The sequence below is a fragment of the Podarcis filfolensis genome (genome assembly GCF_964270895.1).
Source record: "Podarcis filfolensis genome assembly, chromosome: W".
Taxonomy (NCBI): Eukaryota; Metazoa; Chordata; class Lepidosauria; order Squamata; family Lacertidae; genus Podarcis; species Podarcis filfolensis.
In genome coordinates this window covers 42414687-42486341 of record NC_139619.1, presented here as the reverse complement: position 1 = coordinate 42486341, position 71655 = coordinate 42414687, and the positions used below count along the sequence as shown (strand labels likewise).

The window sequence follows — 71655 nt, the reverse complement described above, 5'->3', positions numbered from 1 at the left end:
GTAACATGCAGAAAACAGCAATATTAGAGAAATCAAAGACTGGAACTGAGGGAAGTTGGGAGGTGGAGTGGGGGGGTGGGTTCTGGGGGGGAGGGGGAAGGGGGAGGGAGGAAAAATGGGGGGGGGGACTAAGGATATGTTTTTGGATAATATGTCTTGTTATAACTTTGAATATATATATATTTTTAATATCCTGGGAACAGTACACCGCAGTGGTGGGCAGTTCCACAGACCCTCCTCCTCTGCTCAAAATGCATACAGACCCATCTTTGCGCGGGGAAGATCCAGACAAAAGGAGTCTGTTTTCAAAGTACCCGCGGAGGGGTTTCCATCCTCTTGCCTCCCCCGCCCCCCGATCACTGTTTCACTCCGGAAGGCGTCTCAGACCTGGGTGGAGCAGCCACAAATGACAGGCAAAGAGACAAGGTCCTGCCCAGATTCAGGCTTCCTCATGATCGTGTGGAATCTGTACACGTTTCTGTTGGCGCTTCCACTAGTGATTTATCTGTACAATATCGGACTTCATTTCAGCCGACCACATCCTTCCTCTTCCCCCGACAGCATACTAGAGTTCATACGGATTTCAAAGCATGCTTTGGGAACTTGTATGCTTAGCTTTAAACTCCACAAAATTAGCCTATGGCTAGGATGCTATTTATCAAAGTCTGTGTCCATTAAGATATGGTCAGATACAAGTATGCTTTCCCCCTTGTTATACAATTATTATTTTTAAAATTGCATTCAACCATTTACTATTTAAACAGCTTATACACCACTTGACTATAATCATCTCTGAAGTGACACACGAGAAATACATTGCCGAAAAAGTTAACATTGAAGACATCAGACTTCCGTTACAAAGACCTGCTGGCATAAAAAAAGGATTCGGTAGGTGCTGGGTGCTCTGCCTGATGCTCTCAACTGACAAGATGTAGGTGTGGTTGAATCAAATGGGAACAGTGACCACAGTGCTATCAAATTCAACATACACAGTATGGAAGTGGACAATTGCTAAGGAAATCCAGAACAGTCACATTTGACTTCAAAAGAGGAGACTTCCTCAAAATGAGGGATTGGGTAAAAAGGCAGTTGAAGGGGGAAAGTCAAGGATGGTGAGCCCTTCTGTGCTCCAGAGGGCCTGGGTGGCCTCATTCCCCTCTTGTTCTGAGCACTGCAGAGGGAGGCAAACATGTCCTTCCTGGGGGCTGGTCCCTCCCCGCCCTGTTCCTGGAGGGCAGCAGGAGGAGGGGGCTGCTGCAGCTGCCTCCTTTGGGGGCATGGCTCACCTTGCCTGCTCCTGCCCTCCTCCAACACACACAACCTTACCTGCCTCAGCCATCCATGGGGGCTTGAGAGTGTGTGAGCAGACTTTGTCATGGGAGGAGGCAGGCCTTGCAGAGGAGGAATGCTGGGGGCAGGCATTCAAACTCAGCCCTGAAGCTCACTGGGTGACCCTGGGCCAGGCACTCACGCTCAGCCTAACCTACCTCAAAGGGTTGTTGTGAGGATAAAATGGGGGGGGGGGAGAACTCTGCACACCAACTGGACCTCCTTGCAGGAAATGGGGGCTATAAATGTAATTGTGTTATTTGTACCCCACCCACCTCACTGGGTTTCCCCAGCCTCTCTGAGCGGCTTCCAACACATATTAAAACAACAAACATTCAAAGCCCCCCTATAAAGGGCTGCCTTCCAGAGGTTTGATAGTTGCTCATCTCCTTGTCACCTGTAGGGAGGGCGTTCCACAGAGAGGCTGCCACCACCGAGAAGGCCCTCCCTCTGCCTGGTTCCCTGCAACCTCGCTTCTCGCGGGGAGGGAACCACCAGAAGACCCTCGGAGGAGGACCTCCGGGCTGAAGGATGGGGGTGGAGATGCTCCTTCAGGTATACTGCGCTGAGCTTCCTGACCTAACATTTGCCTCGCTTAACATAATTAATTAGTAAGTGAAGTTTTCCTCTTCCATTCAAGCAGTACAGGAAGTAAGAACGTGCAAAAAGGAGTACTACTTCTAGAATTCCCAGCTCCTGACATAAAACAGCACAAAGGTTGCCTTTTCTTGACCATCAATCACCTGCGCAAAGTCCCTACACCACCCCCTATTGTGCTTCAATACAGCCCCATCGGTCAGGCCGGACACTGAGGTCCAGCGCTGAGGGCCTTCTGGTGGTTCCCTCATTGCGAGAAGCGAAGTTACAGGGAACCAGGCAGAGGGCTTCTCGGTAGTGGCGCCCGCCCTGTGGAATGCCCTCCCACCAGATGCCAAAGAAATAAACAAGTATACGACATTTAGAAGACACCTGAAGGCTGCCCTGTTTCGGGAAGCTTTTAATGACTGATGTTTTAATGTATTTTTAATCTTTTGCTGGAAGCCGCCCAGAGTGGCTAGGGAAACCCAGCCAGATGGGCCGGGTAGAAATAATTAAAAAATATAATTATTAAATTATTATACGCGTTAGAAACAGAATTTGAAGGGGCAGTCTTTTCTGGCATTGCCAAATGAAGCTGCTGACCCATTTCTAAGTCCTAAAATCCACAATTTCTCTGAATGCCTGAAAAACCCAGTGGTGCAGGACCTCCTAGCATGCCATCTGCTGGGGAACATTTCCTAGCACTTGGCTGGGAGCTGCTGCAGCGCTATAGTCAGGAAAGGCTTTCTGTATATCGGTAAGTCCCAACAGTTGAATAGGAACCTTCAAAAACAATGTATGTATTTGTATCTCATATGTTTTAAGCTATTTCACATGTCCACCAAGCACGAGAAACTGTCCCTTCATCTTCTTGACATTTCCAACAAATATTTGGTATGTTTACATGTATTCTAAATAACTTCTCGGGAGTTAGATGCCAACAATACTGAAATATATATATATTTAAAAGTCTATTTTAAGTCATAACTCAATTATTATTTTAACTCTTTAGTCCACATATGTTACCACTATTCCAACGGTACAATATAACCAAAAAAAGAGAAAATCTTGCCCCTTTAATCATGCACTTTTTAATCTGTTCCTCTTCCATTTAGGATTTCAACAAAAGTTTGTACATTTTTGATATCACATGATGTGCACAATTGTATCTCAAAACCCGTCTTCCACTCTTCCGTACCCCAAGTCTTCATTTCCAACTAGAATCTCTCAATCAATCAATCAATCATTTATTTGTATGTTGCCTTTCCAAATTTCAAACCATGTGCAAGGCAGCTTACAAAAAAATTAAAATATTACATAACTGCAAACATAACAAAACTAGTCGTAAACAATGAACAAAATATCAAAAAGTACACAACGAAATTGAAAAAAAATCCACATAAATAATAAGATTCCATGGAAATCATATAATCCAAACTAAAGAGATAAAAAATTATCATCAGCAACAGCAAACCCCCCCCCCCCGGAAAAAGAACCCATAAACAACACCCCAACCCTCTTTTATTAAGTGTAAAAGAGAAACCCCTTGTTTAAATTTTACAATCTCCCCGTTTCCACTTTAAGAACTCTCAGTAGATTAACCATTTCTCTTTATCCGTCACCCTTTTGTCTATAAAAAGGGTCTTCTGGTGAAACAGAGCCTTTGTGTATAAACTAACTTTATATCTATTTTCAGATTCTTAATACGCCACACACGTCTAATACAGTGGTTCTCAAGGTGCGCATTTACTCTGATTTGATCTACCACAAATATCCAAGCCATCTAACCCTGAAATCCTAACCTTCTAATTCCAAGTCTCTTCTTTCTCAATATCCCCCATTCCGTTAACCGCACCAAGCAACAAGCTGTAAAATGCAAGTTTAAAACGCAAGCTTTCCTTTGCATCTCGCAGAACTTTAAATGTAATTCGTGGTTTTTTCACCTGTCCTCCAAACTTCGGTCTTTTTGCCATCCTTTAAATGGGAAATCAGTAGTCGAGCCATACTTTTTGGTAAAATGTTCGTCTGGATCCCGGAAGTCCTACCTGAGAAGAACAATAGGAGTGTCCGCTAGCGCCAGCCACTTCTCCTTCTGCAAGCAGCGCCACCCGAATTCCCGCCTGGGATGAGCCGCTAAACTCAGCCGCCGGAGAACGACTGGGGCGGGCGGCAAGTGGGAGGGGGAAGTTGTGTGCTTCTGTCCCGTCAGAAAAGTGCTGGTCCTCCCCGGAGGCAGCCTGCTTGCAGAAAAGGGGGCTGGGCTGCCTCAAAGCCCGTCAAGGCCACAGGCTGCTAGCATGACTCATCCCGGCTTTATCATCTGAGGGGAAAGGGTGCGTGGTCTTAAATGCTGGCCTTGGCAACTTGGCTGGGCCAGCTTAGCCTCCCTCACAGAAGGTTGTTCTGAAGATACACTCAGGAAAACACCCGAGGCATGAAGAAGAAGAACGAGGAGAGTCTGGAAAGGGGGGTGGGGAGCGCTCCCACCCCAGCCGCTCCAGGATGGGAAGTGCGTCCCAGGGGAAGCGGGATTCAGGCGGAGGAGGACGTCGGGTTGGGTGGGGGTTGCCAGGAGCAGCACAATGTCCTTCGAACCCCTGGCTTCCACTCTCCAGGCAGGCACCCAATGTGGCCAGCTGGCACTCCAGCCTTGGCGTGCAGATCCCGGGTTCAGCCCCAGATCTCTGGAGCGGAAAGGCTCTTGGGCGTGAATATGAAAGGCAGCATCTGTCAGAATAGGTCATACTGAGCCAGTACAGATGAACGTGACTATTGGTTCGCTTCCTCTGCTATCTGCCTTTTTGGGCACCTCAGAGGTGGCAGAGAGAGGCAGGGGAGAGACTCCGGCCTCTACAGAAGGCTGCACCCCTTTCCTCCATGTCCCCACCCCAACTCTTAGGACCAGAAGCAAGAGACAGCTTTGCTGAGCACGTGCCCCTTCCCAGGGAGATGCAACTCTGCACTACTGTTCCCTGAATTGCTTGCGAAGCCATACTCCAGGCTCCAGGCTCTTATTGTCACAGCCCTGCAGGATCAGACCAAGGCCCATCTAGTCCAGCTCTCAGCAGCCCAGCAGATGTCCAAGGGAAGCCCCAAGCAGACTCCAAATGCAGCCCCACTCTCCCCACTGGGGACACCCGCAACTGGTAAGCAGAGGTAGAGTGCCTCTGCGGCTGGAGGTGCAACATGGTCTAACCCTCCATGAATTTGACGAATCCTTTCTTAAAGCCATCCCCGTCAGTGCCTCTGGAAGGAGGAAATTTCAGTGTCACTAGGCACTCTGTGTCTGGCCTGAATCTGCCATCATTCCGCTTTCTTAAAGAGATCCAGGTTCTGATATTATGAGGAGGAAACATCGCTCTGCACCTTTCCCACATCATGCATACTTCTATGATGTCCCCACTTTCCCCCCCCCCCTCGCAAAGCCCCAAAGCCTCCTACATTGTAAGCCTTCCTTACAGGGGAATCATCAGAACCACCTGTGCTGCAGAGCTTCTGGCTGCAGGCGACTCATGGAGATTTGCATTGACTGCTGCAATGCACCCCTAATGATTCAGATTGTATCATTATAGTGTCATTGTGTTGATTTGTTATTGATATATTAAAGGGGCCTGGGACTTGCCTGTCCATTCCCAACAGCAAGGGCCCCTCGCCAGTTGGCTTGCTTCCTCTGAGGCCGCCTCAGCTCCTGGCAGCCCACACCCCCTGGCCAGCCCCAGAGGCACCATTCTCTGGGGGAGAACAGCTGGGCAAGCCTTGGGGAGGCAGAGATGGCATCCGAGGAGGGAGGGAAGGAAAGAGGGACAGAGGCCAGTGTCTCCCGCGGCACCCCGACCATCATTCAAGGCACCCCAGCTGCCACAGCACACTGCTTGAAAACCACTGCAGAACTGGGATGGGAAAGGTTTCTAGTCCAACTAACTGGTCTGGAGAAGAGGAAAGGCAGCCATGCTTGCTCCTTTGTCTTCTCCGAGGAGACTTCCAGCCTGACTTCTCATCTTGAGGCCCCAGCGAGAAGTGGGAAGAGGAGGAGGAGGAGGAGGAAGCATCCCCAGAAGAAGTGTGCTCCCCACCAGTAGGTGCTTCCACCCCCCACTCCTAAATCTGCTTCCAACAGATACTGGGGGGGGGGGGGCATCCTGCACCATCTGGTGTTAGGAGAATTAGAAGGTCTAAGATATAAACACATACATAAATACCGTAAGTAGTTCTCATCACAAAAGAATATGCAGGTAAACCCATGAACAGACAGGTAAACCCATCAACAGGTTTCCTGCCAGACAGGAGTCTGCTGTAGGCCGCCCCTTCTGTGATTTATGTATCGTTTTTCGCTGTATCGAATCGTATCCTTTTTGCTGTATCTTTCTCATTGACTTTAAGAATGGATCTGAATGTATTTTTCCTCAAAATGCTGTACTTTTTCTTGGTCAAATTTGAAGCTTTCCTTGTTGGGTCGAATTGCAGCTATAAAGATGAATGTATTGCCTAGAATGCTGTTTTTGTTTCAAACACTGCAAATTGTGGACAAGATGGATTGTTTCAAGAAGTGGCAGAAAGATATCTCTAGATTTGTCTGGCAGGGCAAGAAGCCCAGAATAAAATTTAAGATATTAACTGATGCAAAGGAAAGGGGTGGATTTGCCCTGCCAGACTTTAAACTTTACTATGAATCAGCAGCATTCTGCTGGTTGAAAGACTGGCTGCTTCTTGAGAACACAGACATTTTGGATTTAGAAGGTTTTAACAATGTTTTCGGGTGGCATGCATATTTGTGGTATGACAAGGTTAAAGCACATAAAGCATTTAAGAACCATATTGTCAGGAAAGCTTTGTTCAATGTTTGGATAAGATATAAGGATCTATTGGAAAACAAAACACCAAGGTGGCTGTCACCAATGGAAGCAAAAGCCCAGAAAAAGCTCAGTATGGAGGCCAAATGGCCGAAATATTGGGAAATTTTGGAACAAGAGGGAGATAGACTAAAACTGCAGAGTTTTGAGAAACTAAAAAACAAAGTGCGAGATTGGCTTCATTACTATCAGATAATGGAGGCATATCATTTGGACAAGAAAACTGAAAACTGTATATCATGAAAATGATATACAGGTGGTACATGACCCCAGTCAAGCTTGCAAAAATATATCACTTGCCCGATAATAAATGTTGGAAATGTAAAGAAAATGAAGGTACATTCTTTCACCTTTGGTGGACGTGCCCAAGAATCAAGGCTTTCTGGGAGATGATATATAATGAAATGAAAAAGGTATTTAAATATACCTTCCTGAAGAAACCAGAGGCCTTTCTTCTGGGCATTGTCGGCCAATTGGTGCCAAAGAAGGACAGAACTTTTTTTACGTACGCTACAAGAGCAGCAAGAATACTTATTGCAAAGTATTGGAAGACACAAGATTTACCCACTTTGGAAGAATGGAAGATGAAGATGATGGACTATATGGGATTGGCAGAAATGACTGGCAGAATCCGGGACCAGGGAGAAGAGGCGGTGGAAGAAGATTGGAAGAAATTTAAAGACTATCTACAGAAATATTGCAAAATTAATGAATGTTAGAAGGTTGTTGGATAGAAATTAAGTGGTTTCCAGCTGTAATGCTTTAAGAATATGGAAGAAGGGTATGGTGTTGGATTGGAAATAAGTGGTATTAGTAACAAAGTTAATAAGAATATGCAAAAATGAATTGATAATGGATGAAAATACTGAGTTATAAAATGTCAAGATATAGAGATAAGATAAATGAAAGAGGGTAAGGATTTGCTGATTTGATTATTTAAATGGGAATACAAGAAGGGGAGGTGTGAGGAAGTCAAAGAAACAAGCAAATGAGTTTTAAATTATGAAAAAGAATTGTTTTTAATTTTTTGTATCTTTTTTGTGTGTGTTTATTCTTATTTTTTTCTTGTTTTTTTATTATGTGTTTCTGCATATCTGTTTTTTGTAAAATCTTAATAAATATTTCTTTTTAAAAAAATGCTGTTCTTTTCTAAATGTATCCAAATGTATCCGCATGGGTTTTTGTATTTCCCCCCAATCTCATCGCCTAGAGAATGTTCCTTAAATGTAACAATCACTTGTTCCAAATGTATTTGATTCAAATGTATTTAAGGCCCCACTTTTCACATGGTGTCCTGTTGTGTGTTCGGAAAGTACTCTTTATTGTTTGATTTGGGTTAATGTCAGAATAAAAGCGAGTTCCTTCAAAATAACACATTCCTTTTTATCTTACCAATTTCTCATATTGTAAGAAGCGGAAGAAGAAATCATAGAGAGCATTCATATTTTCCTTCTGATCAATGAAGTCAAACGTTACAATTATCCATTTTAGAATGAGCACCTATAGGGAGAAGACAGATCTCAGTAAGCCAAAGCAAGGCCAAGACAACAAACCCCTTCTGGAATATGCTCAGCGTGTACAACATCTAGCTGAATCATCACCAGGATAACTAAGTCAGACTGGGGGAAATATCATTCTTCAGAACCAAGACATCATTACCATGCTTTCCAAGTTACCTGAAAGTCACTAGAACACTTGCGAGCACAGAGCCAAGACACAGCTGAAATAAGAGAATCCTGCAAACTTCGGGGTTTGTAGATGGTTGTAAAGGTTGCTGAAAGGTTTCTAGTTCACTAGTTGGAAACAGCTTCCAGGCTAGGCAGGACCAAGGTTGCTTTGTAACTGTTGCTGTCTGCCTGCTTGCCATCGTGCATATTTGTAAACCATTTCTGCCAAAATATATCCATCTGCAATAGTAGTTTCTGGAAGCAGACCCTGCAAGAGTGCACACTCCATGAAGTCCATTTGAAGAGTGTTACGGAATGGAGGGGGGGCATATGAACGAAGTCTTACTCCCGAGTAAGAGACGTAGAGCCCGAGGCGATGACCTCAAGGGAACCCTGCCACACTAGGACTCCCCTCGCCCCGTCACAACGTTGCACCAAGCACCGCACAAAAGTCCAAAACCCCGAGAAGAAAGCGCCATTTCTGACCCCGTATCCCGATGCTATACACGATCGATGTATTTGATGAATGAACAATGTATTTGCATGAGGATGCGCTCTAGCCAATCAGATGGCATTGAATGTAGCCCTTCAGCCAATCGCAGCAATGCCATGGCTCTGCAGAGGCAGCTCAGCTCCAGCTGTTTTGCACGCTCCACTGAGCGCTGACAAGGTGATGACAGCTCCCGCTGCGAGAACAACGGACTGAGTCAATCGAAACCTCCTTACCCTGTTAATCCAATCAAAACTAGATGTTGTTCAGTCGTTTAGTCGTGTCCGACTCTGCGTGACCCCCTGGACCAGAGAAGAAGAAGAAGAAGAAGAAGAAGAAGAAGAAGAAGAAGAAGAAGAAGAAGAGGAGGAGGAGGAGGAGGAGGAGGAGGAGGAGGAGGAGGAGTTTGGATTTCATATCCCGCCTTTCACTCCCCTTCAGGAGTCTCAAAGCGGCTAACAATCTCCTTTCCCTTCCTCCCCCACAACAAACACTCTGTGAGGTGAGTGGGGCTGAGAGACTACAAAGAAGTGTGACTGGCCCAAGGTCACCCAGCAGCTGCATGTGGAGGAGCGGAGACTCGAACCCGGGTCCCCAGATTACGTGACTACCGCTCTTAACCACTACACCACGCCAGGCCCTCCTGTCTTCCACTGCCTCCCGCACTTTGCTCAAACTCATGCTGGTAGCTTCGAGAACACTGTCCCACCATCTCGTCCTCTGCCGTCCCCTTCTCCTAGTGCCCCCCATCTTTCCCAACATCAGGGCCTTTTCCAGGGAGTCTTCTCTTCTCCTGAGGTGGCCAAAGTCTTGGAGCCTCAGCTTCAGTATCTGTCCTTCCAGTGAGCACTCAGGGCTGATTTCCTTCAGAATGGATAGGTGTGATCTTCTTGCAGTCCATGGGACTCTCAAGAGTCTCCTCCAGCAGCAGAATTCAAAAGCATCAATTCTTCGGCGAATGTGAGCGGTATTGGCTTAGGCATTGATTGGACCTGACTATATCTGACTCCTGCCCATTGTGCAGGAAGTCCCAGTAAGGGTAAGCCACCGGTAGGGAGAGCCCTGTCGATGCGAACCAACTCAAGCTCCCCCTGGTGCTCCCGTCGGGGTCGTGTCAAGGCCTTAGTCCCCCAGCCGGGCTTCAGACTAGATCAACACCCCCGGATTCCTTTAACGGAATACCCTTAAGCATGGAGGGGCAGGTGATGGCCACACCTCCCCTCCCCCACACAAGGTCAAACAATGCCTAACCGCAACCCTAACAAAGTTGTGACGATTGCTACGAGGTAGGCGAAAACCAAGTGTCCAGTGCCAATTTGCCAAGTGGTAAAATTCCTACCAGGCCCCTCGGACAACCAAGGCGAACAACCAAAGTCCACAGCAAGGCCATTGCCTAACCTGCAAAATAGGGAGGGAGGGCGGGTGATTGAGGAAGCGAGCCAAAGAGGAAGTCCTCTGGGGGCTGGCTGGCCCGGCTCTGACGTGGCCGGGATCCCATAGGCAACGGGGGACAGAGTCCCCCGCCCCTGGTGGGGAGTGGGTGGCCACGTGGTCCACCACAACTCCTCCCCACCGGGAAGTGGAGCGGATTTCCCAAGACATATCCTGTATTTGCATGTTACCCCAACACATTCCCCCTATGTTAACCATGTATAACCCTCCCCTTTTCTGGTGGAGTGCTGATGTTTAGTGAACTGTCTGCTGGGATAAGATAGGAACTTTTAAAAGTCCTTGTCACCCCGTTCTCGGGGTTCAATTCCTCTCTGAACCTGTTGCGCGATAAACTTTGGTCTCCGCTATTTGCTCCGGTTGGTGGCTGGACTCCTTCTTTGTTCCGCAGGGACCCACGGGCTCTGAGCAGCCTCCCATCTCGATTTTTCCATAACAACAGAAACTCGACTAACCCTCTTGAGAGAAGAAAGGTGGCTTTTGCTCCCGCTGCAATGTTGTAATCTAAATAAGCACATCTTCCTACAAGTGAATAGTAGCCACCTATCTGGGGGGAAATAAAGTGGTATGCTGAGAGACATGGTTACGGTGGAGAGCAAATCTGTGTTCCACAATCCGAACATCCCGAGAGAAACCAGGTGGCAGCTTTTTTTTACTGTGTCCACAGAACTCAATGAAAGCCTGTGGGATGTAAACACAGGAGCAGTCAGTGACAACATTCCTAGAGTGTACATGTTAGAACATGGGGAGGGATGTTTTTCCAGCAAGCAGGTAAACTTCCTGGGGACGGACTTCCTCCGCATGTGACCAGAGGTGGGTGTGGCCTCACCTGTGCAGGTAAATGATAAAAGCACAGGGCAGGCAGCCATCTCTCTCTCTTGCCTCTTGCCTCTCTCATCTTCATCTTTCAAAGAAGCAGGATGCCCTCTTGGCTCTCAGCCAAGAGAGGAGGATAGGATTATCTTCCTGTAAGATAGATTCTAAATGTATTTTACCTTTTTAAGCCTGTCTGCCTTCTGGGATCATATTGTGAACAGAACGTGAGTAAACTCTTTTATACTTTTATAAAGACTGTGTCGTGTCTTGTATTTTAAGAGGGATCAAAAGGGGGAAATTACCAGAGTAATTATTATAGAGGTTCTAGCGAACCTGTGCAGAAGTTACCGTTGCGAACTTAAAAGGGGGAATGTTATAAACTCTGCTGATATTTTGGGAACTTGTTAGCACAAGTTGGACTAGGATATAATCTCACAATATATCCTCTCCTGCATCCCTGAACATTCCCACAAAGCCAACCAGTGGTTTTGCAGTTGCTTTCCATGGACATTTTGCAACCAAGCACAGAATTCCTTGAACCTCGGAAACGCTTCTGATTTCTGCTTGAGCATGAACACATGAATGTACCTGGAAAAAGCATCAATCAATACCATGAAGTACTTTGCTCCACCTAGAGAGGTTGCAAGTGGACCAACAAGGTCTGCGTGGACAGTCTGGTAGGCTTTAGATGCCCACCTGCCAGAAACCTTGCCCTATTGAACTGTGTGTCATCATGATGGCCTTGGCCGGTTGTGAGTTGTGAAGGCCGCTTCCTGCAAGGCCCTTTCCACCTGGCCTGGGGGGCAGGGCCCAGACACCAGCTCTACTAAAGAGGCTCCTGGTGAGACCAGAGGGACATCGCTCGGCCTGACAAGAAGCCCAAACTATTGGATTCTTTTGCCCCATCTTTTTGTGCCTGCTAAACAGCCGTGTCATGCTTATGATCATATTTTATTCTCTTGGGAATTCTGCTGTTTTAAATGTGCATTTTATATTTGACTTTACTTAGCAATGTTGTTGTTTTTTTTGGGGGGGGTGCTTAAGTTTTTTGTTTTGTTTTTGTTAACTTTGTGTTAAATATGTATTCTGTAGTTGACTTCCTTTGTAATGTTTTATTTTGAAATCTTTAATATTTCAGTTTTTGGTTAACTATGTTGCTTTAACTGTATACTCTATATTTGACATTCTTCAGATTGTTTTATTTATGTTTTAATATGCTGTAAACTGCTTTGAATTTTTTCTTGAAAATATAAAGCGCTATAGAAATGAAATAAATAATAATAATAATAATAATAATAATAATAATAATAATAATAACGTTCATTGAAATGTTGTGTCCAAAGACTGCAGCCGATGGAGAGATCACCCCTCCCTCAATTTTCTATCAGATTATTTAGATTTGGTAAATAATTCTTAATGCTATTCTTATTGTATTGATTATTATAATTGATTTATGTAGTTCTGACGGTTTAGCTGCCTTGAGCATGAAAATAGAAAGGCAGGATACAAACCTAATCTAATAAAGAGCCCTCCTCCTCCTCCTCCTCCTGAGCCTGGGGCAGGACCGTAGCCTGAGAGAGAGAGGGTTGCACAGTTCCCCAATTATTTTGGAGGAATTCCACACCACACATTTAAAGCTCCTACACCACTTGAAAGAGTCCAGGCTTTCCCTCAAGAATCCTGGGAACTGTAGTTTGACAAGGGTGCTGAGAGATGTTAGATCTGTAGCAAACAGAGGTTCCCAGGATGTGTTGGGTGAATCTGTGACTCTTAGTGCAATGCTTCTTGAAATGTGTGGTTGTGACCATTGTCCTCATAACAGCACTGGGGTTCGGATTGCAGTGTGTGTGTGTGTGTGTGTGTGTGTGTGTGTGTGTGTGTTGCAGAATGGTTTAATTAGCTCATTCTCCTCCTAGCACATCGTCTTCATTCAACTCTGGCTGTTGACTGAATGCTTTCTTATAATTATTCTTATGTTTAAGTGGGCTTTGGCCTCCTTCCAGACAGCAGCTTGAAAGGGAAGCAGAGGAAAGCTCAAATGATGACAGAAGGCAGGGGCATCCAACAAGCAAGAGTTTTGGTTTGGATGTGACACTTTTAGACTTCCCCAGGCCATCCCGAAGCCCCAATTTCACTCGGCCCCATTTCACTCTGGTCCATCTGAGTATCTCCTTTCCACCTATGCCTCCCCCCCCCCAAATATTCACAATTAAGAAATCAGAAAACAACCCCCACCTCTCTTTCAACAGAACTAGATGGAATGATCAGGCATAGCAACACCTGCAGAGAGGATAAAACCAAAATGTTTCCAAGGGACACATTTATCAAACAAGCTATCTGCCCATAGCTCAGTCAGTAGAGTGTGAGACTCTTCATCTCAGGGTCGTGGGTTGGAGCCCCACGTTGGGCAAAATATTCCTGCATTGCAGGGGGTGGACTAGATGACTCTTGTGGTCCCTTCCAACTCTACAATTCCATGATATCCTGTGAGGAGTAGTCTGAAGTGAAGGCACAAGACAGGAGTTGATCATCATGTGAGCTGCGCACAGGTGGGCTGAAGCGAGCTGCTGACCAGTCCTGTGGAGCCTCCTTTTATTGAGACAAATATGCAAGCTAGGCAGATACATTTTGGGCTGTGACCTTTACACACCTTTGGTCCCAAGATCGTGGGGTGGTACAAAGTTATTTTGGCACCTGTTTCCACCGCGTCATTTTCCCCTTGCACAGTGTATGACGAAGGAGACAAAAGGTCTCAGGGACAAAGGTTACAGACAGGACACCGCAGACTGCTGGGACCGCAAAAGGTCAGACAGAGGGAACGATGTTCCAGACAGCCATGACTTTGTCTGTGAGGGGGAGTATGCTACGCACCCCAGGGTGACGCGTGCAGGCAGACTGTGGCTGCCTGCTGGTGGGGAGTGTGCTCCCTCTGGACCCCACTGCCCACTCCGCGATTATCCCTACAGTAGTCAACTGAGTTTTACTCAGAAGAGATGCGTCAAAATCAACACAGCCACGTAATTTGTGCCCATCAATTTAAATAGGTCTGCTGTGGAAAGGACTGATGTTGACTACAACCCTGATGTTTTCTGATTATTTTATAGAGCGTTTCCCTCAATACCAAAAAATGGAGGCAGAGACAATTTACTGAATTTCAAAACCACCGAAGCTTTATTGAATGAACAAATCAATTTATTACAGCCACAAACCAGAATATGGACTTATACAGAGATAGAGAACATGTAGAAGAAGAAGAAGAGTTTGGATTTGATATCCCGCTTTATCACTACCCTAAGGAGTCTCAAAGCGGCTAACATTCTCCTTTCCCTACCCCCCCCCAACAAACACTCTGTGAGGTGAGTGGGGCTGAGAGACTTCAGAGAAATGTGACTGCCCCAAGGTCACCCAGCAGCTGCATGTGGAGGAGCGGAGACGCGAACCCGGTTCCCCAGATTACGAGACTACCGCTCTTAACCACTACACCACACTGGCTCTCATATATATGTAGGTTAAAATTAAAATCTATAAGCTAGAACACAGTAAAGAATACAGATGTGAAACTATTAAAATGTGTAGTTTAAGACCTTAACCGCTAATTTTAAATATGCATGTCAATGCTTTATTATAAGTAAGGCAGGTAAAATAATTATTACTCTTAATAGTGTTCATTGCTATGAGGCTTCTTGAAGCAATTCAGAATACAATCAACATTAGCAGAACACTTTCCTTTACAAGGACAATTTAAAAAGCAACAATTTAAAAGCAATAAAAAAGTAATATTGCATAGGAAAGAATTCTAAAACAACAGCAATGATCACAATTAGCAACAACACACAATGAAACAGCAAGCAAAAATTGCCACTCCATCATCGCTGAGCCTTGAAACTTGTGTCTTAGCCCCATAATCGAAACTGACATCAAGTCTTATGTCATCTGGAAGAGAATGAAGGAGAAGAGAGATGAATTTCTGCCACATTTACTGATTCACCAAATTGACCTGGCCCCCATTCCACCCTATTTACAAGGAGGCTTTATGGATCCTGTCTTTGGTGGCAACGACTCCTTCCAAGCCTGCAGTTTGGCCATCTTTGTGCTGTGGCAGGATTTCACAGCCACATGACCCAGGAGGTCTGCATCAAGCAAGGATGCTGCAGCTACTGAGTGGGCTCTCCTTAGTCTGGAAAGTACGACTGAGGGAATTGGCTGGCTCAGGGGGCGTGACCAGCCCTATTTATCGCTGGCGCGGCCGGGGATCTCCCTCTTTTGCCGGACTTGGTTTTTCGCCTACCTGGGGGGGGGGGGGTTGCGAGTTGATGTGCATCAGCAGGACTCCCTCTACTGGTGGTTAACCCTTCCCGGACTTCAAGCGGACAGGCTGAAGCCGGATAGTCAGTTAGGACCAATGCCTAAGCCAATACCACTCATCACCTGTAACCAATAAAGTTGTGGCCATATTTAGCCCATTAACCTGAAATAATTGTGTCATGTGTCTTTATTTCCACTTTGGAACTCGCCACGCAATAGGGCTCTTTTTGTTTTTTTATGCACCCACAGACCCCAAACGGCTCTCCACAGGAACACAGTGGTGCATCTCATGTATGGGGGGGGGATTCCAACACTCCCCCCACCCCCAGCAAAGGAAAGATAAGAGAAGCATTTCCAGCATTTAAAAGAGCCCTCAGCATAATGCTTTTAGGACAGCAGCCCTGCCTGGAGAGCGAAGGGGGCTGCTAGGAAGGTCGTCAAAGCATCAAGGCATAGATGAGCCAAAGAATGCAATGAAAACTCTCTTAGAGTCAGAGTGACTGACAGGAAGACTGACAGAACCCCTGTCTGTTGCAGTTGATGGCTGAAGAGTTGAGAAACGGAGAAGGGGTAGAGAGAGGGGGGTGTATAGTGGCTAGAATTCTGGACTAGGAGGACCTGGGAGATCCGAGTGCAAATCCCCACTCAGTCATGAAGTGCACTGTTTGATGTTGGGTCCAGTCACTCTCATCCTAGCCTGCCTAACAGGTTTGTTGTGAGGGGGAAAACAGGGGGAAAGGCAAGCCATAAATGCCACCTTGAACTGCTTGGATGAAAAGTGGGCTACGAATGTAATAAAAAGCATCCCAAAATAATGATCATGGAAGGTACCCTGGGGATCATCTAGTCCAACCCCCTGCAATGCAGGAATATGCAGCTGTACCTTATGGGAATCGAACCTGCAACCTTGGTGCTATCTGCAGCTCCCTCTAACCAGCTGAGCTGCAATGAGATTTGAGGGAGAATGGGAAGGCAGGTGGGAAGAGAAGTTAAGCTGTTCAGGAAGGGGTTGAATTCCATGGGGATGCTGGCCGTGTGGGGGACCCCAAACCCTCGCCCCAGAAGATTACAAAAAAGAAGCAGTCGAAATCCTACTTACAGATTCACGATGCTGGCCATCTCTTCAGGTGAAATCCCCTCCTGTTTAAACTCAACTGCTTTAAAATGCTCACACAACACTAACTCTGACCCTTGCCTCTAACCCTATTGCTACTCCTCTCTGTCTAAAACATACAGGAAAATATGTGCACAAAATATACAGATGAAAATGAAATGATAAAGTGAAAGCATTTGTTGAAATACAGTAGAGAACTCACGCCTCCCGAGTTGAGGGAGGCCTTGCTTTGCATGCAGGAGATCCCAGGTTCAGTCCAGGATCTCCACCAGACAGGGCTGGGACTGCCCCCTGTTTGAAAACCCTGCAGCGCTGCTGCCAGTCAGTGTAGGCAGTGCTAAGCTAGATTGACTCTGTCAAGTGCAACTTCCTATGAATGCTCCTCTTATACGATTTCTCGAAACACAAGCAAGCTACCTTATCAACGAGTTGTGAGAGTTCATTCATGGCTTTTAACAAACAGCAGAAACCATTTTATTATTTCTATGTGAGTACAGAAATCCTGAATATGAAAGGAAGGAAACTTCCTGCCTCTGCAATAAAGGCAGCTGCACTGCTAGGTGAGCTGTCCCGATGCCAACTGAAACAGACCCTCCAAAGATTCAAAGGTGAAAAGGGAATTTTGAGCATCTGAGCACAACTGGGCCGTCTTCTGCGTTAACGTGAAGTGCAGGAAGTGATTGCCTTGAGCAGGGGTAGGCAACCGAAGGCCCGGGGGCCGGATGCGGCCCAATCGTCTTCTCAATCCGGCCCACGGACAGTCCGGGAATCAATGTGTTTTTCCATGAGTAGAATGGGTCCTTTCATTTAAAATGCACCTCTGGGTTCTTGGTGGGGCATAGGAATTCGTTCATTTTCTCTCTCCAAATTATAGTCCGGCCCCCCACATGCTGTGAGGGACGGTGGACCAGCCCACGGCTGAAAAAGGTTGCTGACCCCTGGCCTTGAGCCTCCTCAGGACTGGCGCAGGGGCCGTGCATTTCAGGGTGCCAGCCAAGGCCCCTGCCCCAGTACTGATTGCTGATTCTACTGAGTCCATCAGTATATTGTTGTGAAGTGACCTGGCATTTTTAATGAAGTGCAATATAGGCTTGTCTTACATCTTTAACAACAACAACAACACAGTAAATTGCACAGAAGAATTCCATGTTGCCTGTGGGAGCGGCTGGGTAGACCTCTTTGCAGCTGCATGATCCAGGCATTTGATCTATAAGCAACTGGTCAATCTTCATAATTGGCTCTGACTTCGTGTAGGAGATGGAACGCATTCTTCTATTTCTCACCCCCGTATTCCACCCCCACCCCCCTCCTCCTATACTCGGACGGTGCCGACTACTCATCTCTACAGAGTGAAATGTTTATGAGTCCTGCAGATCTAGTCTCAGACGTCAAACCTCTACCCCAAAGACGGGGGAGCCTGTGACATTTCTTTGGACTGCTATATGCTGAAGTGAACAAATGTTTTGTCTGAAACCCTTGAGAGCTTCTGTGGGCCGCCCGAGAGAGCACTGGGCTAGAGGGATCATGGGGATGACTTGTTCCACAACAGCAGATGGCATGCAGAAATTTAAACTGTAGCAAAGGGAGGTAAACTGTCTAGCTAGCTAGCTAGCTATGTCTTGCTGAAAGTGCATGCACTCCTCTTAGCCAAAGCCCCAATAACTGCAAGCGTGGAGCCACACAAACACGCCTGATCTCAACACTGTCTTGGGGGAAACTCCCGATGCTGGAAAATTCATGTGCTCAATTTCTGCACATTGAGACAGGAGCCAAAGAAAGCACACGCAGAGTAGGGGGGCTCATAAAAAAGGTTTCTTTGGGAGGGGGTGGGTTGAGGTTTGCTCCGATGTGAAAGCTAAAGAGCAGGCTTTCACAGAGAAAGGAGCAGAGTGAGGCGGAAACTACCGGGACCCGTGCTTTCCAGGCACGCTGACGGGAGGGATGAGTCCAGCATTGCATTGTTGGGTCGTATTTTCAGTGACAACTATTTATGACAGAGGTTTACAGAAAATTGATCTAAAACCTCTGCTTGTAAGAGGCTATGGGCATTTGAAGAAGCCCATCATAATCTTTACATGAAATGTATCTTTAGAACACCGGTGGCGTCATGTCCCCATTTGTTGCCTTAGTTTCTCCATCAATGCACCACCCACAATTTGCCATCATATTGGCATCAGGTGTTTTCCAGGCCAGTGAATGTCAGCAACCCCTTCTTCTAAAGCTGCTTCCCCAGTTTCATCCAAAATAGAAAGAAATGCCATTTGGTAGCCCATTGAGAAGCTTTGGGAAGTAATGAAATACATTTCTGAAAGTTATTTATGGATGCACAAGGTCACCACATCTTTGCTTAAGGTGAATGGAAAGGAACATTTCCCCAGGCGGCACACCACTGTCCCCGAATCTTGTCCGCTGCTTGGTCATTTCAACAGATTGTGTGTCTTAGTAAGATTTTGTACATTTCAGAAAGCTTTCCCTTGCCTACAAATGAAGTGCATGATTTTTCAAAAACTTATTAATGCCCCGTGCTTTTACTTCTGGTGTGGTAAAAAATTGCAGAATCTGGCTATCATTTAAAGCAGTGTAAGATGCTGGTTTACGTTTCCCCTCACATTTGGTGACTAGGTAGGGATATGCAGTTTTGTGTTTTGTTTTTTGAAGAGTTCCTAAGGAGTCCTGCTGCTTCCGAGTTTTATTTTGGGGGTTGTTGTTGTTTTTGTTTACAAAAAGGTAATCCAGTTGTAACCTTTTTCTAGGTACAATTCTGTACATTCTGGTACTACCTGTTCACTCATGGTCCCTCCAAATCCCTTTGTTTCTTTTAGCAATGTGTCCTTGTGTATCTGCTACCTTTGCTTACAGAATTTCTCCTGAGGGGCGCTTTGAACATGTCCCGTAATACATGTGGATAAAAGGAATCGCCTTTGTTAATTTCAAAAGCCATTTTATTTCTTCCATGATTTTCTTCTGTTGTTAATTTATTTTGCAAACGCAAGTGGGGTTTAGTCACCAGAGAGGTGGAGTCTGTGGTTTTGCTCAATAGGTCATGGTCATTTCAAGAGCCATAGGGCCTGAGATGGTTCCAGCTCTAATTTACGTGTAAGATTAGGAGTCCAAGAATGTGGAATCAGTACTGCAGAAGGTCAGTTCTGACATACTTCCCCCCTAAATAGTGGGTGAAGTCCTTTTGGAAAGGACTCAAAGGTTTCAAAGTGTCAAGTTTTGCTGTACTGAAGGACTGTCCATATCTAATCTATTAGAACATTGAACCCTCCTCCCCACTCCAGGAATTTTGCTATCCAAAGTGGGTTTGAATTTGGATAATAAAAGTTTCCAGTCGAGTAGATTTATATATTTTAGTGAAGGTAAGCAACTTAAAATGACCACAGACCCAGTAAAACTCATTACAAAGAGAAGAGAAACAACATTTAAAAGCAGATACAAATAATGAGGCATTATTCTTTTCTCAAGAAACCAGCAAAATTTCACTTTTCCTGTTTTATTTTAAGCATGCTTTTTATTCAAGTTTTTAACAAACAACAAGGGGGTAAGCTGCTGACTATAGGCAGACTATCCTTTCTCAAGGGCCATTCCAAATGTGTACAATTGATGGCTCCAAAGTAAGCTGCACTCTGTGAGTCCAGAGGGCAACTGGTGCCATTGTCCCTGTTAGCATTTTGTAAGAAAGGGCACCAAGATTTCATCAAGCTGTCTGCCTTGATGAGACTTGCAGTGAGGATCCCTTTGATAAGCCATCGGCAATGCATAAAGGAGGGCAGGTGGCTTGGTGAGCAGGGAAAGTCTTTCAAAGATTTGGACCAGCGATGTGCCTTTGCTTCGGGCAAAGGGTGATGGTGGATGGATCATAGCTACCTAACTCAGCACTGTCTGTACTGATTGGCAGTGGCTCTACAAGGTTCCAGGCAGGTGATGTTTTCAGTTTCACCTGGAGATGCTGGAGACTGTTCTGGGACCTGCATCACCAGTGAGCTCTGGTCCTCCCTTAAGGAGTTCGGCGGCTCAATGGTCTGACTCTGTGGAAGGCACCATGCTATTCCCCTTTAAATTAGCCATTTCGACAGAAAACATGAGAACTGGAATTTTGCTCTTGAATTGATTTTTGGATCGCCTGCATGCCAAGCACATACTTCTACCACTGGGCCAGCACCCTTCCTCAGTGACTGAGGTCTCATTGCACACAGCCATCCAGCAAGCAAAAAAATGGTATTGTTAGAAGGGCAGAGTGGGGAGCAAGAGATTCAGGGGCCGGTTTTAGACCCACAGTGCTCGGGTTTATTCTGCTGCCTGCTTGACATTGTGCCTCCTTTCCCCCTACCTTTTATTCCTATGAAAGTTTCACAGTGTCGCTGCTTGGGATTCTGGATAATCTATGGTGTTTTTCTTTTCAGTTTTTTTAATTAATTTTCCAAAAAATTTTTAAGACAAACAAACAAACAAACAAACTGAAATATACTCAGAGTCGCAAAGTGATTTCATGCTCTTTATTCAGCTCATAGTGGTGAGGAGGAATGAATGAATGTCTCCTCAAAGTATCTGCTTTATATACATTATTTACACAATGGGCTGCACATGATTGGCTAATTCCGGAATTCTACTGTAAGCCAATCAGGTTGTGGATTCACTTCTATCTGGAGCATGATTGGGTGGTTCCTGCCAACCAATCATACTGCTGCATTGTTCTAGGACCAATCAGACTGCTGCATTCTGAATCCTATTGTTCTAGGACCAATCAGACTGCTGCCTTTTGGATCCTATTGTTCTAGGACCAATCAGACTGCTGCAGTTTGGATCCTATTGAACTCAGTACATAACACAAACAAACATACATCCTAATTGTAATTAAACCAATCTTGATAACATTGTTAAGTGACTTCCTCAAATCCCCCTGGTTGAATTTCATTGTATTTCATTTTAACAGTTTTCCAAAATCAATCTTCTTTAAAAAAAAAATATAACTTGATCACTTCACATCTTTCATTCTTTCTAATCTAGCTTGAAACATCTTAATTCCTATCCTTACATATTTAAACCCTAAGCCTATCTCATATTTGCAAGCTTTTCCAGTTAGGTTATCTTGACATATTTAGCTAAATAATCTTTGACTTTTGTCCATTCTTCCTGGTACTCCTCCTCCTTCTGGTCGCGGACTCTTCCCGTCAGGTGGGCTAGCCCCGGGATTCTGGAGAATCTATGTGACTAGATGCTTGTAACGTATGCCAGGCAATCTGGCACAAGTGGGTAGGGTTGCCATCCGCCGGGATTTGGCTGTTGGAAACAAGTGTCCATGCGGGAAACGCTTGAATGTCCAGGAAAATCCCAAGGTATAGCAATTCTACACGTGGGGAGTAGGGACGCAAGCGCAAATCAGAATAAAGCAAAGGCTGGGAAAGTTCAGACAGAAACACACACACACACACACACACACACACACACACACACTATTCCTCAAGATTTGTGTTTAAGACACAGGATCATAGAATTGTGGAGTTGGAAGGGACACCGAGGACCATCTAGTTCCGTTATTCCCAATCAGGGGTCCGTGGCCCCATCCCTTGCCTCCCTCCAACTAATTTTCTCTCATATTGGCATGGCAATAGCATACATTTTATGGGTGGTCTTGTTGTTTTTAGTATACCTAAAATCCTTTGCTTATTACCCCACATTTTGTTCAAAAAATTGCTTTGCAGAGGTAACTACCATAGAGTTATCAATTTTTTCAAAAGTAGGGGGTCTGCGGCTTGGCTTTTGAAAAATAAGGGGTCCTCAGTAATTAGCCAATTAGGAACCACTGATCTAGTTCAATCCCCTACAATGCAGGAATAATGCAGTTGGCCTATACAGGGATCAAACTTAGGACCTTGGCATTATCAGCACCCCGCTCTGAACATCTGCGTCACCTTCAGAGTTGTTGTTGTGGGAGCTGTAGTTCACCAAAGTAAATATTGAAAGGATCCTCTTTTCACATCAAGGACAGACCATGCCAAACATCTACCTTATGCACAAAATTGACTCCCCAAGCTCTTCTTGTGTTTTAAGACGCTGGGATGTGGGGAGCCGGAAATTCCACTGGGCTGGCAGAAGCCCCTTTTGTGACTCAATCGAGCTCTGTCTTCAACCCCCATTTTAGTTTGGAAAACTCCTCCCTTTTCCTTTAACACACTCCCCTCCCCCCACTTTCCTGCATTCCACTCTTTTTCATATCGAAAGCAATTTCTAATGTCCACTGCCAGGACCAGCTGAGGATGTTCTTGCTTGAGGCAGAAACACCCTGAGCCTTGCCTCTGCTTCTCCTTTAGGAAAGGAGGCTGGAGAGGAGCAGGTTGTGTTGGCGAAACCCTCACAAGGGCCTGACCGTGGTCACAATAGTGGCATGGCTGCAAGCATGGTGCTCTATGGACCTTGATCTGCCCCCCCTTGAGCCAATGGCCTCGCAACGCCTCATGCGCAGGTTGGCCCTGCCAATTCCTAGGGTGCCCAGTTGGATTATTTCAGTGGGGAAGGGGGAAGTTCCCAATCCCGTTCCACTGCTCAGCACCTGCTTCCCCCCCCTCAAAGTGATCCATCTAGCCTCCACTCCATCCCACTTCAAATGAAAATAAGTAATAAAAGAGCTCCCATCCAGACTCTGCAGTCTCCATAGCTGCTCTCAGAGCTCCAGTCTCCTTTGGTCATTTTTGGGACTCCCTTGAGAAGAACAAGTGGACATCTAGGAGTTGCTGTTGGTGGTGGTGGCGGGAGCAGGGCTCAGCTCCTCCTGCTCTTAAGTGTGCTCTGCTCAGTTCTGCAGCCTTATCCCTTGGCACCAGGTGCACATATGCTCTCATAACCCCCTCAAGCCAAGCCCAGTTCTTTTTCTTCCTCTGCTCTCCCTCCTACCACTGAGCCCTGGAGACAAAGCTTAATGGGGAGAGGGGAGGGCAGACCTCCCCTCAAGAGTCTATTCAATAATTCGCAGCCAGCTGCTGCTGGGCTGAAACTTGCAAGCTGCAAGCAGTATGAGGAAGGAAAGCAATTGAGAAACACCTTGGGGAAGCAATGTAGCCCTCTTTCTGCACCTGCAAGCCTTGTTGTGAAGAGCGAAGTCAGATTCCATGGTATCTGCACGACCTGATGCCCCATGCAGCACCCCCTCTCCACAGCCTCTCCCTCATGTGTGCTGCGAGGGCCCAAGGCGGCTACATTTGGAAAGTCTGGCTGAGCTTCAGAGCAGTGGAGAAACCAGCCAAGGCAAGTGTAGCTCCCCTCCAAACACCAGAACAATCTCTGCACAACGGATCTTTCATTTTGAAACAACCGCTTCCCAATAAATTAAGAGTGTGTGTGCACCAAGTACAGGAACCCAGGACAGAAAAGCAGAAAGACAAAGTTGCAGAACTTGGGGTCGGGTGGGGAGCCCAACCCAACCCAGCTGTACCCACTGCCTCAGCTCCCCTCCTGCTTCCCAGCCTGCGCCCCCTCCTCCTCCCTGGTCCCTTTAGGCAGTGCTTAGTGTCTCATGAAGAATGAACACCCTAGAACTCTACTTGGCAGAATGGGGACAGATAGCTGAACTATAGAGAGCAGGCTAAGGCGTACGTGGGCCACAGTGGCTGCCCTGCCCCTTCTTGATGAGCATCAAGGCTGGGGGGACAGAGAAAGAGGTCCTGCAATCCCAGGACAGGCCAGGAATCCTTATGCCTGGTACCCACCAAGAGTAGCACATGCTCAGCTGCAGCAGAAGGGGAGAGCGTGGACTACTGCGCAGGGACTGAGAGCAGCAGTGGTGGTAGTAGGATGGGCAGGGGAATGACTGTCCTCCAACAGGGTCCCTCCCCAAGCACCCTGAACCTGCTGCCAATGCCCTGGAACCATGTGGAAAGCCAAGTGTGCAACCGTGTCAGGAGTCAAGAGGAAAAGGTGGAAAGGGCAAAGCACAGGGAAGGGAGCTGGCACATGGCAAGATGGCACAAGGGGAAGGGCAGGCACCAGAGAACAGAGGCTGGGCCTTGCCTCTTCCCTCCCCACTTCGTCTCCAGTCACGCTTGGCACCTTTCGCAGTCATCCACCCCCAGCAGGAAGCCCAGGAGGAAGCCGATGGCACTCGGCAGAACGTTGGGCAGAGGCCGTAGCAGGAGGCTGGCGAAGAGGGTGGCTGCAGGGAAGCGAAAACATTTGCATGAGAGGAGGCGGGAGCAGGAGGAAGGCCAGCTCCCAGCCAGGACAGGCAGGCCTTACCTAGCATGTTGCCACTGACATTGTTGCTCTCAGAGTATTTCAGCAGCTCCCGCAGGAAAGCCACCACGAAGCGGAACACGTTCTGGTGCGACCGCGGCAACTGGCAGATCACCTGCAAGACAGGGAGGGGCGGTTTGGAGTTTCAGTGCAGAGCTTTGCTAGAGGAGGGGCATGGATCACTAGCACGGTGTACTTGTTATGTTTGCAGGTTTAGACCTGGCATAAAAAAAAAAAGAATGTTTAAAATGGTAACCGGACTAGAACTCTGCTGGGAACTTTGGGGAATAATGCAACTGCAGAGTCGGAAGGGACCACAAGGGTTAACTAATCGAACCCCCTGCAATGCCTAAGGTGGGACTTGAACTCAGGACACTGAGATGAAGAGTCTTATGCTCTACCAACTGAGATATCTTGGGGGAAGGGCCATAGCTCTGCAGTAAACCACCTGCTTTTCATGCAGAAAGTCTCAGGCTCCACCCCCAGCATCTCCCAGGAGGGTAGGGAACATCCCTTGTCTGAAATCCTGGAGAGCCACTGCTTGTCAATTTCAACAATACTGAGCTAGATGGCCCAGTATATGGCCGCTTCCTGGGTTGGAAATTCAAGCGAGGTTCACTGAAACAGGTGGGCTATTGTTACAAGTCCTGGTCAGAAAGCAAAAAGGCAACATGTGCGCACCCCACCCCCCTCCACAACGGAGAGGGATGGTTATCAAAGGAGACATCAGCAACCTCTGCAGTTAACAAGGCTTCCCAGACCAGACTAGCCCTCCTGCCAGTGTGCCGGTTTACTGGCTTTCAGGGATGTTTTAGTGGATTTCCTGTTACTCGCGGCAACATTTGGACTAGATGACTTTGGAAATCCCTTCTGATTCTATGCTTCTGTACACACCACAGACCAGCCAGGAAGAGATGGGGCTCTGGGGCCGACCTGGCAACAGAGGTGGCTGTCATGTGAGCACTCAAGGCAGCGCTGATACAGTTCATAGCAAAGGACTGGTTCTGGCACTGCCTCCAGGAAGATGAGCAGAGCTTCGGCCACCGAGTGGTCACTGCCAGCTATTGACAGCCTGGCAAGGGAAGTGTTCTGTCCTGTTACCTGCAGCCTGCCTCCTTCCCAGGCTGGTCCAAAGCAAGAAGCTTGGTCCTTATACATCTGGGCCCACCTTGCAAGTTTCCCCTTTTGGCGCAAGGTGGACCTTGAACCCGCAGCCCTGAGATTAAGAGTGTCACGCTCTACCAACTGAGCCACCCCACTGTAATTATCCCACACCTCCCCTCTTGACGAAGCTGCCTGCAAAGCTGATCTGCCGAGGAAATGTCCTTCTGCAGGCATGGTTTCAATCCAAACAGCAAATACTAGTGGTCAACTCCAAAAGTGCGGTCAACAAACCCTGCTTGCCAAAGAACAATTGAACGCACCCTTGAAGCTCCTTTGCAGCCATGTCTTTACCTTGACACCACGTATGATGCTAGATGTGGGGCCTGCGGGCCTGTCAAGATTCCCCACCTCTGCTCTATCTAGCCAGGCTGATGTTTTCAAATGGGGGTTAAAGCTGTGAAGCTGTTTGGATGCATGACTGGACTTGACTGTGGGCAAATCAAATCAAATATCTTTAATACGGTCAGTGACCAGGAAGCAATTTATAAAAATATGACATTAAAAGTAGTATTGTGCTACAAATACAGTAGTAATATGGCCAATTCACAGAATTGGTGCTTATATTTATAACCAGGTTTTGACTTTTAAAGTTTTAAAAATTCAATTCAGGTGTCGCTACTGTTTATTATCGTTCCTTCGATGTTTACAATTTGAACTCCGTTGTTGACATCATTGCTCATCTTATTCTTGTTGCAATGTAACAGTACTTTGCCACGGACCTGTTAATTTCGGGCTCTTTGTCAGCTAAGAGGTGTCTGATATAGGTGTCGTCTGTACTGCGAGGTATTTTCCTCAGAATTGGTTCGATTAGCTCTTTTCTTGAGTCTCGATATAATGGGCAGTATAAGATGACATGCCCAATGGTTTCGATTTCATTGCTTTTACAGGGACATAATCTTTGTTCGATCGGTATTTTATTGTATCTTCCCTCTAGAAGAGCTGAAGGGAGAGCGTTAAAGCGGGCCCTGGAAAATGCCCATCGGTGTTTAGCGTTGTCTAGAACTTTGAGATAGTTTGCTAGATGGGGCCTTTGGGGGATGTATAGAAGTTTGTAAGTTATCGGAAGTTGATTAAAGTCATTTTGGGCTTCAATGTCCCTGAGTCTTTCTTTGATTATGTTCTTGGCCCTTCCCCTTTCTAAACTTAATAGATACTCTGGGGAGAGACCATATGTGGCCAGTTTTCTGAGAGTGCCCTTCAACCAACTAGATTGGAATTTGTCAAGAAGCATCAGGGAAAGTAGTCCAGCCGGCGAGTTGTTAAGTCTTAGCCAAGTGCATAAGGTTCTTATCCATACTTTGGCTTTAATGCTGTATAAGCCCGCTTCCAGTCGTAGGGCGGCGTTTGGGACACATTTAGGTGTTTGCAGGAGTGATCTAAGGAAACCTGATTGTATCTTTTCATATGGGTCTAGATTAGAGAGGGAGACGAGTGGTGCGCCGTATAGTATTTGTGCTGTTGGTTTTGCAACGAATAGTTTAATTGTAGCAGGAATGAAATTTCCTCCCGTTGTACGATGGAATCTTAGGATTGCTGTTGTACTTTTTTGTGCTGTAGAGGAGCTGTAATTTATGTGGGCAGTCTTCTTCCTTGATGCTTGGAATATAACTCCTAGATATTTAAAGCATGTCACTTGTTCAATCTCCTGATTGTCTAAATTCCATCTGTATATTTTTCTTTTGTTAGAGAAAACCATGATTTTTGTTTTTTGGTAGTTCACTGTTAATTTCTCTTCTCTACAGTATTGGGATAAGCTGTTAAGAGCTCTTTTGAGGCCCATCTGAGTCTGGGACAATATAACCGCATCGTCTGCATAGAGTAGGATAGGCAGTTTTTTGTCTGCTAATTTTGGGGCGTGTGTATCCGCTCCTTGTAGGTGGTCTATTAGGGAGTTTATATAGATGTTGAACAAAAAGGGGGCCAAAATGCATCCTTGTTTAACTCCCTTTGTTGTTCTAATGAAATTAGAGAGTTGACCTTCTTTGGCTGCATCTTATACGAAGTCGTGTGTTGTTGTACAATTTGTATATTAGTAGCAGCAGACGTCGGTCTATGGATGATTTGTTAAGTTTGTCCCAGAGTCGGGTTCTTGGGATGGAGTCAAAGGCTGCTTTAAAATCTACAAATGCTGCGAATAGGTGGTGATTGTGGTGCGACGTGTATTTCTCAGCTAGGTGCTGTAGGATCAGGCAGTGATCCATTGTGGATCTCCCCTGTCTAAATCCTGCCTGTGCATCATCAAGAATCTTCGCTCTTTCTATCCATTCGCACAGTTTCTCGCTGAGGTGTTTAGCGTATAATTTACTTATTATATTCAGGAGGCTTATAGGTCTATAGTTGAAGGGATCGTCCCTCGAGCCTTTCTTGTAAATGGGAATAATGATGGAAGTCCCCCAGTCGTGTGGAATCTGTGCAGTTCTATCTATATATGTGAACAGAGAGGCTAGCAAGGGGGCCCACCAGTTCGCATTGGTTTTAAAAAGTTCCGCTGGTATACAGTCAATTCCGGGGGCTTTCCCGTTCTTTAGTTGGTCAATCAGCAGATGAGTCTCTGTTATTGAGACTGCTGGCCATGGCTGTATCTGATCTTCCGGTATGTCTAATGCATAGGACTCATCGCTAGATTCCTCGTAAAGATTATGGAAGTGTGTTTCCCAAGCTTTCATTGATATGCAGCAGGATAGTTGTGATAGGCCCCTATCCGGCTGTACAGCTACGATTCTCCAGAATAATGATGGGTTACTTGATTTGGAGGCCTCTATCAGTTGCTGCCATAATAACTTCATTGCGTATCTTTTCTTTTGTGTCAGGAGTTTTTTGTAGCTTCTTTTGGCTTCAAGCATCTTTTGTCTGTTATCCTCTGTTGGATTATCCTTATGGCAGATGAAGGAGTGGATCAATGATTTCTTGGAGGTTATACACTCGTGATCGAACCACTCCCTGGAAGCTTTCCTATGATGGGGAGACTTGGAATTCGGTTTTACAACAAACTCTTGAATTTTTTGTATAAGCATTTCATATGTTGTCATCATGTTCAGGGCGCTCTCCTCTGTTTCTAGGCACCCTTTCATAATTGCTTTTGAGAGACGGTAGCTCTCCTCAGATTTGTACCAATTAGATATCCGCTCGCTCACTTGTCCATTCCATCTGATTTTCTTGAGGCCTGTTCCAGGTGTTAGATCTGGTTGATATCTGTGTTGTGGTTTGGGCAGATCAAAGGGTAAATCGCACACGAGGGATAAAGGTAGGTGATCACTTTCAGCTCTTGCTGTAATGTTGAATTTTGATATCCTAGGGATCAGGTCCTGGGAAGCAATGCAATAATCTATCGTTGACAGTTTGTGTCCTGACCAATATGTATATTGACCAGGATAATCTCCTTGTATAGCCCCATTCAGTAAGTGTAGATTCTGTCTGTAGGCCATCTGTGCTAAATGTAGTCCTCCAATGTTGCATGTCTTATCGTAGGATGATCTTGTCATTAGGGGTGGGATAGTTTCCATTTCTGGAGGCCATTGGTGAAAATGTGCGTATAGGGCATTGTCGTTGGGGCCCACTCTTGCGTTTAGGTCACCAGCTAGTAGTATCATGGCTGACGGGTGTTGTCTCCTCCATTGCACCAAGTGGGCTTCCACTTCTTTCCATAGTTGTTCTACTTGTGCCTGCCGTCGACATGTAGGTAAGTATAAGTTTATGCATAGCAGTTTGCTTTGTCCAAAATCTAAAACTGCTGCTACAGACCATTCATCATTGGAGGGTAATTGGGTAATATTAGCTTGTATCTGCGTTGAGAACAGTAAGGCTAAGCCTCCTTTGGGTCTGCCCCCTCTTTGACTAGGTGTTGCTCTTTTTATACACGAGTGGTAATTATCCAGGTAGAGCTCGTCTATCGACCAGGTTTCCTGGATGAATAGGATGTCAAATTTAGTGAGGAAGTCCATTAGATTGGGATCTTTGCTTTTAGCTCCCCACCCTGCGATGTTCCACGTACAGGTGGTCAGCTTGTGATTTTTGATTGTCAGACATCTCAAGGGACAATCAAACTTAGGCTTCTGGCCAATTTGGAATTTATCATTCATTATGTCCCTTTTGGGGTGTATAGTGGGACATTTTGGCACGGTGTGTGCTTGGACATATTTTAGTGTCCCGGAGGGGCGTTCTTTCCTCGTGACCTTATTTCAGTCATCCGTGTGAATGGTGTCTAGGGCTCCTAGGTTGTCCACAAAGATTGAACCGTTCTTGCCTGGTGGTACCGCTATTTCAGCTTGATGTGTTATTGTTTTCTTTGCTATAGGTGGTTCCGTAGGTCCGAGTTCCTCTGGCGATAGGAATCGCCTTAGTGTCCACTCACTGTTGGATAAAGGTTTTGTGGTATAAGTTGCATAGTTAAATTCCCTGGTGACGGGTGTGGCTAGGAGTGTAATAGATTTCCTTATGGATGCTAATCTTTCAATTAGTGCGTCCTGAGCTTTATGTATTTGTTCAATAGTTGCTATGAAACGGTTTTCCTTCTCTATGCTGGAGCTTTCATCTGGTACGTGGTTTGGGGATAGGGTTTTTGGTCTTTTAGCCAGCTGGTTTGGGGCTTTATCTGCCTCTAGTTGAAGCATCTTACAGTTCTTGTCCATCATAGACATTGTCGGCTTTATTTTTATCTTATCAGTCTTGATTGTTTCGATGAGAGGAGTGGGAGTACCGGACACTTCGAATAGGCGAGTCACCTGCAATCCAACCCTTTGTAGCGTGTCCTTATTGTCTGAAACTAGTTTGGTTGTGTGCCAGTCTCTGAATGTTACCACAACTCTGTTTAGGTCCTTGTCTGATGGCAGAAATTTAACGTTAATGATGTTTTCTGCTGGGACGAGCCCTCTAACGGCTAATTCAGTTTTCTTGAGAATATAGATTCTCTGTTGTGCTGGGGAAAGGAGATCTTTGTGCATGTATACAGGTAGGATGATAAGTTTTTGTTTATTAAGAATTAGATTTCTGCGAGAGTATGTTGTTTTAGGAGTAGTTTCTTGCTTAGGGCTCGGGTTTTCCCTTGATTTTCCCGCGGTTCCATTTGGGAGCGCTAATTGCTCTGTTGAATTATGAAGCCTAGCCTTATGGAGTTCCTCTGTTGAATTGAAAAGCCCAGCCTTATGGAGGTTTTTATTTGGGCTTGGGCTTCGACTTTTATCAAGGGGTGGCAGAACTGGGTTAGCTGGGCTCGTTGAATTTGAATTCTCTAGTAGCTTAAATAGTCTTGTGAAGTTCGTTTTCTTTGTTCGAGATGGGAGCTTTGTCTTCCTTCCCATTTTTACGTTCTTGGGCTTCTTCTCTTTATTCCTGGGACACTTCCCCTTTAAGAGGGGTTTCTTAGGGTCTATTAAGTTTCCCTTCTGGTTTGCTTTGATCCTAGATGTTTTCCTTTTTTCCACCTCATGTCGGGTTTTATTTTCCTTAATGCTGTTATCGTTTGGTGTGCTAGAGAGAACTTTATATGAATGCAAGATGTCTATTCTCCTAGTTATTTCAGTCAGGGTGGTAAGTAGGCCCAAGCATTCTGAGAGGAAGTCTTTGATGTGTCCCAGTTCTCTGCCTATCTGCAACTTCTGTTCATTTAACAGATCATTATATAGCCCTGTTAGTGTGTAGGGGAGGCATTCCAAGTCCAGATATTGGGCTCTTGTGTCCTCCAGGTCCTCATTCGTGTGAAACCCCATCTTCTCCCCGGGCCTGGGTCTTTGGGAGGGGTCATCTGTCTTAGTTACTGGGTTTTCCTCTTGTGGCTCTTGTTCCTGCTCCAGCCCCGGTTGATTCACTGAGGTTTCATCTTCTATGGCAGCTTGTTTTATTTCCGTTGCCAGATTGACTCCCACCCCTTCTTCGTCTGTTTCCATAGGCTCCCCGTACCTGGTGCGGTCTATGGACCATTCGTGGGGGTATCGTTTGTCAGCATTATTTATTTTGTCTGTTTTCGGTTTAAAATATTGTGAGATTTTCACCTGCCTTCCTCTTGTAGAGGGTTCAGCCGCTTTGGTGAGGGGGATTCCCAGCTCTTTATAGCTCTGTCTTGTGAACACCATTCTCTAAGTTGGAAGCTTCCCTTATTGGGCACTTTATTGTAGAAATAAAGGTAGAGGTAAAGTTTGGAAAACCGGTATCCAGGCTGTTGGATCAGGGAGCCTCCCTACCTTTCCTTCTTTAAGCCTTAACTTGGGGCGGGAGGGTATTCATGGGGGAGTTCTTGGACTTATCTTATCAAAGTTAGGCTCAGTGGAGTTCAGCGGTTTCCTCTGCTTCTTTAGCTGTATTTCAAGCCAATCCGTCGTCCGGGAGCTCCAAGGTTGTAAGTCAGTGTAGCAGTATCAGTAAACAATGCGACGGTAAAACAATAAATAAACAATAAAACAATAAAAGACTAAACTAATTAAAACGAGGCGACGAGACAGACAGCCAATAGTCTTTAAAGTCCTTAAGGTGCAGTTTTGAGGTCTGGAAGAGGCTAAAACTAATAAAAACTAATAAAAACTAATAAAAACGCTTAGTTGAAGTCGGAGGCTCTAATTAGGCTGCTACCTCCGTCGCCGTCCCCCTCCCCCTATTAATATGCAGCTCGTAATCCTCCCACTCCGGATGTGGAGTTCACCCAAAAGCTTACTGAATATGCAGCTGTGGACATGAGGTTTGGCTAACATTTTATTTAAATTGCTGGAACCTGCCCTGGGACCTTAGGGTGAAGGGCAGGAAATAAGTAACAAAAACAGCAACAGAACATGGATGGGCCTTCATAGGTTGATGGGCTGCAGCCCCAGCCAGCATGATGAGATGATGGGGTCACATGTTCACCACCCCTTGTCTAGAGCACGTTGCAGAGGCAGTGGTAGAAACTGAGCAACAGCTGGAGCCCCAGCCCACGACTTTGTCTGGGCAATGCAGCACACAGCAGCTGGTGAACCATGCCTCCTGCCTCCTTCCCATCTTCCTCTCCAGAAATGTTCAGGGTGGTTAGTTCTATCTCAAGCTACCACATTCAAGAGAAAGAGAAAGAGAGGAGGGGGGAGCAAGAGAGCTTTAGGAGCACAGCAGTGGCAAGCAGCCCATCACTAAAAGGAGTTGACAAGGATGGAGAATTTGATCCCCTCATCCCCAGGGCAGCTGTTGATTAGGACCCAGTTCATCCCCCCTCCCCTCCCCCCCCCCCGCCACCAATACTCCCCGCCCCTGTCTTGAGAGAGAGAGAGAGAGAGAGAGAGAGAGAGTGTATTGATGTGGGGAATGACACATACTGTATCAGAGTCTTAGTGCAAGAGTAGCTGGTGCATGCTAAAGAACACAGGAGCCTTGCTGGGTTAGATCAGCATTTTGTTCCCAGAATGGCCAACCACATGCCCTTGGGAGTCCATAGGGACACGGGGACAAGAGCACTCTGTCCATCATGTTCCCCAGAAACTGGTAATCAAAAGCATGTGGTTTGTGATAATAGTGGCAAGAAATAGCCCTGACCGGTAGCCACTGATAAACATATCCTCCATGATTCTCAATGTCTACAGCTGTCCAAATTGACAGTCACCACTGTCTCCTTGTGGCTAGGATAATACACCCAAGTATATCTGATTTCGAGAGGAGTGACATTTCCCTGAGCCACCCCAAAGCAGCCACTACCGCTTCCCAAATGCCAGTGCTCAGGTGGTAAGAGTAAGCCAGAGTGGCATAGCCTGTGCAGCAGTGGCTGAGCACAGAAACAAGGAGAAAACTGGCTCTTGGGGCCAGAGGGGGCTGGCGCCTGCATCATGAGACTGGGCTTTCTGCCTCCCGTGCTGCCAATCGCAAGCGGACCCAGAGTCAAGCAGCGCAAAATCAGTTACAAGCAGTGCTGGCAAATTCTGGTTTCGTCTCCGTTCTCCTCTGCCGAGTTCTACAAGGGCCACGTTGAGGCTAGGGAAGAGAAAAACGCAGAGAGCTAGAGTCACCACCTGGACTGGATTTGAGTCAGAAGGCAGGCAGGTGAGGTTGGTGGGGTAGTGCCTGGTTTGCCCTAAGGGACCAGCTGCCACTGCATGGAGCAGCTGCTGATCGTTGACAAGGGCAACTCCATTTACGTGCCTTCGAGGCACATGCACACTGCCGCAAAGCTGGAAGGGGCACTTGAAGGGGCAAAAATGTCCCCCCCCCCCAAGAGCACAAAAGCGGCAAAGTGGCATGGAAACAGCATCTCGACTCCCTCCCAGGAGCTTTGGCACCGACCTCTCAGGCCTGTGGAGAGTTGGAGCAAGGAGTTTTGCAGGGAGGCTGCTGGTTTTCAAAAGGCCTTTCCAAAGGGCTTCCGGAAGTTTAGAGGGTGTTTGCAGGCTTTTCCAATGCTGTCCCCAATATACGCAATTTCATTTAAACGCACGGTACCTCGGAACGCAACCCCCGTGTAAACGGGGCGTTGCCTGTACCTGATTTGAGCCCGCTACAAGAACATCTAGAGGATAGCAAACCAACTGTTACCTTTTCTAGGAAGCTGTCTTCTCCCTGAGATCAGAGGAGGAAGGCAAGAGCAAAAGACAACCAAGGGTGTTAATGGCACAGGCCCTGAGAAGAGAAAGAAACAGCCCGTTGGCTGAACAGTATCTGGGCAGATGGCAGGGAAATGCACACGGTTCAGTGGCCCTGCGAAAGGGCAGGTGGGAGGACCAGAACCTGGGATGACTCAGTCAAGGCAAACAAAGGGCATGAACAGCACACAGGAAGCGGATGCACAGCTACAGAAGCTGAAGCGGAATGCAGCGGAGGACCCCCAGCCCCCACATTTCTGAGTGGAAGAGCAGCTGTTTTTCAAGCAGGGAAGCAGGGTGGGAAGGGTAGACATCCAGCACAAGGCTTCCAAGGAGGTCCCGAAGCAGCTTGGTAGGTAGCTCCCACTGATGGTGAGGAAATAGTCCTTGCCAGGGTCAAGGTGAAGGACAAAGATAGCCTCAATCTTCTCTTCCTTGCTGACGTACACATCCAGGGAAATGTCCACCGTCTCACCTAAAACGGGAGGAGGTCAGGTAGATACACTCTTTGGCACAGCCAGGTTTGCTTGTCTGTAAATTAAAAGTGAAGACAGTGAAGAATTGAACAGAAGGACACAATGCGAGCCTGCTGGATCAGGCCAATGGCCCATCTAGTACAGCATCCTGTTCTCACAGGTGTATGGGGGAAACCTTAACTTCAAGAATTAGGAGAAGAAGCGACTCAGTCCCCCCCCCCCCCACTTTCCTCTCTAGTCCTCCAAAGCAGCAGCTGCACAGAAGATGGTGACAGGATACTGGAGGGTAAGAGAAAGTGATCCTAACAAAAGAATATAAAAAGGGAAAGGATTTTTGCGCCCCCAATGTAACTTTCTTTTTTAGTTTACATTTCATTGAGTTTTTAAAAGTTTGGCTAGTTGTATATGTTCCCCAAGATATTTTTGTGCCTCCACAACATAAAAATATGCATTGTTTTAAAAAAGTAATTTTTGGACGGACTGCTCTCACTGGTTCCCTGCGATGCCAAAAGGTGTTTGGGGACCCTCCAGCATTGTTTGGCTTCAATACATTTGTGTGTGTGTGTTTGTTTAAAGCTGGCCACACACACTTTTACACTTTGGGCTCCGCTGCTTTGACGTGTGGCCCTTGGAGGCTTGAGCATGGGGCAATGCAGCCCACAAATGTTAAGCCTCCCCTGCTCTACCAAACTCCCAAGGTTTGAGGGAGGAGGGTTGGGAAGAGGAGGAGAAAAGGAAGGCCTTCCCTAGATGACCCTTGGGGTCCCTTTCCAACTCTACAGTTCTCTGATTCCAGAGAGAGACGCGCTGGGCTCCAAGTATCCCTCGCAGGGCTCAGCGCAAAGCCATGGCTTCCAATACTGGCTGTCACTGAGCTTGGGGATAAAGGAGAAGTGGAGGGTGACCTGCCCGTTGTTTGTGATCTGGAACTTCTCCTTCTGCAGCTGCCGGAACTTCACATTCTCAAACGGAAACTGCAGAGCAAAAGGGGGGGGGGGGAGGAAAGAGAGTGCTTGCCTTCAGCAGAGGCAAGGAAACGTGCTCCAGGGGGAAGTTTGTCCTTGGCCCCGGGCTCTCATTTAGGGGACTGCACATGCAACAGGTCCACGTGGGGCTCTCCAGATATTGCTGCACTTGCCACTTGCCATGTTGGCTGGGGATGATGGGAGTTGTAGTCCAGCATCTGGAGGGCACCACGCTGGCTACCCCTGGAGTCTTTGCCTGCGAGGAAGAGGAAGAGGCTGCCGCTCAGTGGAAGGGCATCAGCCTTGCATGCAAAGGTCCCAGGTTCTATCCCCAGCATCTCCAGGTAGGGCTGGGAGAGATCCCCCGGAAATCCTGGGGAACCGCTCAAGACTGAGCTAGATGGGCCAAGGGCTTCTTTCCCCCCTGGTCTTTTTGCAGCAAACCCTCTTTAAGGGGTTGGAGAGGATCCTATTCGTCTTTACCTCCCTCCAGGGAGGGAAGGAATTCGTTCTCCATCCTGTCCATCAACTGAACAATATCCTCAAACACTTTCCGGTACCGTCGGTCAGCCACAACCTTCACCTATTGGGGGGGGGGGGCAGAGCACATTTGTTGGAGCTATGGACTGAAAGGGGGGGCATGAGTTAAGAGCAGAAAGGCCTGATGCACCCCCCTGTTCCCAGCCCTGAAAGAGGCAAGTACTGTAACTCTGAGAGCTTCCCCAGGATGGCAGCGGCTGTGACTTCCAGAGCCAATGGGCTGAAGCCAAATGCTCCAAGCCAAGTACCACAGAAGCTCCATTGCATGAATGGAGCCAACGGTTAAGGTATACAGTTCATCCCATGTGGTCTGCCATGCCTGCAGGAGCAGCGTGTACTCAGAAGAGTGGAGAATGGAAGCCTAGGGATTTAACAGAGCCAAAACCTGCCCACTCCTTGCACCGGAAGTCATTGGCCAAGGAGGAGCTCTGTGGAAAGGGGCCTGGTTGTTGGTCAGGGCCTGCCCAGATTCAAGGAGGTGCCACATAGCAGGCAACTAAAAACCCTAGAGGGACCAGGAAGTGCTACATCTGCGACAGTGCACAGCACATGGCCAAAGAGTGTCCCCAGAGGCTCCAGAAGCACACTGCAGCCTCAGCAACAGTAAAGGGAACAGGTCAGCAGCCGAAACAGCTGCAGGGGGAAGAAGAAGCCTGGTTGGAAGGGGAAGGACTGGGGCCCAACCAGGCGAGTCAGTGAAGCAGTCCCCAGAGATTTTACAGCCCACAGACCCCCTCCCACCCAAACCAGTGGTGCAACTCACCGCATCGCTCCAGTTGCCCAATGGGCACACCCTGCAAGTACCAATAACCATTGACTCTGGGAGCAACGCAGACTTTGTAGGAGTGGACTTTATCAAGCAACATCGCATAGCACTCCTGCCAGCCACCATGCCCCTAAATGTCGTCACGGTCGATGGCAGGAAGCTACTGGGAGGAGAGGTGGTACAGCAAACACCACCGATGGTGATGCAAATTGGAAACCACCGCGAAGTCATCAGCTTCAACGTCACCCACCTGTCGGACACGCCCATAGTGTTGGGTATGAGTTGGCTGGATAAGCACAGCCCGGCATTAGCATGGTACCAGCGGCAATTGACCTTTTGCTCCTCCTACTGCGCAGAACACTGCATCCAGACCCGCCAGGAGGAGGAGGGGCAAGAGGATGAACCGCAGTTACACCTAGGCATGGTGCAAGCGGTACCCAACAAGTACAAGGAGTTTTTGGAGGTCTTCTGCGAGAGGGAAGCGGATAACCTGCCTCCCCACAGGCCTTACGACTGCAAGATTGACCTCCTGCCGGGAGCGACGCTGCCGACTGGGAAACTGTATTCCATGTCTGAAGACGAACTGCAAGAACTCAGGGAGTTCATAGATCACAACTTGAAGCGGGGGTTCATCCAAGAATCTAAAGCAGTGGGGGGCAGTCCCGTGTTTTTCGTGAAGAAGAAGGACACGCCCCAACGCAGGCTCATAGTTGATTATAGGATCATAAATTCCAAAACAAAGCCCGCAGCATTCCCCATGCCCAAGATCGACGACCTGCTCGCGACGGTGAGGAAGGGACGGATCTTCACCAAGTTGGATCTACGAGGGGCGTACAACCTTATACGCATGCGGGAGGGCGATGAGTGGAAAACAGCCATGTTTACACCTTTAGGCACCTATGAATATGGCGTAATGCCTTTTGGTCTGCAAAATGGCTCCCATACCTTCCAAGCTTTCATGCATCACGTGTTAGCGGGACTCCTCTACAAGAAGTGCGTCTGCTTCCTGGACGACATCCTGGTCTTCTCGGTATCGCAGGAGGCTCACGAGAGGGACGTCAAGGAGGTCCTGCAGAGGCTACGGGAGCACAGACTTTACGCCAAATTAGAGAAGTGCCAGTTCGACATGACGGAGGTGGATTTCCTGGGCTACAAGCTGTCCGACAAGGGACTCGCCATGGACAGCACCAAGGTCCGCGCGGTGTTGGACTGGAAGAGCCCGGGCAATCGGAAGGAGGTCCAGAAGTTTGTCGGCTTCGCCAACTTTTATCGCAAGTTCATCAAGGGGTTCGCGAAGGAGACGGCGGCCATCACGGACACCCTCAGCTCCAAGAAGAAGAAGTTCACCTGGACGGACCAGGCGGAGCAGTCCTTTCGGAGACTCAAGCGTCTCTTCGCGTCTGAAGAACAGCTGCTACATGTAAACCCCAGCAGACCAATGAGGGTTGAGACGGACGCCTCGGACAGAGCGGTGGGGGCCGTCCTGTTGCAGCAAGATCCGCAAGGGGAATGGAGACCGTGCGCATTCTACTCCAGGAAACTCAGCAAGGCGGAACAGAAGTACACCATCTGGGACAGGGAGTTGCTGGCCATTCATGCAGCTTTCAAGGCGGGTCGGCACTTCCTCGTTGGAGCCAGGCACACAGTGCAAGTCCGCACGGACCATAAGAACCTGGAGTACTGGCGCACGGCGCGGTTCCTGAACCAGAGACACATTCGCTGGGCGGAGTTCTTTGCGGATTTCGATTTCTGGATAGAATACATCCCGGGAGACAACAACGTCATGGCGGATGCACTATCCAGGAAGCCGCAGTATCTCGAGGAAGCGTCGCCGGTGGCGGCCAAGCACATTTTCGCACCGAAAGCGTGGGCGTGCGCTTCAGCTGCCGTGGACCTGGACGCGGTGCGTCGAGCGCTGCAGACGGATTCGTTCGCGCAATCCAAGATGGAGGAGGTGCGAAAAGGCGCAGCGAAGGACGACGAGTTCCAAATACGAGACGGACTGCTCATCCGCAAAGGGGCTCTCTACGTACCCGGAGACGACCTCCGCGCGAAAGTCTTGCAGCAGTTACACGACGCGCCCAGCGCTGGGCACTTCGGCAAGGACAAGACGGCGGAATTAGTAACCAGAGACTTTTGGTGGCCCAAGGTGAGGGGAGAAGTCGCGGATTACGTCTCCAGGTGTGACACCTGCCAAAGGGCCAAGCCGGTACACAGGAAGCCGGCGGGTCTACTAGAACCCCTACAGACGCCGCTCGAACCGTGGGAGAGAGTGGCCCTGGACTTTGTCACAGATCTGCCCAGTTCGCGAGGCAAAACAACGGTACTCGTGGTCGTAGACATGTTCACCAAGATGGCGCACTTTATTCCGTGTGCGAAGGTGGCCACAGCGGAACAGACCGCCAAGCTGTTCATAGACCACGTGTTCAAAGCTCACGGCTTGCCGCGGTCCATCCTGTCCGACCGGGGTCGCCAATTCGTCTCGAGCTTCTGGCAGAAGCTGCTGGGCATCCTGAACGTCAAGATCAACTTAGCGTCGGCACGACACCCGCAGACCAACGGACAAGCGGAGAGGGTCAACGCCATCATGCAGCAGTACCTGCGATGCTATGCCAATCAACAACCCTCGACCTGGGTGGACTACCTACCGCTGGCCGAGTTTGCCTACAACAACACGAAGCACGGGTCTACAGGAGTGACACCGTTCTTCGCCAATAATGGGCGGCATCCCAGAACTTTCCCGGGGTTAGAGACGAAGGGGGAGGGGGAGCCAAGGGGAGCAGAGCACTTAGCAGCAGAGTTACAGGAGGTTCACAAGCAACTCCGAAGGCAATTGGAACTGGCGAAACACGCCTACAAAGTGCAGGCAGACAAGCACAGGAGGGTCGGGGAGGACATCCAGGTGGGGGACTGGGTCTGGTTAGCTGCCCAGGCAGTGCCGGCCAGAACGCTAGCCAAGAGGAAGCTCAAACACAAGCAGCTGGGGCCTTACCAGGTCGTGGCGCAAATCAATCCAGTGGCCTTCCGGTTGACGCTCCCGGAGGGCTCCAGAATGCACCCAGTCTTTCATAGGTCAGTGCTCACACCCTACAGGGCACCCCACAGGTTTCAGGCGCCAGGGAACGCGCCAGACCCGCTTAACGAATCTCCGAAGAGGGAGGGGTCACGGAGGGCGATGCCACTCAACGAGGTCACGGAGATTTTGGACTCGAGGTGGGGGGAAGAGGGGGTGGAATACCTCCTCGCCAGGGAAGGTACCCCAGCCAGCGCCAACAGGTGGGCACCGTGCTATGCCGTGGAGGAGCACTATCTTAAAGATGAGTTCCATGCACTCTTCCCACACAGACCTATGCCGGCAGAGTATTTCGACGACTGGCTCTTCACACCCACACTGTCAGCCAGTACGTTCCAGGGTTTTTCATCAGCTGAAGAGACGACGCCGGAAACTAGCTCCCCGGAGGGGTCACTCTCGGGGTTTGCCACAGACCGCTCCTATTGGTGGGACACTCAACCGGAGGTGGGGTGGCGCAGGGAGCTGCTGCGGGGACCTTTGCAAGCAGTCTCACCAGAGGTACCCGGGGGAGGGGAGGACATGGACGTGTTGCGGGAGGATCCTGGATTCGAGCACATCAGCAGAGAGATGGAAGCAGAGGAAATCGACGTCGACGAGCCCGTTGCGGTTGGGCCGGATCCAGCGGACCGGCTACACACCAGGGGGGAAGAATGGTATCCCGCACTCACACCCACAGCACTGGAGCACCCGGAACCCACACCCGAAGAGGGGGAGGGGGGAAGGGGGGGCTTCGAGGGGGGGATGGATGTCAGGGAATCAGGAGCAGGAGCAATGGGGAGAGAGGAATGGGAGAGCGAAGGGGAAGAATCCGAGGGCAACGTAGGGGAGTATGACAGTGGCCCGAGAGATTCCATGAGCTTCTCCAGTGAATCAGAAGATTCCCAGAAGGGGGCGCCGATGGTCAGGGCAAGGGGGGTCCCAGGGGGGACTCACCAGAAACAAGGAGCCAGAGGGGAACCCCAAAACAGCAGTGGAGGATCGGGACCAGTTTCCCCACCAGAGCGTAGTGGGGGGGAAGAGTCACATGTGTCAGGGCCAGCGTCTCCTCCAGAGAGGGAGTCAGGGCTGACCACGCCTCCATCGGAGAGTGGAGGAACGGAAGGGAGGTCAGTTGCAGCTAGCCCCCCCGAAGGGGGAAGCAGTGACAGCAGCAGTGAAACGGTCAGGAGGAAAGCTGCTGGCTGGGCGTGCGCGCCAAGTTCAAATGTGCAGGCGCGCGGGACAGCAGGAGACCCGGATGGGGAACCAGCTCCTAAAGCCCGCCGGAGGGAGGGAGACGGCTCAGGGGAATCAGCCTCAGAGGAGGCTAGAAGGGGTGAGACCCCGGCGGGCAGGCGGACCCAGAGGAGGAAAGAGCAGCGAAAAAGGTGGAGCAAGGCTAGAATCTTAAATTGGTGTCAAGGGGGAGGAGACTTAGACGGAGCATCAGCGGTCTGACAGTTGAGACGTAGAGCTGCGCGCTGCGGCTCTGGAAGTGAAACTGAACTTCAATAAAGACTTTTGTACTTAACAACGAAGCAGCGTTGGTCCTTTGTGAGCTGGGACCTAGGGTAGCTCTGACAGCAACAATTGGACTTAAATTGTTTACAGGAAACTCATGTGATAAGGCTTCACAGGAAAGTACTGATTAATAAAAGATTGGGTCAAGAGTTTATTTCATCGGACAAGGTTAAAAAGAGAGGAGTTGTTATTTATGCTAAAGAGAGCCTATCACCGAAATTTGTTTTTAAAGATGAACAAGGGGCAATTGAAATTCAATCACAAGGAGAAAAATTTTTGATTGTGCACCAAATGAGGGGAAATCTGATTTTTTTAGGAAATTGCAAGAGACATTGCTTGACTACATGGACTATAATATTATCCTGATGGGAGATATGAATGGAGTGGTATCTACAAATATGGATAAGTCGCAGAGACAAGTTGTAACTAAAGATGGCAGACTACCAAAAACCTTTTTTGAACTGACTGACAATATGGACTTGATTGACATTTGGAGATCCAAGAACCCCCTTGGAAGAGAGGGAACATTCTTTTCTGAAGCCAACATGACATGGACAAGAATTGACCAAATATGGATAACTAGAGGACTGGCACCTAAGATTCGAAAAGCGGAAATTTGCCCAAAAACCTGCCACGACCACAATGCAGTGAAGATGGAGATGAAATTAACACCAATCGGTTCCTTCAGATGGAGGATGAATGACACCTTATTTAGAGATCAAGAGGTCACTAAGAAGGCCCAAAAAATCCTGAGAGACTATTTTGAGATAAATTTGAAGACTACGGTTGAAAAAAGAGTAATCTGGGACGCAAGCAAAGCGGTTATGAGAGGGTTTCTGATTCAACAGAATGCATTAAAGAAGAGAATACAAAATGAGAAAAAAGATAAAATCTTGGAAAAAATAAAAGAAGGAGAGAAGAAATTAAGAGCGAAACCAAAGTCGCAAGAGATTCTGAGAGAAATAAAATTATATCAAGTACAATACATGAAAATGATAAATCAGGAAGTTGAATGGAAAATTAAGCAGATGAGACAAAAGACATTTGAATCAGCTAATAAATGTGGGAAACTGCTAGCTTGGCAGATGAAAAAAAGACAAAAATTAAATACTATTACAAATCTGGATGTGGAAGGAAAGAATATACAGAATCCATTGGAGATTAGAAAGTGTTTCCAGAGATATTTTAAACAACTATATACACAAGGGCCACAGAAAGAGACTGATATAGACCAATTTTTAAGAACAAATGGATTACAAAAAATCTCTCAAGAAAATAAGATAATGTAAGGACCAAGCGGGCTTTCTGCCGGGAAGACACATATCTGATAACTTGAGGAATGTAATTGACATCTTGGAAAAGTTAGATGTGAACATAAATACTAAAGCTGTTTTGATATTTGTGGACGCGGAGAAAGCCTTTGACAACATTTCTTGGAGTTTTATGAAAAAGAACTTACAGGGTATGGGGGTAGGCCAAGGTTTTGAAAATGGTATAAGTGCAATATACTCTGAACAAAAGGCTAAATTAATTGTAAATAATGTGGTTACGGAACAATTTAAGATTGAAAAAGGGACACGACAAGGGTGCCCAATCTCCCCTTTACTTTTTATATCGGTCCTGGAGGTTTTGCTGAATATGATTAGAAGGGACCGGTTGGTTAAAGGCATACAGGTCGGAGCTAAACAGTATAAATTGAGAGCATTTGCAGATGATCTAGTCTTGACGTTACAGGAGCCTGAATCTAGTACCAAAAGAGTTTTAGAATTAATTCAAGAATTTGGTCAGGTGGCAGGATTTAAATTGAACAAGACCAAAACTAAGGTTTTAGAGAAAAATATGACATTGTTTGAAAAAGAGAAATTTCAGAATGAAACAGGTCTGTCTGTGGTGAAGAAGGTGAAATATCTGGGGATCAACATGACTTCTAAAAATGGGAACTTATTTAAAAATAATTATGAGAAATGCTGGTCAGAAGTGAAAAAAGATCTCGAAACATGGTCAAATTTGAAGCTTTCCTTGATGGGTCGAATAGCAGCTATAAAGATGAATGTATTGCCTAAAATGTTATTTTTGTTTCAAACATTACAAATTGTGGACAAGATGGACTGTTTTAAGAAGTGGCAGAAAGATATCTCTAAATTTGTCTGGCAGGGCAAGAAGCCCAGGATAAAATATAAGATTTTAACTGACGCAAAAGAAAGGGGTGGCTTTGCCCTGCCAGACTTCAGACTGTACTATGAATCAGCAGCATTCTGCTGGTTGAAAGACTGGCTGCTTCTTGAAAACACGGACATTTTGGATTTAGAAGGTTTTAACAATGTTTTTGGATGGCATGCATATTTGTGGTATGATAAGGTTAAAGCTCACAAAGCATTTAAAAATCATATTGTTAGGAGATCTCTGTTTAATGTTTGGATCAGATACAAGGATTTATTGGAAAATAAGACCCCAAGGTGGTTGTCACCAATGGAAGTGAAAGCTCAGAAAAAGCTCAATATGGAGGCCAATTGGCCAAAATATTGGGAAATTTTGGAACAAGAAGGAGATAAACTGAAACTGCAGAGCTTTGAGAAACTAAAAAATAAAGTCCGAGACTGGCTTCATTATTTTCAGATAATGGAGGCTTACAATTTGGACAGGAAAATTGGCTTCCAGGTGGAAAAATCTAAATTAGAAACAGAAGTGCTAGAACCTAAAACTAAAATTATGTCAAAAATGTATAACTTGCTGCTGAAATGGAACACACAGGATGAAACGGTTACGTCAGCTATGATTAAATGGGCACAAGATCTTGGACACAACATCATGTTTGCTGACTGGGAACAGTTATGGACCACAGGTATGAAATTTACGGCATGTAATGCCTTAAGAGAGAATATTATGAAAATGATATACAGGTGGTACATGACCCCAGTCAAGCTTGCAAAAATATATCATTTCCCCGATAATAAATGCTGGAAATGTAAGAAGGTTGAAGGTACATTCTTTCACCTTTGGTGGACGTGCCCAAAGATTAAGGCTTTCTGGGAAATGATTTATAATGAAATGAAAAAGGTATTTAAGTATACCTTCCTGAAAAAACCAGAGGCTTTTCTCTTGGGCATAGTCGGCCATTTGGTGCCAAAGAAGGACAGAACTTTTTTTATGTATGCTACAACGACAGCAAGAATACTTATAGCAAAGTACTGGAAGACTCAAGATCTACCCACTCTGGAAGAATGGCAGATGAAGTTGATTGACTGTATGGGACTGGCAGAAATGACCGGCAGAATCCGCGACCAGGGAGAAGAGTCAGCAGAAGAAGATCGGAAGAAATTTAAGGACTATTTACAGAAATACTACAAAATTAATGAACTCTGAAAAGATGTTGGATTGAATTTTTGTGGTCTCTAGCTGTTATGATAAAGATAATAGGGATTAAAATTGTTTAAGTCACTAAATTTAAAAAAGTTGAGTGGAAAATAAGGTGTTATTTTAAAAGGAATGTTAAGAGATTAGGATTTGCTGGATTAACAAGTTGAACTAGAAAACAAGAAGGGGAGGTACGAGGAAGTCAAAGAAACATGTTATTGAAAAATTGTTATGGAAATTGACTTGTTTTTAATATTTTTCTTTTTCTTTTTGTGTTTATATAAAATTGGAAAATCTAATAAATATTTATTGAAAAAAAAGAAAATAAGATAATGTTGAATCACAAAATTACAGAACAGGAGGTTGAAGGTGCCATTCAGAATATGCAGTTGGGCAAATCTCCAGGGCCGGATGGTCTTACCTCCAAATACTATAGATCTCTGAAAGATTGGTTAATTCAGCCACTAAAGGAGGTTTGTAATGAAATTCTGGAGGGGAAAAAGGCGCCAGAGTCGTGGAAGGAAGCTGACATTACACTCATACCGAAAACTGAGTCTGAAAAGACACAACTTAAGAACTACTGTCCCATATCCCTGCTTAATGTGCATTACAAAATTTTTGCTGATATTTTGGCTAACAGATTAAAAAAGGTATTAACTGAAGAGATACATAAAGATCAAGCCGGCTTTCTTCCAGGTAGACATTTGTCTGACAATACGAGGAACATAATTAATATTTTGGAGAAGCTGCAAGTGAATATCAATACCAAAGCAGTTTTAATTTTTATAGATGCGGAAAAAGCTTTTGACAATATTTCTTGGAATTTTATGAAGAAAAATCTTCAGGGAATGGGGGTGGGCCAAGGGTTTGAAAATGGTATTAGTGCAATTTATTCAGAGCAAAAAGCTAAGCTAATAGTCAATAATGTGATGACAGAGGAATTTAAGATAGAGAAAGGGACACGACAAGGCTGCCCAATTTCCCCATTGCTTTTTATTTCGGTCCTGGAGGTTTTGTTAAATATGATTAGAAGGGACCGTCTGATTAAAGGTATTCAGGTTGGAGCCAAACAATACAAACTGAAGGCTTTTGCAGATGACTTAGTTTTGACGTTACAGGAGCCCGAATCTAGTACGAAAAGAGTATTAGAACTGATTCAAGAATTTGGTCATGTGGCAGGATTTAAACTGAACAAGTCAAAAACTAAAGTTCTTGAGAAAAACTTAACACCGATTGAGAAAGAGAGGTTTCAGAAGGAGACTGGTTTGACATTAGCTAAGAAAGTAAAATACTTGGGGGTTAATATGACTGCTAAGAACTTAAACTTATTTAAAGATAACTATGAGAAATGCTGGACAGAAGTGAAAAAAGATTTAGAAATATGGTCAAATTTGAAGCTTTCCTTGTTGGGTCGAATTGCAGCTATAAAGATGAATGTATTGCCAAAAATGTTATTTCTGTTTCAGTCATTGCAAATTTTGGACAAGATGGACTGTTTCAAGAAGTGGCAGAAAGATATTTCTAGATTTGTCTGGCAGGGCAAGAAGCCCAGAATAAAATTTAAAATACTAACTGACGCAAAGGAAAGAGGTGGATTTGCCCTGCCGGACTTTAAATTGTACTATGAATCAGCAGCATTCTGCTGGTTAAAAGATTGGCTGCTTCTTGAGAACACAGACATTTTGGACTTAGAAGGTTTTAATAATGTTTTTGGGTGGCATGCATATTTGTGGTATGACAAGGTTAAAGCACATAAAGCATTTAAAAACCATATTGTCAGGAAAGCATTGTTCAATGTCTGGATAAGATATAAAGACTTATTGGAAAATAAAACCCCAAGGTGGTTGTCACCAATGGAAGCGAAGGCTCAGAAAAAGCTCAATATGGAGGCCAAATGGCCGAAATATTGGGAAATTTTGGAACAAGAAGGAGATAAATTGAAATTGCAGAGTTTTGAGAAATTAAAAGATAAAGTGCGAGACTGGCTTCATTATTATCAAATAAGAGAGGCCTATAATTTGGATAAAAAAATTGGCTTCCAGGTGGAAAAATCAAAATTGGAAACAGAATTGTTAGACCCCAAAACTAAGATACTTTCAAGAATGTATAACTTGCTGTTGAAATGGAATACGCAGGATGAAATGGTTAAATCTGCTATGATTAAATGGGCACAAGATATTGGTCACAACATTATGTTTGAGAGCTTGTAGGGCAGCAGCTGAAGAAGGAACAAAAAGGGTTTTCTTGTGTGAGTTTCTTGTGGCTGATTAGCTGCTTTCTCTGTGCAAAGGTCAGAGGGGGCAGGGCTTCTGTTGAGGTAGGTGATTAGCTGTGGGAGGAGCTTGTCAGAGCTTGTAGGGCAGCAGCTGAAGAAGGAACAAAAAGGGTTTTCTTGTGTGAGTTTCTTGTGGCTGATTAGCTGCTTTCTCTGTGCAAAGGTCAGAGGGGGCAGGGCTTCTGTTGAGGTAGGTGATTAGCTGTGGGAGGAGCTTGTCAGAGCTTGTAGGGCAGCAGCTGAAGAAGGAACAAAAAGGGTTTTCTTGTGTGAGTTTCTTGTGGCTGATTAGCTGCTTTCTCTGTGCAAAGGTCAGAGGGGGCAGGGCTTCTGTTGAGGTAGGTGATAAGCTGTTGGAGGAGCTTGTCAGAGCTTGTAGGGCAGCGGCGCGCGCCTAGTGGCGCGCGCAGTTTGATCCATCTTTTAGATTTAGGGGAGCTAGTCTCAAACGTTTGTTGGGGGAGATATAGGTTTATTTGGGGGGATTTATTTGTCCTGTCTTCACACTTTTTATGGTGGAGGACCGCTGTAGTCACCCCCAACGACACCTTCTCAAGATGGAGGGTGAGGGAACAGCTGCAGTCGCCTGTGGTTCCTGCGCAATGTTTGCCATCTTGCCAAAGGTTGCAGGCAGCTTTACCTGCAGCAATTGCATGTTGATTGCCCTCTTAAAAGACAAAGTCCAGCAACTGGAGGAACGTGTAGCTACGCTCCAAAGAATTAGAGAGCTGGAGCTCTTCTTGGAAGCAACAGAGCACACCGTCTCCACCAAGGAGGAGACAGGGGACTCCCCTGAGAAGGAGGCTAGTTCACCAACACAGGAGCCAGATATATGGAGAAACGTGACTCAAAGAAGTAGGAGGCCCAGGGTTCGCTCTGATTGTTTAGAAATACGCAATCGCTTTGAGGTCCTTTTCCCTAGCATGGAAGACGAAGAGCAGACTCCATTTGAGGATCTCTCCCTCATTACAGTCGATCAGGTATATGAAGACGAGCAGCAAAGGCAGTCCTCAGGGAATGTGCAGGCGACCTTGGAACGGACAGCTCACGGAAGAACCCCGACCAGACCTAAGAGGAGGCGTGTAGTGGTGATAGGGGATTCCCTACTGAGGGGAACAGAAGCAGTGATCTGTGGGCCTGACAAGATGTCTCGGGAAGTGTGCTGTCTCCCCGGGGCTAAGATCCAAGATGTAACTGAACGACTGCAAGGAATCATAAAACCCACTGACAAATACCCCTTCCTCTTGGTTCATGTGGGAACCAATGACACTGCAAGCAATAGCCTCCAGAAGATCAAAAGAGATTACGAGGCTCTGGGCAGGAAATTGAAGCAATTAAATGCACAAATTGTCATCTCATCTGTCCTCCCAGTTGAACGACGTGGCCCAGGGAGAGAGGGAAAAATAGTGGAAGTGAACAACTGGCTTCGCAAATGGTGTAAACAGGAACGGTTTGGATTCTTAGATCACGGAATGCAGTTTCTTGAAGATGGACTTCTGGCAAGCGATGGGCTGCACCTCACAACGGTTGGGAAGAATGTTTTTGCAAAAAATCTCAGAAACCTCATCAGGAGGGCTTTAAACTGACTAATGTGGGGGAGGGAGACAGTGCTCCTGAAGGTAGGAGTCTATCAATTGATGAAGATGATCATCCAAATGTCATAGACCGAATGGAGCAAACAGCACGCAGACCTAGTGGTGGGAGGAAAAAATCCTTAAATAAGAGACACGGGGGAATGATTAATGGACTTCAATGTCTGTACACTAATGCGCAAAGCATGGGAAATAAACAAGATGAGCTTGAGCTCTTGGTACAGCAAACTAAATATGACATAATAGGAATCACTGAAACCTGGTGGGATAAGTCCCACGATTGGAATGTAATAATGGAGGGATACAATCTATTTCAGAGAAACAGACCAGACAAGAAAGGAGGAGGAGTGGCGTTATATGTCAGGGATGTGTATACCTGTGAAGAGATCCAAGGTTTAGAACCTCAAAGCCAAAGTGAGAGCATTTGGGTCAAAATTAAGGGAGAGAAGAATAACAGTGACCTCATTGTGGGAGTTTACTATAGATCCCCAAGCCAAACGGAGGACATAGATGATGCCTTCCTGGAACAGATGGCCAAGCATGCAAAAGGAAGGGAGATAGTAGTAATGGGGGACTTCAATTACCCGGATATTTGTTGGATGTCAAACTCAGCCAAGAGCATAAGGTCAAACAGATTCCTCGCTGGCCTTGCAGACAACTTCATTGTCCAGAAAGTGGGAGAAGCAACAAGAGGAACAGCCATTTTAGATCTGGTCCTAACCAATGTTGATGACCTGGTTAGTGGGGTAGAAGTGGAAGGATCATTAGGCGCGAGTGATCATGCTCTTCTGAAGTTTACTATACAGCGGAAAGGAGCAGCCAAGCATACTAGGACTCAATTTCTCGACTTTAAGAAAGCCGACTTCATAAAACTTAGGGAAGTGCTTGGTGAGATCCCATGGACAGTAATACTAAAAGGAAAGGGAGTTCATGATGGCTGGGAGTTTAAGAGGGAGATAGTAAAAGCACAACTTCAGGCAATACCAATGAGACGGAAACATGGAAGGTGCCTAAAGAAGCCAGGGTGGCTATCTAAAGAACTTTTAACTGAGTTAAGATTAAAAAAGGATGTGTACAAAAAATGGAAAAGGGGGGAAACCACCAAAGAGGAATTCAAACAAATAGCCAGCACGTGTAGACACAAAGTCAGAAAAGCTAAAGCACAGAATGAACTCAGGCTTGCTAGAGAGGTTAAAAGCAACAAAAAAGGCTTTTATGGGTATGTTCGTAGCAAAAGGAAGAACAAAGAAACAGTGGGGTCACTCAGAGGAGAAGATGGTGAAATGCAAACAGGGGACACAGAAAGGGCTGAACTCCTCAATGCCTTCTTTGCCTCAGTCTTCTCCGATAAAGAAAACAATGCCCGACCTGAAGAATTTGGAGCAAATGATTCAGCAGAGGAAACACAGCCCAGAATAACTAAGGAGATAGTACAAGAATACTTGGCTAGTCTAGATGTATTCAAGTCTCCAGGGCCAGATGAACTGCATCCAAGAGTATTAAAAGAACTGGCAGATGTGATCTCAGAACCACTGGCAGTCATCTTTGAGAATTCCTGGAGAACAGGCGAAGTCCCGGCAGACTGGAGGAGGGCAAATGTTGTCCCTATTTTCAAAAAGGGGAAAAGAGAGGACCCAAATAATTACCGCCCAGTCAGTCTGACATCAATACCAGGGAAGATTCTGGAGCAGATCATTAAGCAAACAGTCTGTGAGCACCTAGAAAGGAATGCTGTGATCACCAATAGTCAGCATGGATTTCTGAAAAATAAGTCATGTCAGACTAACCTGATCTCGTTTTTTGACAGAATTACAAGCCTGGTAGATGAAGGGAACACAGTGGATGTAGCCTACCTTGATTTCAGCAAGGCATTTGACAAGGTGCCCCATGATATTCTTGTAAAGAAGCTGGTAAAATGCGGTCTTGACTATGCTACCACTCAGTGGATTTGTAACTGGCTGACTGACCGAACCCAAAGGGTGCTCATCAATGGTTCCTCTTCATCCTGGAGAAGAGTGACTAGTGGAGTGCCACAGGGTTCTGTCTTGGGCCCGGTCTTATTCAACATCTTTATCAACGACTTGGATGGTGGACTCAAGGGCATCCTGATCAAATTTGCAGATGACACCAAACTGGGAGGGGTGGCTAACACCCCAGAGGACAGGATCATACTTCAAAACGACCTTGACAGATTAGAGAACTGGGCCAAAACAAACAAGATGAATTTTAACAGGGAGAAATGTAAAGTATTGCACTTGGGCAAAAAAAATGAGAGGCACAAATACAAGATGGGTGACACCTGGCTTGAGAGCACTACATGTGAAAAGGATCTAGGAGTCTTGGTTGACCACAAACTTGACATGAGCCAACAGTGTGATGCGGCAGCTAAAAAAGCCAATGCAATTCTGGGCTGCATCAATAGGAGTATAGCATCTAGATCAAGGGAAGTAATAGTGCCACTGTATTCTGCTCTGGTCAGACCTCACCTGGAGTACTGTGTCCAGTTCTGGGCACCACAGTTCAAGAAGGACATTGACAAACTGGAACGTGTCCAGAGGAGGGCAACCAAAATGGTCAAAGGCCTGGAAACGATGCCTTATGAGGAACGGCTAAGGGAGCTGGGCATGTTTAGCCTGGAGAAGAGGAGATTAAGGGGTGATATGATAGCCATGTTCAAATATATAAAAGGATGTCACATAGAGGAGGGAGAAAGGTTGTTTTCTGCTGCTCCAGAGAAGCGGACACGGAGCAATGGATCCAAACTACAAGAAAGAAGATTCCACCTAAACATTAGGAAGAACTTCCTGACAGTAAGAGCTGTTCGACAGTGGAATTTGCTGCCAAGGAGTGTGGTGGAGTCTCCTTCTTTGGAGGTCTTTAAGCAGAGGCTTGACAACCATATGTCAGGAGTGCTCTGATGGTGTTTCCTGCTTGGCAGGGGGTTGGACTCGATGGCCCTTGTGGTCTCTTCCAACTCTATGATTCTATGATTCTATGATTCTATGACTGGGAACAGTTGTGGACCACCGGTATGAAATTTACGGCATGTAATGCCTTAAGAGAGAATATTATGAAAATGATTTACAGGTGGTACATGACCCCAGTCAAGCTTGCGAAAATTTATCATTTGCCCGATAATAAATGTTGGAAATGTAAAGAAAATGAAGGTACATTCTTTCACCTTTGGTGGACATGCCCAAAGATTAAGGCTTTCTGGGAGATGATATATAATGAAATGAAAAAGGTATTTAAATATACCTTCCTGAAGAAACCAGAGGCCTTTCTCCTGGGCATAGTCGGCCAATTGGTGCCAAAGAAGGATAGAACTTTCTTTTTTTATATATAAAATATTTATTAAGGTTTTAAAAGTTTATATAAAATAGAAAAAACAAAACAAAAAACAAAAACAGTAAAAATACATACAAAACATACAAAACACATACAACAACAAGTATAATTTCAATCCCTTATATTCATAAAACTTACTTTCCCGACCTCCTCATACCTCCCCTTTCTTTATTCCAATCTCTAATTAATTCAATTCAGCAAATCCTTCCCCTAATTTCTGTATAATTTTTAACCTTTCTTTTCTTAATCACATAATCATTACAGCTTATAACCACTTAATTTCTGAATCAACATCGTTCTAACCTTCAATAATTTTACAATGTTTCCTAAGATAGTCCTTAAATTTCTTCCAATCTTCTTCCGCCGTCTCTTTTCCCTGGTCTCGGATTCTGCCGGTCATTTCTGCCAGTCCCATATAGTCTATAAGCTTCATCTGCCATTCTTCCACGGTGGGTAGATCTTCTAAGGATAGAACTTTCTTTATGTATGCAACAACAGCAGCAAGAATACTTATTGCAAAGCATTGGAAGACACAAGAGCTACCCACCCTGGAAGAGTGGCAGATGAAGGTGATGGATTATATGGAATTGGCGGAAATGACTGGCAGAATCCGTGACCTGGGAGAAGAGTTGGTGGAAGAAGACTGGAAGAAATTTAAAGACTATCTTCAGAAACATTGTAAAATTAATGAATCTTAAAATGATGTTGGACTGAAAATAAGTGGCATTAGCAACAAAGTTAATAAGAATATGCAAAAATGAATTGATAAATGGATGAAAATATAGAGTTATAATATGTTAAGATATAGAGTTAGGATAAACGAAAGAGGGTAAGGATTTGCTGACTTGATTATTTAAATGGGAATACAAAAAGGGGAGGTGTGAGGAGGCCAAGGAAATAAGATAACGAGTTAGGGTTACAAAAATGGATTTGTTTTTATTTTCCTTTTCTTACTTTATGTATTTTTCTATGTTTCTTTTATTGTATTTTTTTCTTTTTATATGATCTTTTAAATTTATATCTTTGTAAAACTCCAATAAATATCTTTAAAAAAAATAAATGGAAACACAGAAGGCTAGCCATTTAGGAGGTTTGCAAAGAGGACAAGGGTGTTACGGGGTAATCTTCTAGCAAACAAGCTTGGCACAGCAGATCTGAGAGGTGGGTTTCTGCTCCCGGAAAGCCAGCCTGGAAACCAGGTTGCCAGGTGAAGGAAGAATGGAAAGATCAACCAACTCACTTGCCTTCAAAGAATTTCTGGTTGCCTGTGGCTACTGGGATAGTGCTTAGATATCAGGCTGGCTGACACATCTTAAAAAATACAAGGAAAAGGCTTTTTTTCTTTCATTAGCAAAGCTCCTTTGGGGCCCCGAATAGCTAAGCTGAGGAGGAAGTGGCTGGTATTACTTGTTTGTTCTTGGTCCTGATCTTGCCTGCCCTTGCACACTCCGGTTGTCTTTGCATATTTAACCAGCACGTCTGTTCCGATGGGAGTCCTATTCCTGCAGTTCCACATCCTTCTCTTTGGCACTTGGGCATTCGGTTCCAGGAGCTGGACCTGAGCACAGAGGCTTTCTTCTACTTGGACTCGACAAAGGAGCAAGAGTGGCTGACAGCTGTGGGAAAGGCTTTGCGTTCCAAATCCAAGTACAAGAAAGTAAGTCCAACCCCACCCATTTCTTCAGCAGCCAGACAGCTGTCAGGAGCTGGAGTGAGGAGGAGGAGGAGGTCAGCAAGAAAAAACTCCTGGTGTCAGTGGTGTTTTATTCAAAAGAAGCCAACATTCTTTATTCAAAGAAACCCAAACCGTGCAGGCCTAGTGATCACAGAAACCTTTCCCAACAGGTCTTGCCCCAGTGAGGTAGTTGTGAAGGCTGAAGGTTGCTACCCTCCCACCACTCTCTGAAGTCTCCTCCTCCCCCTGGTCCTTCCCAAGCAACCTGAGACTCTGACACCTTGCCTGTCTTTGCTCCCTCCTCTTAATTTCTCTGTGTTCTGGGAGACCAGCAGGGAGGGGAGCTGATCGCAGCAGGATGGGGAGACCCCCTGGCTTCTTCAGCAGCCTGCCTGATCTCTGCCTCTTGACCCCCGCCTCAAGCCTCCACTTCTGCCTCGGATTCTGGACTGCTGTTTGCCGTAGAATCTTCCTGCCCTCCTGCCTCTTCAGTTTCCAACACCTCCTCTTGCTCACAGTCTGCTCCCTCTTCTCCCTCTGACGACCCCCCACCAGTTCCCTGGCTCTGAGCCTTCTTCCCTTGGGGGATCCCCAGTTGGTGCCACCTGCCACTCCTATCTGCATCCAGCCGGCCCAGGACAGCAATCAATGAACAGAGCTGATAGACATCCCAGTACCTTGCATCTTCTAGGTGCAGCTGGTGCTCATCTTTGTCAGGAAGGACCAGCTCAGCCGCATCAAGGAAGTGATGAGGGAGACAGTGGGCACAGGCATCATGGGGAAGATGGGGAGTAGACCCTGACAGCGGAATTCCCCACGTCTATCTTTCTGTCTGTCTATCTGTTTTTCTAATCTCTGCCAACCAGTTCCCCCCTCTTTCCTGCTTGCTCACTAACAGCCATCTTTGCTCCGCCCCTGCAGGGTAACAAGGGGTGTGTGGCCGCGAGGTTTGTCTGCAACAATACCAGCTTCTGCATGGTCAATTCCCACCTTGCTGCCCACGTGGAAGACTTTGAGCGCCGAAACCAGGATTACAAGGATATCTGTGCCCAGATGAGCTTCCTGCCCCCTGACCAGGGTCTGCCGCAGCTGACAATCATGAAAACAAGTGCGTTTTGAGGGCTTGGAGGGAGAGAGCCTTGGCTGATGTAACTTGTTGGTCTCCGCTATCTGGAGAAGCAAACTGAGTCATGTTTCTGTAACTTTCCTGCCTGTGTGTAGCTCAGGGTAGGCAGCATTTGTTGTTGTTTAGTTGTTTAGTCGTGTCCGCCTCTTCGTGACCCCCTGGACCAGAGAACGCCAGGCCCTCCTATCTTCCACTGCCTCCCGCAGTTTGGTCAAACTCATGCTAGTAGCTTCGAGAACACGGTCCAACCATCTTGTCCTCTGTCGTCCCCTTCTCCTTGTGCCCTCCATCTTTCCCAACATCAAGGTCTTTTCCAGGGAGTCTTCTCTTCTCATGAGGTGGCCAAAGTCTTGGAGCCTCAGCTTCACGATCTGTCCTTCCAGTGAGCACTCAGGGCTGATTTCCTTCAGAATGGAGAGGTTTGATCTTCTTGCAGTCCATGGGACTCTCAAGAGTCTCCTCCGGCACCAGAATTCAAAAGCATCCATTCTTCGGTGATCAGCCTTCTTTATGGCAGGCAGCATAGTGCTCTCCAAATGTTGATAGACCAAAATTCCCATAATTGCTAAGAATTGGCCTTGCTGACTGGGGCTCATGAGAGTTCCACTTCAGCAACACCAGGAGGGTGCAGTGTCGGCGATCCCTGCTGCTGCAGCTGCACCACTAAGGTTTCTACTAGAGCAGCCAGTAGAGAGCAACATAAAGCGAGTGGCAGAGATGTATTAGATTAGATTATAGCAAATGTGGGCAACTTCTCCAGTGATCGGGGTGGGAGTTGCAGTTTGTTAAGGGCAGTAAGGCGAAAGCAGAGCGGCCATTTTGCATGGAGAAGGTTCCAGGCTCAGTCACCAGTGTGTGCAGATCGGGCTGGGCATGATCTCTGCCTGAAAGCTGCTGCCAGTCCATGTAGTCAGTCCTGAGCTTGATGGGTCAATGGTCTGCCTCAATATAAGGTAGCTTCCTATGTTCCTGTGTACTACAGCAGGGTTTGGAGGGCCACAAGCGCCCTGCCCATGAATTAACGTACCAGGGGAAATTCGAAAAGTCTTTGCTGAAAGGACATCAAAGCAGGGGCCAGGTGAACCTCTTTGGGAGATTATTCTGAAAGGTCGGGTGCCATGACTGAAAAGGCCCTGCCATGCTTGAAAGAGCAGGAGTTCCCTGGGAAAGGGATTCTAGTCAGTGGAGAGGCAGTGCAAACATAAGTGGGCCTTCTTCTGGTACCCTTTTCCCAAACCTTGAAACACTTGAAAGGCCAAATGGGATGCTCTGAATTGGGCCTGGAAGCAGTTCAAGAGCCAGTCTAGTTCACAGAGCACTAGCCTAATATGATCATACTGCCCAATCCTAGTTATCAGTCTTACTACATATTGCAGGAAGTGGCAGCAGGCTGCCCCCCCGCCCCCCGACCCCGTGAGCTAGCCTGTAGCTGTGGTTGCTTTGCTTTTTTCCAGCATTGTCATCTGATCACTAAAAATGAGCTTCAGAGACTTCTGACCTACGACCAGGTGAGAGACATCTTTGTGTTATATGTGGTGGTTTAGGATATTGCCCTGTTTATTTCCTTTGTCTGGGATACCCCAGCCTAGGCTAGAGAAGCCACTTTCAGGCAGTTAGGAGCAAAGAACATAGGATGACTGCGACTTCTACAAATGCTTTTTAAGGTTGCAGGTTTGTGCAACCTGAATTAGAAGCAAGTCCCAATTAAGTTGGAGGGTTGCCTTGGAATAAGTAGGACTGCTCTGCAGTTTCCCAGTTAGAGGGCTTTCCTAGCTCAGCACACGCTCCAGATGTTGTTGGACTCCCATCAGCCCCAGCATAGCTGCTGTCCAGCAATATCTAAAGGTCTAAGGTTTCCTGCTCTAGGTTTTGCATCTGTCTGGAAAATCTGCGTTGCTCACATGTTCTTATCAGCAGATACTTCCATTAAGTCCAATTAAATTGCTGGTGCTTTTTGTTTTACATTTTTCTCTCCAAGGTTTGTGTGTTCATCATGTTGACGACCTTTCTCCCACTTGGCATAAGGATCATTGGTATTTTGTGTTGAAACAGAGGCCTGATTGCTGCACCTTATGGTGGATTTAAACTCTGTGAGCGTAGTCATGCCTTAGCCCTTTGAGAAGGATGCTGCAAGGAAGGCAAGGGGGGGCAGCCTCAGACTTCCAACATACGCAAAACCATCATAAAACATTAAAAACTTCCCTAAAGGCTGTATAGTTACTTATCTCCTTGACATCTGACGGGAGGGTGTCCCACAGGGCAGGTGCCACTACTCAGAAGGCCCTCTGCCTGCTTCCCTGTAACTTTGCTTCTCACAGTGAGGAAACCGCCAGAAGGCCCTCGGTGCTGGACCCTGATGCCTGGGCTGAACAATGGGGATGGAGACACTCTTTCAGGGCTGAGGCCATTTAGGGCTTTAAAGGTTGGCACCAACACTCAGAATTGTGCTCAGAAACGTCCTGGGAGCCAACGTAGGATGCGAAAGGATGGTTTTGCAGTTGCTCATAGTGTCGGGGTGTATTCTGGTGGTTGTTAACAGTTTGTATGGATTATTGGTACATATAACATTGCATATTGTAGGTATGGCTAACCTGTGGTCTGCCAGATGTTACTGAGCTGCAGTTCCTGTTGGCTCCAGCCATCATGGCCAGTAATCAGGGATGATGGGAATTGTAGTTCTGCAGCATTGTGAGGGCCACGTGTCTGCTGCTCCTGAGTTAGAGGATTTTCCTGTCGTGTGATGCAGCAAAGTAATTTAAGATGACATGGGGCAAAAATGCACAAGCATCCTGTACCTTTAATAATTGTGTATAAGATAGGATTTCAGCAGGTATACCCCTTTTTTGCACTTGGCTAACCTACTAGTAGGGACGCGGGTGGCGCTGTGGGTTAAACCACAGAGCCTAGGGCTTGACGATCAGAAGGTCGGCAGTTCGAATCCCCGCGACGGGGTGAGCTTCCCTTGCTCGGTCCCTGTTCCTGCCAACCTAGCAGTTCGAAAGCACGTCTAAGTGCAAGTAGATAAATAGGTACCGCTCTGGCGGGAAGGTAAACACCGTTTCTGTGTGCTGCTCTGGTTCACCAGAAGCGGCTTAGTCATGCTGGCCACATGACCCGGAAGCTGTATGCCGGCTCCCTTGGCCAATAAAGCGAGATGAGCGCCGCAACCCTAGAGTCGGTCACAACTGAACCTAATGGTCAGGGGTCCCTTTGTTGTTGTTGTTGTTGTTTAGTCGTTTAGTCGTGTCCGCCTCTTCGTGACCCCATGGACCAGAGCACGCCAGGCACTCCTGTCTTCCACTGCCTCCCGCAGTTTGGTCAGACTCATGTTTGTAGCTTCGAGAACACTGTCCAACCTGGGGTCCCTTTACCTTTAACCTACTAGTACTTCACCTTGGTCTTCCAGCACAACAGTGGCTGTTAATAGATTCCATTGTCAGGCAACAGGGGGTCTTTTGCTTCTCTGTTGATAAGCAATTTCTTTTTGGCTTTAGCTAAACATTCAGCGTACCCAAAAGACAGCTTTTGCTGATTTCACAGAGGGAGAGATCAAGTTCATCCCGACGTACAAATTTGACTCTAAAACAGATCCTGCTTGATAGTTGAGCCTTTGTAAGTAAGTCCTCTCAAACATTCTTCTGCAAGGCTTGTTTGTTTTTCCTAGTCTGCTGAGATGCTAGTAGTGTCCTGCCTTTCCATCCTCCTGAGCAGGCTAGTAAAACATATATTTTAAACATGGCTTTCTGCTAAGCAAGCTGTTGGAGGAGGGCTAGAGTTGAGGGCTGGACGGACTTCCTTTCCTCTGCAGCCAGAATGGACACCAAGCCACAGAGGAAGAGAGAGATCCAGCTCTCCTTCACCTGCTCACTTTGCTTGCATGGAATTCCGGGTTGCCAAAGGCTGCTAGGCGAGTTGTGAAATGCAAGGCTGTGATATGTTGTCTTCCTCAAGCCATCCCTGCTCTGGAAATGTTTTGGCTCCTTTCCCCCACATTTGTCCTGATAACCAGCATCCTCTGTTTCGTGGTGTGTATAAGCGGTGTTGCAGTTCCTTGAAAGGTGCAGCAGGCTGAATGAGAATCCTCTTTGTGTCAAGGAAGTCTGGGAATTAGACTTGGTGCTCTCTCATAAGAGCATGAGAGCAGCCCTGCTGGATCAGGCCATTGGTCCATCTGGCCCAGCGTCCTGTTCTCACATTGGCCAATGAGATGCCTCTTGGGGAGCCCACAAACAGGACCTGGGTGCAACAGCACGCTCCCCTCCTCCAAGCCATACTGCTTCTCTTGGTGGAGTATGTTCTGTGGCCATTATGGCTAGTAGCCATTGAGCCTCACCATCCATGATTTGGCATATTCTTGTGGTTCTTGACAACTGTCAGAAGCCACCTAGGCCTGCTAGTTTCATTGCTCTTGCTGTGGTAATGGGGAAATCAAAAGGACAGGCGGAACATGTAGTGACGAAGCCGGAAAAGGGCAGGCTCCTTTGGGCAGCATTTCAGGTGCCAGAAAGGGTCTTTTGGATCACTGAAAAAATAGTGTCTGAACAAGAATAACGGGGCCCCTTGCTTTGGGGAAGGATCATCATTTGGTGGTGTGCCATATGCTTTGTATGCAGAGTCTCAAGTTGAAAGGCACCTCCACCTGAAAAAGGATTGGGCCACAGAGAGCTGCTGCCAGCCAGAGGAGACTTAATTAATGAATTGTGGGGTTGGAAGGGATCACGAGGGTCATCTAGTCCAACCCCCTGCAATGTAGGAATCCAAACTGGGGGAGGTCAGAAATTCATTCTGACCTGGTAGATGGCAGCTTTTGATTTCCTGACAACTCTCTCCATGAGGCAAAATGCCTGCACACCTGCAAGGTCCGCCCCTTCAGAAGTTGGACTCCCAAGCCCCATCATCTCCAGCTCTTAACCGTGGTCAAGATCACAGGCCGTGTGTGGAGCCAAAGTTGGACTGTGTGAGCCTTGTGTGTTGCCTCAGCCAGTCCAACTGTCTCCTTGCAGTGGGAAGTGCCGTGTGCCAGCATGGTGTGAGCCAATCCTCTGGAGAGGAGGCAGCGTGAATCAGCTCAGCTACCGAAGCCACATGGAATTAAAAAGGAGCGACCACAAGCCCGTCAGCTCCCTCTTCCTCACAGGGGTAAGACCTGCCCTGGCCAGGGCTATCGTCTATTCAGGGTTTTTAGTTGCCTGCTATGTGGCACCTCCTTGAATCTGGGCAGGCCCTGACCAACAACCAGGCCCCTTTCCACAGAGCTCCTCCTTGGCCAATGACTTCCGGTGCAAGGAGTGGGCAGGTTTTGGCTCTGTTAAATCCCTAGGCTTCCATTCTCCACTCTTCTGAGTACACGCTGCTCCTGCAGGCATGGCAGACCACATGGGATGAACTGTATACCTTAACCGTTGGCTCCATTCATGCAATGGAGCTTCTGTGGTACTTGGCTTGGAGCATTTGGCTTCAGCCCATTGGCTCTGGAAGTCACAGCCGCTGCCATCCTGGGGAAGCTCTCAGAGTTACAGTACTTGCCTCTTTCAGGGCTGGGAACAGGGGGGTGCATCAGGCCTTTCTGCTCTTAACTCATGCCCCCCCCTTTCAGTCCATAGCTCCAACAAATGTGCTCTGCCCCCCCCCCATAGGTGAAGGTTGTGGCTGACCGACGGTACCGGAAAGTGTTTGAGGATATTGTTCAGTTGATGGACAGGATGGAGAACGAATTCCTTCCCTCCCTGGAGGGAGGTAAAGACTAATAGGATCCTCTCCAACCCCTTAAAGAGGGTTTGCTGCAAAAAGACCAGGGGGGAAAGAAGCCCTTGGCCCATCTAGCTCAGTCTTGAGCGGTTCCCCAGGATTTCCGGGTGATCTCTCCCAGCCCTACCTGGAGATGCTGGGGATAGAACCTGGGACCTTTGCATGCAAGGCCGATGCCCTTCCACTGAGCAGCAGCCTCTTCCTCTTCCTCGCAGGCAAAGACTCCAGGGGTAGCCAGCGTGGTGCCCTCCAGATGCTGGACTACAACTCCCATCATCCCCAGCCAACATGGCCAGTGGCAAGTGCAGCAATATCTGGAGAGCCTTGATTGCGGCCTCGAGATCCCGCAGACCACAGGAATTTTGGGCTCTGATAAACAAAAGAGGAAGGAAGTACCCACTGACGATTATCCCTGCGCCCACATGGGAACAATTCTTGAGTAAATATTTCTCCTTGGCAGAGGAATCCAACTCATCCACGGAACTCCGAGCCGACCATCTACCTTTGTGGCCCTCCACTGACCCAGACCTGATAATGGACTTGATATTAGATCTGAAAACGGGCAAAGCCCCCGGGCCGGATCTAGTCCCTGCTGAGGCTATTGTTGCGCAACCGAGGTGGTGGGCTGAAATTCTGGCCAAAGTCTTTGATGCAATTAATTCTACGGGGCTTATCCCTAGGTCATGGAAGGAGGCCGTGATCGTGCCAGTCCATAAAAAGGGTCCCCCTGCTGACCCGGAGAACTATCGGAACATCAGCCTTTTGTCTATCATCGGGAAAATCTATGCAAAATTTTTGCTGTCCAAGCTGTCCCATTGGGCAAACGACTCAAATTTGATTGGCCATGAGCAAGCGGGCTTTAGGAACAATTATTCGACCTCTGACCATATGGTAATCATGTATCATCTTGCCAGAAAATATTCTGCCCCGAGTCGGGGGCGCCTATGTGTCGCTTTTATAGACCTAAAGGCTGCCTTCGACAGTATCCCAAGAAATTGCCTATGGAAGAAATTAGAGAGATGGGGCATAGATAGAAGGCTGTTATGGCTTATAACCCAATTACACCATGGGTCGTCGGCTAGAGTGAGACTCACACCGGCGGGAAACTTATCCAACGAGGTCCCAATAAATAGAGGTGTGCGCCAAGGCTGCATTTTGGCCCCACTCCTCTTCAACCTGTTTATCAGCGATATGAAGCTCTTTCTGAACGAGTCTCAAGCCAACATTCATGCCCCCCGCCTAGCTGATTTTCGCTGCCCTTTGCTCCTATATGCCGACGATGCAGCGATCCTTTCCTACTCTAGAGTTGGTTTATGCAGAGCTCTAAAGATTTTTGCGGCTTATTGCAAACTTAACCATCTGACAATTAATCATGGGAAATCTAAAGTCCTGGTCTTTACCAGGTCTTGGAAAACTTACAGCTGGAAGTTAGATGGAGTCCAATTAGAACAGGTTTTCAAATTTAAATACCTGGGAGTCTTTTTTCATTACAATCTAAGCTGGAAGCCACAGATACAGTATTTACTAAACAAAGGGAAAACAATACTTTATACTCTACTCCAATTTCTTGCGGCCGACGGAGCCTCTCACATCCCTTCTGCATTGAAGGTATACCACGCAAAAGTGGTTTCCACCCTTTGTTATGCTGCCCCGCTCTGGGCCCCAGGGTCCAATTTAACATCACTGGGGACATTGCAGAATCAGTTTCTCCGTCGCCTTCTGAAACTCCCCATGTGTGTGAGCAACGCAGCCATACGTCTGGAGTTAAGGATTGCATCATTGGAGACTGTCATCTGGAAGCGAGTCTTTGGCTACTGGCTGTCCAGCTGGCATAGGCTTCCCGACCATTACCTTTTTCAGTGCCTCTGGCGGGACGTCTTTGTCAATCCGTGGGTAGGGAAAATCCATGCCAAACTTCTGAGCATCGGAATTTCCCCAGCGGACTCCTTAAAGATGAACTTACGCTCAGCCAAAAGCCTTATTGAGCAAAGATTAGCGGACATTGAAAATCAACACAACCTCGCCAGGGGTGGGGGTGTCTGCTCCCCCAGGTATCACGGAATAACCCCACCACTTGGCCTTCCATCATATATGTCATCTCTTTCATCAGTACCACACCGACGTGCATTTATTCGTGCAAGGTTCAATGTCTTTCCATCGAACCTGCTGAACCACAGATTTTCTAAGGGTTTGGTGTCTCCGCTATGTGTGTGTGACGGGGAAACTGTTGAATCTCTTTCACATATAATGTTCAACTGTCCCCTACATAGCGTAGCCAGGGCTAAATTCCTGGGTCCTGCTTTACTGCGCTTGGTTGGCAGGCCTGTTGAGTCACACGCCGCACTGCTTTTGCAGGATACAGATCCTTCTGTAACTCTGCAGGTGGCGAGATTTCTGAATGCGGTTATCTCACACTCAAAAACCACCAAAAACCAACAACAACATCAAAACTAATCGAACTGTTACGATGAGAGTGCATGTCGGAGTTCGTCTTCAGTTTTCCTTTTCTGTGATCTGTCCCTTGGAGCTCTCCTGGCCCCAAGCTGTCACTTGGCTCTGCTCAATGACCCACCCTTGCATCGTGGTGTTCACCTCCTGTTGTCAGATATATCTGTTTTTATGTCCCTGTGTTTTTATGTTTGTACATATTTTATGGGCTAATAGCCGTAAATAAATAAATTGTAAATAAATTGTAAAATATCTGGAGAGCCCCACGTGGACCTGTTGCATGTGCAGTCCCCTAAATGAGAGCCCGGGGCCAAGGACAAACTTCCCCCTGGAGCACGTTTCCTTGCCTCTGCTGAAGGCAAGCACTCTCTTTCCTCCCCCCCCCCCTTTTGCTCTGCAGTTTCCGTTTGAGAATGTGAAGTTCCGGCAGCTGCAGAAGGAGAGGTTCCAGATCACAAACAACGGGCAGGTCACCCTCCACTTCTCCTTTATCCCCAAGCTCAGTGACAGCCAGTATTGGAAGCCATGGCTTTGCGCTGAGCCCTGCGAGGGATACTTGGAGCCCAGCGCGTCTCTCTCTGGAATCAGAGAACTGTAGAGTTGGAAAGGGACCCCAAGGGTCATCTAGGGAAGGCCTTCCTTTTCTCCTCCTCTTCCCAACCCTCCTCCCTCAAACCTTGGGAGTTTGGTAGAGCAGGGGAGGCTTAACATTTGTGGGCTGCATTGCCCCATGCTCAAGCCTCCAAGGGCCACACGTCAAAGCAGTGGAGCCCAAAGTGTAAAAGTGTGTGTGGCCAGCTTTAAACAAACACACACACACAAATGAATTGAAGCCAAACAATGCTGGAGGGTCCCCAAACACCTTTTGGCATCGCAGGGAACCAGTGAGAGCAGTCCGTCCAAAAATTACTTTTTTAAAACAATGCATATTTTTATGTTGTGGAGGCACAAAAATATCTTGGGGAACATATACAACTAGCCAAACTTTTAAAAACTCAATGAAATGTAAACTAAAAAAGAAAGTTACATTGGGGGCGCAAAAATCCTTTCCCTTTTTATATTCTTTTGTTAGGATCACTTTCTCTTACCCTCCAGTATCCTGTCACCATCTTCTGTGCAGCTGCTGCTTTGGAGGACTAGAGAGGAAAGTGGGGGGGGGGGGGACTGAGTCGCTTCTTCTCCTAATTCTTGAAGTTAAGGTTTCCCCCATACACCTGTGAGAACAGGATGCTGTACTAGATGGGCCATTGGCCTGATCCAGCAGGCTCGCATTGTGTCCTTCTGTTCAATTCTTCACTGTCTTCACTTTTAATTTACAGACAAGCAAACCTGGCTGTGCCAAAGAGTGTATCTACCTGACCTCCTCCCATTTTAGGTGAGACGGTGGACATTTCCCTGGATGTGTACGTCAGCAAGGAAGAGAAGATTGAGGCTATCTTTGTCCTTCACCTTGACCGTGGCAAGGACTATTTCCTCACCATCAGTGGGAGCTACCTACCAAGCTGCTTCGGGACCTCCTTGGAAGCCTTGTGCTGGATGTCTACCCTTCCCACTCTGCTTGCCTGCTTGAAAAACAGCTGCTCTTCCACTCAGAAATGTGGGGGCTGGGGGTCCTCCGCTGCATTCAGCTTCAGCTTCTGTAGCTGTGCGTCCGCTTCCTGTGTGCTGTTCATGCCCTTTGTTTGCCTTGACTGAGTCATCCCAGGTTCTGGTCCTCCCACCTGCCCTTTCGCAGGGCCACTGAACCGTGTGCATTTCCCTGCCATCTGCCCAGATACTGTTCAGCCAACGGGCTGTTTCTTTCTCTTCTCAGGGCCTGTGCCATTAACACCCTTGGTTGTCTTTTGCTCTTGCCTTCCTCCTCTGATCTCAGGGAGAAGACAGCTTCCTAGAAAAGGTAACAGTTGGTTTGCTATCCTCTAGATGTTCTTGTAGCGGGCTCAAATCAGGTACAGGCAACGCCCCGTTTACACGGGGGTTGCGTTCCGAGGTACCGTGCGTTTAAATGAAATTGCGTATATTGGGGACAGCATTGGAAAAGCCTGCAAACACCCTCTAAACTTCCGGAAGCCCTTTGGAAAGGCCTTTTGAAAACCAGCAGCCTCCCTGCAAAACTCCTTGCTCCAACTCTCCACAGGCCTGAGAGGTCGGTGCCAAAGCTCCTGGGAGGGAGTCGAGATGCTGTTTCCATGCCACTTTGCCGCTTTTGTGCTCTTGGGGGGGGGGACATTTTTGCCCCTTCAAGTGCCCCTTCCAGCTTTGCGGCAGTGTGCATGTGCCTCGAAGGCACGTAAATGGAGTTGCCCTTGTCAACGATCAGCAGCTGCTCCATGCAGTGGCAGCTGGTCCCTTAGGGCAAACCAGGCACTACCCCACCAACCTCACCTGCCTGCCTTCTGACTCAAATCCAGTCCAGGTGGTGACTCTAGCTCTCTGCGTTTTTCTCTTCCCTAGTCTCAACGTGGCCCTTGTAGAACTCGGCAGAGGAGAACGGAGACGAAACCAGAATTTGCCAGCACTGCTTGTAACTGATTTTGCGCTGCTTGACTCTGGGTCCGCTTGCGATTGGCAGCACGGGAGGCAGAAAGCCCAGTCTCATGATGCAGGCGCCAGCCCCCTCTGGCCCCAAGAGCCAGTTTTCTCCTTGTTTCTGTGCTCAGCCACTGCTGCACAGGCTATGCCACTCTGGCTTACTCTTACCACCTGAGCACTGGCATTTGGGAAGCGGTAGTGGCTGCTTTGGGGTGGCTCAGGGAAATGTCACTCCTCTCGAAATCAGATATACTTGGGTGTATTATCCTAGCCACAAGGAGACAGTGGTGACTGTCAATTTGGACAGCTGTAGACATTGAGAATCATGGAGGATATGTTTATCAGTGGCTACCGGTCAGGGCTATTTCTTGCCACTATTATCACAAACCACATGCTTTTGATTACCAGTTTCTGGGGAACATGATGGACAGAGTGCTCTTGTCCCCGTGTCCCTATGGACTCCCAAGGGCATGTGGTTGGCCATTCTGGGAACAAAATGCTGATCTAACCCAGCAAGGCTCCTGTGTATTTTAGCATGCACCAGCTACTCTTGCACTAAGACTCTGATACAGTATGTGTCATTCCCCACATCAATACTCTCTCTCTCTCTCTCTCTCTCTCTCTCTCTCTCTCTCTCTCGACAGGGGCGGGGAGTATTGGTGGCGGGATGAACTGGGTCCTAATCAACAGCTGCCCTGGGGATGAGGGGATCAAATTCTCCATCCTTGTCAACTCCTTTTAGTGATGGGCTGCTTGCCACTGCTGTGCTCCTAAAGCTCTCTTGCTCCCCCCTCCTCTCTTTCTCTTTCTCTTGAATGTGGTAGCTTGAGATAGAACTAACCACCCTGAACATTTCTGGAGAGGAAGATGGGAAGGAGGCAGGAGGCATGGTTCACCAGCTGCTGTGTGCTGCATTGCCCAGACAAAGTCGTGGGCTGGGGCTCCAGCTGTTGCTCAGTTTCTACCACTGCCTCTGCAACGTGCTCTAGACAAGGGGTGGTGAACATGTGACCCCATCATCTCATCATGCTGGCTGGGGCTGCAGCCCATCAACCTATGAAGGCCCATCCATGTTCTGTTGCTGTTTTTGTTACTTATTTCCTGCCCTTCACCCTAAGGTCCCAGGGCAGGTTCCAGCAATTTAAATAAAATGTTAGCCAAACCTCATGACCACAGCTGCATATTCAGTAAGCTTTTGGGTGAACTGCACATCCGGAGTGGGAGGATTACGAGCTGCATATTAATAGGGGGAGGGGGAGCTTGGATTTGGGGTGCGAGCAATTTGTTTTTTGTTTTCCCCCTTGAGATGCTTGCTGTGGCTAGGGCCGGGCAATACGTCAATATAGATATATTTTCAAATCAGCTTGAAGTCTAGATAGTGAGACTGGTTTCATAATTTCTGACCTGGCAATATATTGCAAATCATGATGTGTGTGTGTACTATGCAAAAAACACCATGTGGGGGGAAACTGTGAAGCCAGACGATGCTTCTCTAGATTCCTGCAGCCCCTGTGGACTCTGCCGGTTCAGCTTTCCCCTGCCCTCCTGCAGGGGGCAGCAGAAATCACAATGCGGGGGAAACCGTGAAGCCAGCGAATGCCTCTACATAGCTCCATCTTATTTCAGACATCGTGATATATTGGTGTATTGCAATGTTTAGCTAGTGATATATCACTGTGTTGAAAGCCAGCTATCACCCAGCCCTAGTTGTGGCCTCAGAGGGCAAGACTTGTCCACCCAGCTGGAGCAAGGAAAGAATGCATACAGGCACACATTCTGTCAGGCTCTCATGCCAGTCCCCCTTGTCATTGGACCTCCAGGAGAAGCAGTTTCTGGATATCGTACCCCAGGATGGTGATGACTCCACTGAGCGGCCAAGGAGATCTGCCTTTTGGTGGACCACCTCTTCAAGAATGCCTGCCACCAGGTGAGCTGAGGGGGACGGTACCATTGAAAGGATGGGTGTGGGCTGGAATCCAGTACCAGTTTTGGGGTGTGCAGGTTCCAAACGTCCCAATTGATTTATATCTTAGCTACCGACTCGCTCTTACAAACTCCTGCTGTGAGTATAGTGGCACCTTGGTGGAGCGGCAGCGGGTGGGACATCCAGCATACGGTCTTCCTTAGAGCGGCTCAGAAGAACCCAAGTGTTCCCAACCATTGTCTGTCTCTCCCTAGCAAAGCGGCTCTCTGAGACTGGCCACTAGAAGAAGCAGGGAATGATTTCACTCTCCCATTGCCCCAAATCAGGAGAAGGGTAGTAGGAATGCTACTGTGGAAAGCAGGCGGGATACAATTCTCAGCCCTTGCGCCAGCTCTCTTGGTGATGGGCTTCTCTCCACTGTGGCATTCCTCGACCTCACATTATGCACCCCAGGGCTGGATTGTTCTTCATGCTATCCAGGATGTACCTCATCCCTTCCGAACGCATGGGTGATACTCTGCTTCAGGAGGACCTCTTCCAGACCCCGGGGACGCAGGACGAGCTGCAGGAGATAACTGAGTGCCTGGACACCAGCATTTCCGAGACGATCCGTATCCTCTCTGGGGGACATTGTTGGGGAGCAGGGCTGCTTGGTGGTTTTCTTTCGCTCTTGGCTGGAGTGGACCTCACTTTTATATACCTGGTGGCTTAGGTTCCTAGGCCAGCCCATCCTTAAGGCTCTGGGACACAGCACAATGAAATGCCCACAGTCAAGTCCAGTCATGCATCCAAACAGCTTCACAGCTTTAACCCCCATTTGAAAACATCAGCCTGGCTAGATAGAGCAGAGGTGGGGAATCTTGACAGGCCCGCAGGCCCCACATCTAGCATCATACGTGGTGTCAAGGTAAAGACATGGCTGCAAAGGAGCTTCAAGGGTGCGTTCAATTGTTCTTTGGCAAGCAGGGTTTGTTGACCGCACTTTTGGAGTTGACCACTAGTATTTGCTGTTTGGATTGAAACCATGCCTGCAGAAGGACATTTCCTCGGCAGATCAGCTTTGCAGGCAGCTTCGTCAAGAGGGGAGGTGTGGGATAATTACAGTGGGGTGGCTCAGTTGGTAGAGCGTGACACTCTTAATCTCAGGGCTGCGGGTTCAAGGTCCACCTTGCGCCAAAAGGGGAAACTTGCAAGGTGGGCCCAGATGTATAAGGACCAAGCTTCTTGCTTTGGACCAGCCTGGGAAGGAGGCAGGCTGCAGGTAACAGGACAGAACATTTCCCTTGCCAGGCTGTCAATAGCTGGCAGTGACCACTCGGTGGCCGAAGCTCTGCTCATCTTCCTGGAGGCAGTGCCAGAACCAGTCCTTTGCTATGAACTGTATCAGCGCTGCCTTGAGTGCTCACATGACAGCCACCTCTGTTGCCAGGTCGGCCCCAGAGCCCCATCTCTTCCTGGCTGGTCTGTGGTGTGTACAGAAGCATAGAATCAGAAGGGATTTCCAAAGTCATCTAGTCCAAATGTTGCCGCGAGTAACAGGAAATCCACTAAAACATCCCTGAAAGCCAGTAAACCGGCACACTGGCAGGAGGGCTAGTCTGGTCTGGGAAGCCTTGTTAACTGCAGAGGTTGCTGATGTCTCCTTTGATAACCATCCCTCTCCGTTGTGGAGGGGGGTGGGGTGCGCACATGTTGCCTTTTTGCTTTCTGACCAGGACTTGTAACAATAGCCCACCTGTTTCAGTGAACCTCGCTTGAATTTCCAACCCAGGAAGCGACCATATACTGGGCCATCTAGCTCAGTATTGTCGAAATTGACAAGCAGTGGCTCTCCAGGATTTCAGACAAGGGATGTTCCCTACCCTCCTGGGAGATGCTGGGGGTGGAGCCTGAGACTTTCTGCATGAAAAGCAGGTGGTTTACTGCAGAGCTATGGCCCTTCCCCCAAGATATCTCAGTTGGTAGAGCATAAGACTCTTCATCTCAGTGTCCTGAGTTCGAGTCCCACCTTAGGCATTGCAGGGGGTTCGATTAGTTAACCCTTGTGGTCCCTTCCGACTCTGCAGTTGCATTATTCCCCAAAGTTCCCAGCAGAGTTCTAGTCCGGTTACCATTTTAAACATTCTTTTTTTTTTTATGCCAGGTCTAAACCTGCAAACATAACAAGTACACCGTGCTAGTGATCCATGCCCCTCCTCTAGCAAAGCTCTGCACTGAAACTCCAAACCGCCCCTCCCTGTCTTGCAGGTGATCTGCCAGTTGCCGCGGTCGCACCAGAACGTGTTCCGCTTCGTGGTGGCTTTCCTGTGGGAGCTGCTGAAATACTCTGAGAGCAACAATGTCAGTGGCAACATGCTAGGTAAGGCCTGCCTGTCCTGGCTGGGAGCTGGCCTTCCTCCTGCTCCCGCCTCCTCTCATGCAAATGTTTTCGCTTCCCTGCAGCCACCCTCTTCGCCAGCCTCCTGCTACGGCCTCTGCCCAACGTTCTGCCGAGTGCCATCGGCTTCCTCCTGGGCTTCCTGCTGGGGGTGGATGACTGCGAAAGGTGCCAAGCGTGACTGGAGACGAAGTGGGGAGGGAAGAGGCAAGGCCCAGCCTCTGTTCTCTGGTGCCTGCCCTTCCCCTTGTGCCATCTTGCCATGTGCCAGCTCCCTTCCCTGTGCTTTGCCCTTTCCACCTTTTCCTCTTGACTCCTGACACGGTTGCACACTTGGCTTTCCACATGGTTCCAGGGCATTGGCAGCAGGTTCAGGGTGCTTGGGGAGGGACCCTGTTGGAGGACAGTCATTCCCCTGCCCATCCTACTACCACCACTGCTGCTCTCAGTCCCTGCGCAGTAGTCCACGCTCTCCCCTTCTGCTGCAGCTGAGCATGTGCTACTCTTGGTGGGTACCAGGCATAAGGATTCCTGGCCTGTCCTGGGATTGCAGGACCTCTTTCTCTGTCCCCCCAGCCTTGATGCTCATCAAGAAGGGGCAGGGCAGCCACTGTGGCCCACGTACGCCTTAGCCTGCTCTCTATAGTTCAGCTATCTGTCCCCATTCTGCCAAGTAGAGTTCTAGGGTGTTCATTCTTCATGAGACACTAAGCACTGCCTAAAGGGACCAGGGAGGAGGAGGGGGCGCATGCTGGGAAGCAGGAGGGGAGCTGAGGCAGTGGGTACAGCTGGGTTGGGTTGGGCTCCCCACCCGACCCCAAGTTCTGCAACTTTGTCTTTCTGCTTTTCTGTCCTGGGTTCCTGTACTTGGTGCACACACACTCTTAATTTATTGGGAAGCGGTTGTTTCAAAATGAAAGATCCGTTGTGCAGAGATTGTTCTGGTGTTTGGAGGGGAGCTACACTTGCCTTGGCTGGTTTCTCCACTGCTCTGAAGCTCAGCCAGACTTTCCAAATGTAGCCGCCTTGGGCCCTCGCAGCACACATGAGGGAGAGGCTGTGGAGAGGGGGTGCTGCATGGGGCATCAGGTTGTGCAGATACCATGGAATCTGACTTCGCTCTTCACAACAAGGCTTGCAGGTGCAGAAAGAGGGCTACATTGCTTCCCCAAGGTGTTTCTCAATTGCTTTCCTTCCTCATACTGCTTGCAGCTTGCAAGTTTCAGCCCAGCAGCAGCTGGCTGCGAATTATTGAATAGACTCTTGAGGGGAGGTCTGCCCTCCCCTCTCCCCATTAAGCTTTGTCTCCAGGGCTCAGTGGTAGGAGGGAGAGCAGAGGAAGAAAAAGAACTGGGCTTGGCTTGAGGGGGTTATGAGAGCATATGTGCACCTGGTGCCAAGGGATAAGGCTGCAGAACT

At 47.4% G+C, this 71655-nt stretch overlaps 1 protein-coding gene across 1 annotated transcript; it reads left to right on the top strand.

The window, feature by feature from the left end:
* Positions 1–28564: 28564 nt before the first annotated feature.
* Positions 28565–70417, top strand: LOC310753817 (inositol polyphosphate 5-phosphatase OCRL-like; the record flags this gene model as incomplete). The annotated part of the gene is given in 17 exon segments (XM_083595151.1): positions 28565–28585; positions 53956–54063; positions 54773–54872; positions 54980–55191; positions 56677–56715; positions 58702–58805; positions 60211–60346; positions 60844–60935; positions 60937–60943; positions 63804–63969; positions 64779–64941; positions 67677–67810; positions 67813–67862; positions 68386–68470; positions 69161–69288; positions 70107–70218; positions 70302–70417. Coding segments are annotated over 17 exon segments (1773 nt in total).
* Positions 70418–71655: the final 1238 nt, after the last annotated feature.